General features: G+C 37.2%; 1 protein-coding gene and 2 pseudogenes across 1 annotated transcript; all 3 read left to right on the top strand.

The window, feature by feature from the left end:
- Positions 1–23,062: 23,062 nt before the first annotated feature.
- Positions 23,063–23,645, top strand: LOC149261088 (glycine-rich RNA-binding protein GRP1A pseudogene; annotated as a pseudogene).
- A 306-nt stretch (positions 23,646–23,951) lies between these two features.
- Positions 23,952–38,784, top strand: LOC149261087 (putative F-box/LRR-repeat protein 8). The gene is made up of 4 exons (XM_089367649.1): positions 23,952–24,014; positions 24,314–24,413; positions 37,508–37,588; positions 37,691–38,784. The coding sequence occupies exons 1-4, from the start codon at positions 23,952–23,954 to the stop codon at positions 38,782–38,784; spliced, it is 1,338 nt and encodes a 445-aa protein (XP_089223775.1).
- Positions 38,785–53,918: 15,134 nt separating this feature from the next.
- Positions 53,919–55,866, top strand: LOC149261086 (UNC93-like protein 1 pseudogene; annotated as a pseudogene).
- The last annotated feature ends 16,223 nt before the right edge of the window (positions 55,867–72,089 follow it).

Genomic DNA, 72,089 nt, shown 5'->3' with positions numbered 1-72,089 from the left:
TTACTATTTCCTTGGCTTTATAATATTAAATGATTAGGTTTATTTTTTCTTTAATTTTGTAATATTAATAATTCCTTCAGTTTATCATTTATTCCCTTTGTTTCATTAATCCCCAATATTAAGGTTTAAATAATAGTCCTAAGGTTTAATATCGATCCCTTACATTTACAATGTTTATTCCTTCAATTTATTGACGTGCTACTTTCATAATATTAACAATCCCTAGGGATTATTGATCCATTAGGTTTATAATATTCATAGTCACATGGTTTGATCAATCTGTTGGGTTTAAAAAATTAATTCCTATTAATCCCTTGCTATTTTTGATCCCTTTGGTGTCTAATGTTTTTCCCTTTGGTTTATTAATTCCCAATGGTTTATAGTATCAAATTATTGGTTTTCTTCGTTCTTCAACTTTTTAATATTAATAATTCCTTGGCTTCATAATTCCTTGAGGTTTTAGTGTTAATCCCTTCAGTTTATTATTCCTTTGGGTTTATTATATCAATCCCTTGTGTTCATTATTCCCTTGGGTTTGTATTATTAGTCCCTTTTGTTTAATAATATTTCCTTAGGTTCGTAATACCTTGGGGTTTTACTATTAACCCTTTGGGTTTATAATATCAATCACATGTGTTTATTATTCCCAAGTCAAACATGGTTTATTATATTGTCACAAAGATGTCTCAATGTGAAAATAAACCATTCTTAGTCATGGTCAACCATGGTCAATAATCGTGGTCACATTGTGATGAAGATGGTCTTTTGGTCCAATGTCACATTATGAAAACCATGGTCATCCATGGTCGAACATGGTACAATGTCACATTAGGAGAAAGATTGTCTCAATATGAAAATCAACCATGGTCACCCATGGTCCAACATCACATAAATCCCTTGGGTTTATAATCATGGTCAACCATAGTTGACCATGTCTCAATGTTACATTGTGACAAAGATTTTCTCAATATGAAATCAACCATGTTAAACCACTGTCAATCATCATCAACCACGATCATTCATGTTGAAACATAGTCCAATGTCACCTTATAACAAAGATTATGTCAATATGAAAATAAACCACGGTCAACCATCTTCAATCATGGTCAACCATGGTCAAATGTTGAATTGTGACAAAGATTCTTTCAAAATCATACTCAAACATGGTCAACCATGGTCAATCATGTTCAATGATGGTCCAACATCACATTGGCACAAATATTGTCTCAATATCAACATCACCTTCGTTAACCATCATCAACCATGGTCAACCATTATCAACCATGGTCTAACGTCCCTTGGGTTTATTAATTTGAGGGTCCATATTCCTAGGGTATAATATTATTTATAGGGTTTATAATATTAATCCTAAGGTTTAATATACATACCTTAGGTATTAATATACATACCTTTATAATATAAATTCCTTTGGTTTATAATATTAATCCAAGGTTTATAATATTAATCTTAGGGTTTATATTCCTATGGTTTAATATTAATCGTTGGGTCTAATGTTATTTCCTTTAGTTTATAATCCATCTGGTTTTTAATATTAGTCAAATTCTTTTAGTAATCGCTTTGGTTTATAATATTCATCCTAGGGTTTTAATAATAATCATATGGTTTGTATTCCTATGGTTTAATATTAAACTTATGGTTTATAACATTATGGTTTAATATTAATTTCTTTAGTTTATAATCCCCTTCATTTATAATATTAATCCCTTAGGTTTATTAATATTAGGGTTTATGATCCTAGGATTTAATATTAATCATAAAGTTTAATGTTATTCCCTTGGGTTTTTCATATTAATCGCTCTGATTTATTAATCAGATAGGTCTCTTTGTCCAACATCGCATTGTGACAAAGATTGTATCAATATGAAAATAAACAATTTTCAACCATCATCAATCATGGCAATTCATATCCATGGTCCAACATCACAAGATTTGAGAAATATTGTCTCAATATGAAAATCAACCATGGTCAACCATTTTAAACACATTTAACAATGGTTGTATATGCGGTTTTATTAATGGTCTACCATGGTCCAACATCTAGCGCAGGATTACACCTGCTTTACCCATAGTATGCATGTAGACCTATGCATAAACCATTTTCCCAGGAATAGATATGACCTACCAAGTCAAAACTTCATTAATAGTGATGGTTAAGGCCCTTTCCATTATCTCTCATGTGGAAACATATTAATAGACTAACCCAAATCTAAACCCTCATTATCGAGACTTTAGTCACCCCTTAACCTTCATTCCCTTTAATATCGGGACTCATACAACCCCTCTAATCATTATTAAATCCTTATTTCACACCATATATAAAACCCTCTTTTAACCATAACCTTGGGGTTTAGTATTAATCCCTTGGGTTTATAATATCAATCACTTGGGTTTATTATTCCTGAGTCAAACACAATTATTATGATGTTGACTGTGGTCCAACATGGAATTTTGATAAGGATTGTCTCAATATGAAAATCAATGATGGTACATCATGCTTATTTCAATGTTTATAATGTTTGTCTTAGGGTTTATATATGTTGGGTTTATAATATTAGTCCCTTGGGTTTAATATTATTCCCTTGGGTTCATCCCCCCTTGGGGTTCTAATACTAATCCCTTCGTTTTATTATTCCTTTCAGTTTCTCATATTAATCCCTTAGGTTTATTATTCCCTTAGGTTTATAATATTGATCATGGTAAACCGTTGTTAGTCATAGCAAACCATGGTCAACCATGCTTGAATGTCACATTGTCGCAAGGATTTTCTAATCATGAAAATAAATGATGTTTATTTTAGTGTTTGTAATATTTATATTTGGGTTTACGAATGTTGGGTTTATAATATTAGTCACTTGGGTTTAATATTATTCCCTTGGGTTCATAATCCCTTGGGGTTTTAGTATTAATACCTTGGGTTTATTATTCCATTGGGTTTATTATATCAATCCCTTGGGTTTATTATTTCCTTGGGTTTATATTATTAGTCCCTTTTGTTTAATAGTATTCCCTTTGATTCATAATCCCTTGGGGTTTGAGTATTAATCCCTTGGGATTATAATATCAATTGCTTGTGTTTATTATTCCTGTGTCAAACATGGTTTATTATGATTTCGACCATGGTCCAACATGGAATTTTGATAAGGATTATCTCAATATGAACATCAATGATGGTTGATCATGTTTATTTTAATGTTTATAATATTTGTCTTAGGGTTTATATATGTTGGGTTTATAATGTTAGTCCCTTGGGCTTAATATTATTCCCTTGGGTTCATAATCTCTTGAGGTTTTAGGGAAAATCCCTTCGGGTTTTAGTATTAATCCATTGGGTTTACTATTGCCTTAGGTTTATAATATCAATCATGGTCAACCATTATCAATCATAGCCAACCATGGTCAACCATGTTAATCATAAGGTTTAATGCTATTCCCTTGGGTTTTTCATATTAATCGCTCGGGTTTATTAATCAGATAGGTCTCTTTGTCCAATGTCGAATTGTGACAAATATTGTATCAATATGAAAATAATCAATTTTCAATGATCATCAACCATGGCAATTCATATCCATGGTCCAACATCACAAGATTTGAGAAATATTGTCTCAATATGAAAATCAACCATGGTGAATGATTTTAAACCACATTTAACAATGGGTGTATATGCGGTTTTATTAATGGTCTACCATGGTCCAACATTTGATGCATGGTTACCGCTGCTCTACCCACAGTATGCATGTAGACCTATGCATAAACCATTTTCCTAGGAAGATATTTGACCTACGAGGTCAAAACTTCATTAATAGTAATGGTTAAGGCCCTTTCCATTATCTCTCATGTGGAAACATATTAATAGACTAAGCCAAAGTATAAACCCTCATTATGGGAACCTTAATCACCCCTTAACCTTCATTCCCTTTAATATCGGGACTCATACAACCCCTCTAAGCCATTATTAAATCCTTATTCTGCACCATATACAAAACCCTCTTTAAACTTTGGGTTATAATTATGCTTAACCTTAAAACCCTTCTATCACGCTTCAATGCATTATAAACTCTTTATAATTGATAACACATAAAACCACATACATCATACCTTTTTTTGCCAATCCTTGGTCTTTGCACAATTCCCAAGAATCACCTTTATCATAGTCGCTCATCGCCAGTTACCGTGGTCATACCACATACATACCTTTATCCCCCTCTGACTCCAATATGTGACTATCAGAAGGATTCGCGCAGAAGGAGAGCAGAAGGACAAGATCCCTGACCTGTAAACCACAAGAAAACTGAAGAAATAGTGTAATGGGAATGGTGGAGAAGTGAAGTATCCATGCACAATAGCTGTCAGATCGGGAAGATCGATGGCCAGGATTAAATTGCAAGAAGGGGAAAATCGCGATCGCTTCACAATCTTTCAAAGGGAGGAAGTGATTATGACATGCGATGTATGGCCGGACTCGAACCGTTATCCGTAAACACATGTCGGATCAGAAGTTTTAAAGAGTAGGGATCAAGTGATAATCGATAGCTGATAGTGGTAAGCGTTGATCGGAGATTGAGCGGATTGGCAATTGGAGATCAGAGGAGGAGTAGCGCAGCAGAAGGTTTATATGGAGGGGTAGACCCGACAATAAATATAAGTGTGGACGTATAAATTCTAAGTTCCGCTATATGGTTCGGAGCAGAATTTTAGTGTATTTCCTTTGTATTCCATAAAGTGTCGTGTCAGAGCCTTTTCATATTAAAAGGTGGTTTAATTGTTCCAGTAGTAGCATATCAGAATTGGAGGCGTGATAGAGCATATATGTGATAAGACCGTGGGTAACTACGATGGCCGATTGTGATAAAGGTAATTATCGATAACTATGCAAGGCTTATGAAAGGAAAAAAAGGTAAGTATTTGCCTGTTTGGGGTTATTTCCTTTGTAAATGGTTTACAAAGGGTTAAAGCACTGATAGAAGGATTTTATGGTTTAGTCAAGTTATAACCCAAAGTTAAATTGGGGGTTTTGTTTATATATGCGGTTAAATGGTTTTATAAAGGTTTTAGAAGGGTGTATGTGTCATGATAGTAACGATAGGAAGGATTAAGCGAAAGGCTTTAATAAAAGGGTTAATGAAGGTTTGGAATTTGATTTAATTCCCGATAGTGAAAGAATATGAAGGGTTAGACTATGTGCTAATAGATGAAAGTTCCCACATGAGTTCTAACTAATGGGGGCCTTAACCATATAATGTATTGATTATTTAACTTGATAGAGAGTTAACAATTCCTGGGATGATTGTGATTATGCATTGTACACGCATATTGTGGGTAAAGTAGGGGTAACCCTATATTATTATTCCCTTAGGTTTATAATATCGATCATGGTAAACCATTGTCAATCGTAGCCAACCATGTCAACCATGCTTGAATGTCACATTGTCACAAGGATTTTCTAACCATGAAAATAAATGATGTTTATTTTAGTGTTTGTAATATTTATATTTGGGTTTACGAATGTTGGGTTTATAATATTAGTCCCCTGGGTTTAATATTATTCCCTTGGGTTCATAATCCCTTGGGGTTTTAGTATTAATCCTTTGGGTCTATTATTCATTTGGGTTTATAATATCAATCCCTTGGGTTTATTATTACCTCATGTTTATAATATCAATCATGGTCAACCATGGTTGAATGTCACATTATCACAAGGATTATCTTACGATGAATAAGTCATGTTTATTTTAGTCTTTCTAATATTTATATTCAGGTTTACAAATGTTGTGCTTATAATATTAGTCCCTTGGTTAATATTATTCCGTTGCGTTCATAATCCCTTGGGGTTTCAGTATTAATCCCTTGGGTTTAATATTATTCCCTTGGGTTCCCTTGGGTTCATAATCCCTTCGTGTTTTAGTATTAATCCCTTGGGTTTATTATTCATTTGGGTTTATAATGTAAATAAGTTGGGTTTACTATTCCCTTAGGTTTATAATATCAATCATGGTCAGCCATTGTCAATCATATCCAACCATGGTCAACCATGTTTGAATGTTGCATTCTGACAAGGATTGTCTCACCATCAAAATAAACCACGTTTATTTTAGTGTTCGTAGTATTTATATTTGGGTTTATAATATTAGTTTCATGGGTTTAATATTATTCCATTATGAGTGTTCGTAGTATTTATATTTGAGTTTATCAATTTTGCGTTTATAATATTAGTCCCATGGGTTTAATATTATTCCATTCGGTTCATAATCCCTTGGGGTTTTGGTATTAATCCCTTAGTTTTATTATTCCTTTGGGTTTATAATATCAATCATCGTCAACCATGGTTGATTCTCGCATTGTGACAAGGATTGTCTCACCATCAAAATAAATCATGTTTATTTTAATGTTTGTAGTATTTGTATTTGGGTTTACCAAATTTGGGTTTAAAATATTAGTCCCATGGTTAATGTCGCATTTTGACAAAGATTGTCTAACCATGAAAATAAATCATTTAGTGTTTGTAATATTTATATTTAGTTTTACCATATTAGTTGAATGTCCCATTTTGACAAATATTGTTTCACCATGAAAATAAATCATGTTTATTTTGGCCTTTTTAATATTTAGATTTGGGTTTATGATTGTTGGGTCTATAGTATTAGGCCCTTGAGTTTAATATTATTCTATTGGGTTCATAATCCTTTGGGGTTTTAGTATTAATTCCTTTCATTTATTATTCATTGGGGTTTTAATATTAATCCCTTAGGTTTAATATTATTCCATTGGGTTCATAATCCCTTGGGGTATTAGTATTAATCCCTTGGGTTTATTGTTCATTGGGGTTTTAGTATTAATCCTTTGGGTTTATTGTTCATTTGGGTTTATAATATCAATCCCTTGGGTTTATTATTGCCTTTGGTTTATAATATCAATCATTGTAAACCAGCGTCAATCATAGCCAAACATGGTCAATCATGGTTGAATGTCGCATTGTGACAAGAATTGAATTATATTTGTATATTATTATATTATTCTAATAATATACCAATATAATTATTATTATAATAATTATTATATTTATAAATTATTATAATAATATAATATTATTATAATATTATAATCAATTATTATTATTAATAATCCTAAATACTGATAATAATTAACCCTATATATAGAAACATTAAGATAAATATTAAAACTACTAAAGCCTAATAATAATAATAATAATAATATGAGTTTATATTATTATAATAATGACAAATATATAATTATATAATAATATAGTTAGTTGCTATTGTTTGTATAGTTATTAATTATCATAAATAATAAATAATTGGTTTTTAGTGTTCTTATTATGATAATATATTATAATAATATTGATTATATTATTATTATAATAATAATATAAACTCCTAATAATATTATAATAATGGTTATATTACTATTATAATAAAAATTATATTTGGATATTATTATAATAATATAATAATAATATAATATTATTATAATATTATGATCAAATATTATTATTATTATTTAAATAATATAATGATAATTTATGAACTATTCTTATTATTAATTAATATATACTAGGAGTTTATATAATTATTATAATATTAATATAATATTTATAAAGTAATATATATAAATAATGTGGTTGTTAATATTTATATAGTTGTTAATAATTTTATATAGTTATTGATATAGTTATTAATAATCTTAAATACCGGTAATTATTATTATTATTAGTGTGGTTGATATAAGTTTATGGCGTGTATCAACTACATTAGAAAATATGGTTGTATATATGTCAACCATATTGATAAATATAGTTACTGTGATATAATTTTTTAAATTTTTAATCTTTAACCCTATAATCTTTAATTAAAATTTTAAAACCCAAACTAGAATCCCATTAAAACCCAAACTAGAAACTAGAATCCTATACAGAGCCAAAAATTAAAATTTTAAAACCCAAACTTGAATCCTATCGAGCCATCAGAGGAGAGAGAAAAAACATCGGCAAATGAGGCCCGATGAAACGTAAAGGTCGAAGGGTTTTCAATAGACAGTGGAAACAGTGGACGTTTGTTTCGGGCGGGGGCGGAGATACGGCGAGAGTTTACCATTTAGAATGGACTCATGAGCCCAATGACACCTTATTTACACTTTCATCAAACATTAAGTTTCATATTTAGTGTAGTGGATATGTATAATGAGATGTAAAAGGGGTGGTAAGTTAAGGGGTTAGTTTTAGTTTTGTTTATTTAATATATTTTTTATTCATTTATTTTTATCTTTATTTTATTTCTGATTTGATTTTTTATAAAAAAAATTATAATCAGAATTTTTATTTTAAATTTTTATAATTCATAATAATAATGTTGTTTTTAAATTAATTACATATTATTAAAAAAAAATCAAAAAAATTTATAATCATTATTATAATAATGTAAAAATAAAGTTAAATAATAAAATAAAATAATTATAAATTATAATAATTATTATAATAATAATCTGAATATTGAGTGAATCAGAAAATTTTTGCTAGCTTTGTATGATGAATGAAACACAAGACAAAACACAGAGATTTAGTTCTAAATAAGGTCGAATTTAGCTCCAAGAGGAACTTTTTGTAAATTTTTCTTTTCATGGCTTTTATATTAGATATGTGATTGAAAAGTTAAAAAAATCTGTTAAAAAAATCTTCCATTTTTTCCATACACACAGAACAGTTGGTTGAGAAGACCATTAAATGAATACATGACTAGAGATAAATATCATGGATGGAAACTATTTTAAGAAGGACTATGAAAAATAAAAGTAGTTAGAACATAAGAAAGAGAAAGTCACTAGTGGAAGAGAAGGAATGGAACTGAACCCTTGCGATTAAGGAGGTATAAACTGACTAAGAAACACTAAGTTGTTATTCTATCATAGAGGAGTTAGAGCATATGAACATCTACTGAGGAATAAAATTATCAACCCAAATCAATCATGACTACATTAGAATTCACAAAATTATTAACCCAAATCAATCATGACTACATTAGAACTCACAGTAACACATAAGAGAATAAATATACATTTTTTCTTTCTTGAAATAAAGAATAAAAATTAAATCTCTAACCATGCAAGTTTCTGCTGCAACCAAATTCATAGAGTATGGAAGAGTTTCGTTAACAAAAGAGGAAAAACAATTAATTAAAATAAATATTACAAGGTTTTATTTGGCAATCTGGATTTCTGTCCAAAAATTATAATGAGAACCATCAACACATTTATATAACAAAAATTAGAAGCCCTGTCTAGTTTAGGCCCTTTCTGTATATACCATGACTACAAATAAATTTTATTCAACTAGCAGATATAGTTGAAGCTGAAGATAGCTTAGATAACCTGTAATGGATAATAGAAAATGAGTACTTGTAAGGGTCGAGGCGGAAATAAGTAAATCTTGTGTGTAATTAACCCCAAAAATTGCTCTGAGGAAAGCCCTCACTGTAGTCGAGGACTAACTTGTGAAAAACAAAAGGAAACCCCTTAATCTGATCTCTGGTTTTTCAGATATTTTTTATAAGAATATTATAAAAATAATTTTATTGCAAAACAACATCTCGCCTTGCCCTACCTGAAATATATTCTGCATTGTCCTACTTGAGTAGGAAATACATTCAATATCGTAAATATATAAGAAGAAATTTTTCTAGAAGAGAATAGAGATAGGGTTTTTTGGTTTGAATTTAGTTCTAAGAATTTACCATCGAGAAAGTCCATGAGAAATTTATAGCAACGCCAAATTCCTGTAAACGATGACCATCAAGACCATGACCTCTAGAAGAAGATAGGAGTTGAACTGCTAAGTATAGCCAAAACAAAGAAAAGTAGTTATCGAGAACTGCACTAAATCCTTATCAAGAGTTCAAAAAGATATACATAGCAGAAAAAAACAGATATTTTGAATGTACTGCCTCGATTTTAGAACCTGGTGTGTAAGCTTTGCTTTGGCCGACAAGCAACACCGTTTCTCATTAAAATGCTAACAAGATGAATCAAACTACAATTTCAAATCCTTCAAGCATAGGGCAAAAACCTTCTTTTTACCAACATAACTTCATGGTCGCAGAGCTGGGCTCTCAACTAATTCAAATGAAAATAACACCTTTGTGGCAGAGGCTTGAGGGTAAGTAGTTACCCTAACGGTGTCAGTTTCATCCCCACCGTTGATCAGACCGAAGTTATCACCACCGTCAAAATTAAAAGACATATTCTTAGGGTATGGTTGGGCAATGTGGATCCTCTTTCCACAATGTTCCTTCATGTGCATAGGATGCCATATAGCCTCCACATATGTATAAGTTGCCACAAGGGCCTTTAAGGGTCAAGAACGCTTGTTACGTATTATAAGTATATAACTTACCGGAGGCAAGAAATACGACATAACATCAAGATTATAAGCACGTATTAGCATAAGGTTGATTACAATTACATATTGTAAGTAGTGACATAATGGTGATACAACTAGGTATAAGGTATTGTAGAGATTAAAAGAAAATTGATTAATAATAACCCTGATCCTTAGGCTATGGAGTATATTTTTTCTAGCCTAATAAGCTAGCAAACACATAGCCTTGAAACGGTAAAGGAGATCTTGAACAACAAGGAAACAGATGATTAAAGATCCCATATAAATTCCATGAGTAAATCAGTAAAGTTTTGACACAATGTCCAGCCAAGTTTAGTTGCCAAGCCAAATTAAAAGGAATGTAAAGACATTACAATGTCACTTGGAAGAGGATAATCAAATTGGATGACGAAAATCAATGAGGTGTTTTGCCTTTGAAGGTAAAATTCAAATATCATTTTGTTTATGTGCAAATAATGCAGGTATTTTATTGTAATTCAAAAAGATATATATATTATTGTAATTCAATGTTATTTTATAGGTGATTTTAGTGATTGGTAGATTATTAATTAATATTAAATTATTATTAATAATATTATTGAATTATTGAATAATAATATGATATTAGTACCAATATTTATATAATTAATAATATTATTAGAATCTTATTTGACATTTATATAGAAAATAAATAATTAAAAAATAACTATTATCATTATTCTTACTCTTTTGATGAACATCACTATCATTGTTTAGAAAAAAACATAATTTAAATGTATTCAACAAAAAATTTAAAATTTGTTATTTTATCATTATCATTTATTTAAACATTTTGTTTTTTCTTAAAAGCTATGATGTTTTTTTTGTCAAGTTGTTTGTGATCCTCCAGGCTTGACCTGTGGTTTGAGGAGCCGCAACCTAGGGTCATCTAAGCCATCAAATTCAGTCGTGGATCGCAGCTCGCCTGGGCCACACCGGCCCTTAGCTTACTCGATTTTTGAGCCAAGATGCTCATTCTACAACCGAGTATGAGGGGGATGTGTAAGTTTGTTTGTCCATTTGTGCCCCCTTTAAAATAAAAATAAAAATTTAAAATTATGTTCTAAACAGAAAAACAATATCGCCTTTACTAAAAAATATTGAATAGAAGTAAAAATATGTATGAGTAAGATGTTTAAATCTTATACTTTACAAAATATTTCAAAAAGAGATTTCAATAAATAATTTGAATATAAATTATTTGAATGTGTGTGTTAACTAATTTACGTTCATATCAACTTTATATATATCTATATATGAAAACAAATATGTATATATCATGAAAAAAATAAGTTTTTTATGGTTAAAATGTTTATTTGATCATATATATACTTTACTCAGCTTTCAAAAATACAAATTGAACAATGAAAATAACACATTGTATTTTGCACTCTAAAGAAGTTTGAACATCCAAAAATTTAATTTTCTCGGCTCATATTAAAACAATAGTTAGAATAGCTCTATGCTTATTTAGCATGTCTCCTCCCTAACTAGACCTATCCTCAACTCATTATACCCGGACTTTTAAAAATTATATTAATGTTAACCATGATTCTTATTTATTTTTTTTATAATTTTAATAATTACTATTAATATATTTTAAATCGTTCTTCTAATAGAGGGAGACTCGGGCATGATCTTCGAAAAGCTTTCTAATGATTTTACATTTAGTTATTCTTAGATCAACACATTAAATTTATTTAAATATAAAAGAAGAATGATAATTCATTGAAACACGAGAGTAAAATCAACTTTTAAAAACCATATTTTATTAAAATTTGTGGAATTTTATTTTTTTTGGATTTTAAATCGTTCTCAAGTCAAAATATAACTCTAGGCACATTTTCGGAGATAGTTTTCCATTAATTTTTCATTTAGTTATGTTTACGTTCGCAAATGAAATTTATTTAATTATATAAAATTATTAGTTTACAAGGTGTAGAATAAGTGTTGATAGGGTATTTTTCATTTTCTATTATGAGAGTAATGTGTGATTGATTATATTTTTAATATGTAGTTGATATATAATATTAAAAAATATTAATGAAAAAGAAAATATTAATGTATGTTCTAAATCAAATATTTTAATATTCATTTTGAGTAAAAGATTTGACATTAAACACATATAGAGAGAGAGAAATTTATCATTCTATTAATAGTTTGTTTGTAATTCAAGGTATGACTAAGATTTGGACGCTAATGAATAGGAAGAGGATCTGAACAAGCGATTGGAGGTGCGCTATAAAAATGAGGAGATCTACTAGAAGCAAAAATCAAGAATCAACTCGTCAAAAGAGGGAGAATGAAACACCTTAATTTTCCACATGTCAACAATTCAACAGTACCCAACCAATCACATCTGCTCCCTCCATAATCAAGTAGGGGAAATCATGGAGAAATAGCAGGATATTGAAAAGGGATAGGTAAACTTCTTCTAATACCTTCTGTAATATCCTCCTCCTCAGTGCAGGGATTCCATCAATCGAATCACAACAAATGTCCCCAAATTAGTCATAGAGGATGAGAACGTGGATCTCATTAAACCTCTTACCAAAGTAGAGGTCATGGAAGCTCTGCACCAGATGGAAGAAGGAAAATCTCCCAGACTAGATGGGTTTCTTGTCACTTTTTTCAAGCAATGCTAAAACTTTTTCCACAAGGAAATCCTAAAAATTATTGAAGAATCAAGGACTAGTAAAAGCATCCTCTAAATAATCAACACCACCTTCCTAGCCCCCATACCGAAGGAGGACAATGCGACATCCCAAAGTAAATATCATCCCATAGCTTTATGCAACATTGTTTACAAAATCATAACAAAAAGCATTGCCAACTGCTTGAAACCCATTCTCTAATTCCTCATATCCTTTGAACAATCTGACTATGTGGAAGGAAGACAAATCCTTGATGGCATCATCCTCACCCATGATGTCATACACTCCCTTAAAATTCTCAAGAAGCTGGGCATTCTCATCAAGCTCGATTTTCCCAAAGCCTTTGAAAAACTCAATAGGGAATACATCAAGAGCATTCTCCCGACCTTTGGTTTCAACACCCACTGGACTTAATGGATCATGTCTCTGGTCTCCACAACTTTCTTCTCCATCATTTTCAGTGGCTCACCATCTCACACTTTCCAAACATCTAGAGGCATCAAGCAGGGGGATCCTCTCTCTTCGCTTTTGGGCATTCTTATTGTGAAAGGCCTTGGTAGATCCATCAAATTTTCACTTCAAAATGCTTCGCTCCTACCTTACCCTTCACAACAAATTCACCCTATCCCACCTGCAATTCATGGACAATACCCTCCTCTTGAACCACCCATCTATCAATGAAGCCAAAGAAGTCAAAGCCATCTTGGATCTCTTCTCTAGAGTCTCTAACACCTCTATCAACCTGGGCATGTCCAAAATATTCTTCTTCGACACTCATCCCATCACTCAAAGGAACATCAAGCACATCCTCGGATTGTCTTCAACCTCTCTCCCTTCCAAATATCTTGGATCCCCCCTCACTTATTCGACCATCAAACATTGGGACCTTCTTAACAAGCTCAATTGTAAACTTAGTTGTTGGACCTTTAGATCCCTAAACATTGCAAGCCAACTTGTTCTCCTTAAATCTAACTTGCAAGCCATGCCCACTTATCTCTTCTCAGTATTGGTAGCTACTAAATAGGTACTCAAAAGCATCAAAAGTCTACAAGGAAAATTGTTTTGGGAGGAGTAGAATTGAAATAAAAATGACCTTTAGTTAAATAGGAGATGCTATGCATCTCAAAGTCAAAACGGGGCCTAGATTCTACGAGATCCAAAAGCAAGCAACAGAGTCATATCTGTTGAGATATGCTGGTATTGGATGAAATAAATGACCAAACCATGGGCTCACTTATGGCACATCAAATATGTCACCGACACAAAAAAGAAATATCTCATCTGTGTCTCCACTGAGACTCCAGGATCTCTCATATAGAACCTTACCAGTATTAACCGAGCCTTTATCTAGATGCATTGTTTCTAGGAAATTCGAGAGGGGAGAACAACAAGATCTAGGACTAATTCCTAACAATAACTTACAGGCTTGAGAAATGACCTCACAAGTCTCTTAATTCAAGGTCTCACCCAAAACAAAGTCCATATCCCAGTACACTAGTATTGCACTAACAAAGGAGGCACTCGAGTTTGTAATTCAAACCATTGTATACTATGTGAGGAGGAAGACACAAAGCAAAATAAAGACTCCCTTCAACAGACTCTTTGTCAAAGGTCCATAAGGCAAAAATAAGGTCTAGATATCTTTAGATGGGACTACAATGACCTTAGATGTTTCTCAATCAAGGAGGGATACCACATCCTAACTCAGGATATATTACCAAACCTAGACCCTTTATAGAGAGAGTTGTGGTGCATACACACCTGGCCTAAAGTGAAAACTTTCAGTTGGCTCCTCAACAAATTTTGAACCCTCACTTTGAACAAACTTTTAAAAAGGTTCTTTTAAGGTCCCGCTTGGTGTTTCATGTGCAAAGCCCAACAATAGACAATAAATCAACTATTTGTCTCCTGCGCTATTACAAACAGCATATGGGGTAAGTTAGCCCATGATTTCCAATGCGTCAATTAGAAGGAGGGAAACATCATCTAATGCGTCAATTAGGAGGGAAATATCGACCAATGCATCAAAAATTGGGCCAAAAATCCCTTCCAAAGTCCCATGCTTAATGGTATTTGGACCATTGATCCAAGTCTCTTAACTTGGGAAATCTGGATAGAGTGAAGCCAAAGAATATTCAATAATAAGCATAAAACTCCATGGAGAATTTGGCAACTATTCCATAAACATATTGAGGATATTTTGGCGCTTTCCAATTGGGATAACAAAGACCTCCAAGTTCTTCCATTAGAGTGGGATATTCTAGCATGGTGGAATCTTAAGGTCTTCAGGACTTTGGAAGCATCTTGAACATGTCGCAAAACAATTTTCTCTCCTCATGTATGGAATCCTCCTTCATTCAATCATTTCAAACTTAATTTTGATGGAGCTTCGAAAGGCAACTCGAGGGATGTTGGAATTGGAGGGGTTATCTGCGATCACAAATGGGGGTCATCAAGATCTATAAGGGATACATTGGTTAGGATAGAAATAGTGCAACTGAGTTGGAAGCATTGATAAAGGGACTTCACATAGCAAAGATAAGCAACCTATTTCTTCTAATAGTTCAAGGGAACTCCAAAATCATCATCCAAGTAACACACAAGCTTCTCAATGACCTTCCTTCCTCCAAATGCTCCATCAGCTCGAGACTAGATCACAACATATTACAATTAGATTCTTCTCTCTCTCAAAAGGAGGCTATTATCTTTTCCCACACAAGGAAAAAAACTAACTCCCTAACATACTTTCTTACAGAAAAGGGATTGGAAGAACAAGTTAAATGTGAGAACCATTTTATGTCCTCCGTTGCCATAGTTGCATGGTTTCTCCATTGCAGCCACATTGTCTATTAGGAGTTTTATCAAATAGATATAAGTGCCTCCTAGTTAATCACACCCCAATAACTTAGGTAGGGCACCACCCACACCTGTGATAGCATTCGATTCCATCTAACGACCCTACTTAAATGTTTTAAACCATGTGATCTAACCTCAAGGCATTATATCCCATCCCTTTCGAATCCTCCACATCTACTTCGTGATCTCCCTCCTATCAATTTTAATGCTTCAATTATTAAACATTCTCATTCCTTTGTACCATTGAGTGGTAACTCCCTTTATTCCTCCATGCTATGAATCAGACATAACAAAGTAACGGTTATCTTTCCTCCCACATCCTGTGAAGTCCAAGCTCCTTCTACAGACCTTACAACTCCTCAGATAGGCACAATGGTAAGAGAGCAAGGACACACTTGTCACGGTAGTAAAGGGCCTGGGCGCCTACCCAGTGCTCCCTAGTTGTGTTACCACGTGGAATTATTTGACCTGGACATTCCTAAATGCATCACACATAGTGTCTCCACCATGGAAGTGGAGGAGTGAAAAAGACTTGGAGATAGGCACTTGGAAATCATGTTTTTATCCTCTCATCTCTAGAACTTGGAACGAGCATAAGTTGCAGCCAAAAGAATGGTAACATAATCAAATTCATACATTATCCATATCCGAACCTTGCTTCGCCACCTCTCCAAAGCCATTTGAATAGAATTTCCTCTTATTCATGATACCTCCATGTCTTTAAGCTCTTTAGAGAGGTTGTTTGGCTTACATACTTCTCAACAACCTAGCTCTCCTCCCTCCATCATCTTAGCTAGCGGTGGGCATGGCATCGGCTCATCTGATGAAGGTTCTCCAAATTAAAAATTCACTACCAAGGAAAGTATCTAACAGCCACTCTGCAATAATGGTGTTCAACTCATTGACACGGTACCCTATCCTCCATGCCCCATCCCCTTTAGATGCTTCATTATGTAGTAAATTTGAGATGTAGGTCCCTTTTCCATCATGAGAAATGTTGAAGTTGTTGTTATTCATGCAACAACGTCTCTTTCAGGTTCATAGGGCAAGCACACAAAATGAGAAGGTTCACTAGTTTGTTTTACTTTCTTTTGTTTTCCTTTGTTCCCATAACAGCACATGTACGGTTCGCCGCATACGCATTCATTTTTGTAGAAGGATTCTGTAACCTATCTATGCTTGGGATTTTTTCTTGGACAATGAATGTATATCAGATAATTTCCTCCTTAACAGACTATCTAATTTCCCTTTTTTAGGGCAGATGGTCCTCATCAAGCTCCTATGAGTGGGACCTTGGAGCCATGACTCACCAAGAATTTTTGCATGTAACCTATGTACAATTTTTTTGCTAATATAAAGTTGTTTATTCCAACAAATCCCCGCCCGCCTCCTCCCCTCCCATGTTTTATATTTTAGAATATAAGAAGGATGAAAATAAAAAACGTCTTATAGTTTAAGCATTTTATTAGTGTGCACATCTACCATCAATTGAGAGGAATTAAATATCTAGATATGCAAAACTTTCTCCTTGTTCTGACTCAAAAAGAGGTATGTACTCTGACAGATTTGATCTCCCTCAATGCTTGGTAGATCTGAAGTTAAGATAGCTTTAACATTATTTTAATAATCACCATTTCAATATTATTTATTTATTTTTTATTTTTATAATTTAATTTTATAATCAAGTTTATTTAATAAAGCAATAATTAAAATTATACATATATATAATTCAATATTTAAAAAGTGGAGTTTAAATATTTTATATTAATTTATATACTAGCCTAGATCCATCTTAACAACAGATCTAGCAAGCACTGAGAGGGATCAAATCTCTCGAGGTGCAAACGAATTTTTTGAGTGCAAAACTTGAGGAAAGGTTTGCACCTCGTAAAATTTGATCCCTCTTGGCGCTTGATAGATCTGGTGTTAAGATGGATCTAGGTTGGTTTCACTCATGTGTGGTCATACAAAACATGTTGAACATCTAATTATTTTGATCATTTTAAATATGTTAAATATGTCTAAGATTAATTTGGTCAATTTAATTTAAAATTTTCTTAGTTACCTCAGTTTGTTGAGATGAGAGAGACCGTTAGTAACTTGAATGATGAAAAATCAAGAAATAAAATTTTTGAGTGCAAAGTGTCTATGTAACAATTTTTATTGATAGAAATTGTGAATAATAAGAATATAGTCAATTACAAACAATCTTCATTGCGATCAATCTGAAACTATTTTCTTCTATTGTTCATATTGTCGCACCTATTCCATTTTTTGATATCGATCATATGAAAAGACTAGTTGGAATCATAGACCACTGAAATATTTAACTTCAGCTACTGTACTAAAAAACATACCTTGTCTCTACTGCTCTCTAATATTAATAGTAGTTTTCTCCAAAGTAAATCATTGTGACTTGTGGAGTGTTAAACCCCAAATAATTTTGAATCCAAAGTAATTAATAATGTTGAATGCTGGAAAATGGGAATAATAAGAATGCAATCAATTATAAATAGTTTATAGTTTCAAGAATCAAACATTTCAGATAAGCAAACATTTAATTTAGGATGAAAATTAAAGTATTGTATTTATGGTTGAATTATTGTAACACATAAGTCAATGCCCATCATGAATAATTTTTATGTGCTTACACTGAGAGAGAGAGTGTATGTTTTGGGGTTGAGAATGAGAGACAAGGGGAGATAGAGATATAGAAGGGGGGGAGAGGGAATAAGAGAGAGGCAAAGACAGGGAGGAGGAAGAGATATAGATGTGGAGAGAGAAATGTTAGAGAGAGAGAAGAGGAAGAGAGAGAGAGAGGGAGAGAAAAGGGAGGGAGGGAGAGAGAGGGAGGGGAAAGGGAGGGAGAGAGAGGGAGGGGAAAGGGAGGGAGAGAGAGGGAGGGGAAGAGAGGGAGGGAGAGTGTGTAGGTTTAGTGGGTGACATAGAAAAATAGAAAAGGAGAGATAATGGGAGATAGAGATATAGATGGAGGAGGCATATATGTGCTTACAATGAAATCAATACACACTATTAATATAATTAGTTTGAAATTAATGTACATGATACATCTAATTGCATCAAATCAAAAATCAAAATTTACACTAAAATCAATGCATCTAGTGCAAACAATCAAATAAGATTAGAAATCAACATTTATACTGAAATCAATGCATCTAGTGCAAGCAATCAAATAGGATTAGAAATCAATATCTACACTAAAACCAATACACCTAATGCAAGTAATCAAATATGAGTAGAAATCAACATTTACGGTGAAATAAATGCATCTAGTGTAAGGTATTAAATATGAATAGAAATTTAAGTCTACAGTTAAATCAATGCAACTGGTGCAAGCGATCAAATAGGATTAGAAATCAATATCTACATTGAAATCAATGCATCATGTGCAAGCAATCGAATAGGAGCGGAAATCAACATCGACACTGAAATCAATGCATCTAGTGTAATGTATTAAATAGGATTATAAATCGACATCTACACTAAAATCAATGCATATAGCGTATTTGTGAAAATCCAAAATATTTATGACTTTCCAGATCTAACTTCTATATATGTATTTGTCTTTGTGTGTCTCTTTCTTCCTCCCTCTCTCTCCACCTTCCATTCTATGTCTATCTCTCTCTCCCTCTCATTCTCTCTCTTCCTCTCCCTCTCTCCCCCGTCTCTCTCTATCTGTCTATCCCTCCCTTTCTCTATATTTCTCTTCTTCCCTCTCTCCCCTTCTCCTTATCTCTCTTCCCCTCTCTCTCTCCCCCATCTGTCTCTATCTACCCCTCCCTCCCTCTCTCTGTCTTTCTCTTCTTCCCTCTCTACCATGCCATCTATATCTATACCTCCCTCCATCTCTCCTTATTTTTCACTCTACCTCAGACCCCTATACACATGTCACACACACTCTCTCTCCCCATATCTATCAATATATATATATATATATATATATATATATATATAAGTAATGTTACACATAACATCTCTTGCATATACAGAAATTAGCCGAGACACACACACACACACATATATATTTTAGAGTGTCAACATCTCCCTCATGTACTGAGTTGTAGAGCACCTCTTGGGGCAATAATTTTATTAAATTCTAGTAAAAATTATTATTGAAATAATAAATTTGAATTATTAAATTTATAAAAATTATGTAATTTCAATTTGTTAGAGATTTCTAGAAGCTAACTGCGTAATAGATTTTTTATATGCCTAACGTATCATGAGGGATCAAAGAGCTTTGTCGATGTAGCTTTGGTCTTTAGTGATGAATGAAGTAACCATAACATTAGATTGATTAAAAATCCATTGCACAATTCCCTTTTAGAAATTTCTAACTATATAAATAATTATAGAAATCTCCACTCACTTGTATAATTTCAAGTTTAAAAAAAAAATAATTCTATTTCATACATTAAAATTTACATCACCAAATTCCACCCAAAAAAACCAAAAACAAACTAACCACCATTCCATTTTCCACTGTCTAAGGCAGGTTGATGTTTCCAAAAATATTTAAGTAGATCATACAAAATAGAAAAGCAGCAGAGGCAACGAGCACGTCTTTGGGTATGAGTTAGATGCATGTTACAAAAATACCTAAAAACATGAAAGGGTGTGAACCTGAAACAAAACAGGGAAAACTGACTAGTAAATGTTTGGATTCAGGAGAAAACAACATGGGATATAAAATGCCAGTGGGAATTTCAATCAGTGTTCAAATTTGAACACATCACATCCCTTCTGAAGCCCTCTAGCACGTCAGAGAAGTGCTCAGTAAAATTTACCAGTCAAAAGAAATTTAAATTTTGATTTTCACAAGTTTAAAAAAAAATTAAAATAATATTATAAAATGCCCAAGGAAGGGTTTCCTGTCCGTAGGACATTTCAAAAAATTCTAGTTCTTTGACTGATGTAACACTGTAAAGTCTACAGGAGGTTCTGACAACACTCAAGAAAGTGCAATGGGACGTAATGGTGGTTTCTCATCCATTCCCAGGCCATAGTCATAATGGCAGCACTGATAGAGTTAGCAATGATGATATGAGGTTTATGTTCACATTCGTTGATAACAGAGGTTTCTTTTTGCATTCATTGATAGCATAGGAGAAGTGGCTATGTATTGGTATCCATGAACATTCATATGTTGAAGGTATCAAAGATTTAAAATAAACAAATGACAAGAGAAATAATTAACGATGACTAAGGTAGATTATTCTGACCCTGTGAATCTTTCCTGCATTGATTTTTCCAATCCCAACCTTACGGTAAGTGCAACACAAGTTCGCAAGGCATTTTAACTCTCAGTTATAATTTTCAACTTTCATTTCCCTGGCCTTTCATTCAGTTCATTAATTTAGGTAGAACCAATTAAAATTGTTACGTATGGAATGGTTGATTGATATTTATATAGTCATGTGTAGAACAAGTTCGCAAGGTATTTTAACTCTTAGTTTTAATTTTCAACTTTCATTTCCTTGGCCTTTCATTCAGTTCATTGATTTAGGTAGTCTAACCAATTAAAATTATTATGTATGGTATGGTTGATTTATCTTTATATAGTCATGTGTAGACTCCGTATTTTTTTATATCATCCATCATGTCATCGATGAAGGTTTCTTGGACTAAGTATTTGAGCAAAGTCAATGACTTTTTTCCCTTCCTGAGGAGAACAAGATGAAATTGTTGTGGAATGAGAACCATCAAGGTTATACTCCGTGTCAAGAAGAATCTCTTAATATTTCCATTCAACTCGAAGGTTTGATGTGGATTTTTGTCTCCTTATATTTACTTCTACTTGTAATTACATCTTGCTCTGCTCAACTTTGAAAAATCAATCCATTGAAGTATTTCAATTCATATTTGTTCATATATTCGTTTTTCCACGAATTGGAAGGGGAGTTATGAAGCTTCTAAAGCGTCGATAAAGGCAAGCGATTTCACGGTCCCAATCAAGGGCCTTCAATAGGTATGCAGTTCAACATTTGAAACAATATTTTTCATACTTGTCCAGTGCTTAAAACTAGATCAAAGTGACAGTATTGACATTTTTACATCATAACCACATACTACATTTTCTGTGGTATCTCCATTTTCTTTAATTTGTAAAATTTTATTCTTTCTTATCAACTCACTATTAACACAAGATTGTTCAATTATGAGATTACCTCATTAGACTTACTGATTCACATTTTTTTTCATCTTGTAAATAACTAATACCATCTACTACATCTTCGAGGATGTCGAATATATTCGAGTATTGATCATGCCGAACATATTTGAGTGTTGATCATCCTACCACTATTAAAACAACTCCCATCCTACCTTTATGAGGACATATTGATGACATTACTTTGAGGTTCCACATAGATATCTTGACATGGTATAATAAGGTTGATAGGGTTCCTTACTTTTTCCACGAAGGCATCATTACTATGGAACTCTAATGTTCGATATGGAAATCTTGAGATAGCATAACAAGACCGATAGGGTTCTTTATTTAGGGTTTCTTGTTAGCCAAAATTGGTATATAGACAAAGTAATCTATTTACTAATTTGAGTTCTTATTTTATATTAATAAATGAATACATTCTCATTTTATAGTAATAAATGAATAGTTTTTCATTTTATAGTAATAAGAGAAATAAATTAGTTAAAGATGTAATTACGTCGTAAGGTGTTTCCCTTTGAAATCAACTCCCCTCTCTGCACACCTGTCATCTTGTGCACCAAAAGATTATATGTTAGACGATTGCAAAAGGTTTAGTTGTTCGGTCAAGGTGGTTACCAATTCCTTCCAAAAATAGTTTGTAGAAACTCAATGTTCTTTCATTCTTCTCGGATTCTTCTTGGTTGGGTTTGGGATGAACAGACAGTTGCGATGCCTCGCTCCAAATATAAGGCCCATATTAGCATGCACCATTCCCATCTAGCCCAAACCCTACTTTCTTACTTGTTTATGGGGCGGTCTTTCCCTGGTTCGTATTGGTTTTGTTCATTTTCGGTTCTAGTCTTGGATCTAGTCATGTGTTAGTGGTTTCTTGCTCTCTCTTATTGGTCAAGTTTTCTTAAATTTCAGTCTGAGAAGATGGCTTCAGCAGATGTTGAGTTTTGATGCTTTGTAGGAGGTCTCGCATGGTCTACTGATGATAGAACCCTGCAGGAGGCTTTCAGCCCCTACGGTGAAGTCGTGGAATCCACGGCAAAGCCATTATTTGTGTATTAATCTCTCGAATTCTCATGGTCATGTCCATTTTGTAATAATTAGGGTTTATTATTTTTGGGGTTTGAATTTGATAGGTTTTATTAGGGTTTGCTTTTCAGGTTTTGAATTTTCACAGATTTAATAATTTTCTGAGGGTTTCTTAAAACTAGGGTTTTCTTCGGGTTTTGTGTTTGACGAATAAAGTTCTTTTCTGAGGGTTTGTCTCTGGATTTTTTTTCTGCAGATTATAAGTGATTGGGAAACCGGTAGATCCTGTGGATTCAAATTCGTGACCTTCAACGATGAGCAATCGATGAGGGATGCCATCGACGCAATGAATGGAAAGATGCTTGACAGGAGGAGCATCACCGTTAATCCAGCCCAATCCAGAGGAAACGGGGGCGATGGTGGAGGCGGTGGCTCTCGTGGCTGCTGTAAGATGCTCAGATATGAAGTCACTGCTTGATTCTTTTGGGTTCTTAACAAATCTCCATCACCTAAATCTCTCTCACTACCAGAGTTTGCACGGGCTTCTCCTCAAGATTCACCATATAAAAATTCTTGGTTTTAATTTGTTGGACTGTTAGGAACTGTTAGCTCAAGTCTCAGAATTTAGGTTTTTGCCGAAAATATCCAGCTTTCCCTTTATTAGGTGGTTAAGAATTGGTCAAGCGCAATTTCAGATCAAAATTATTTGTTTCCTTCTGTTTTTTTAACTCATAAACTTATTCTTAAGCTAATTGAATATTTTCTGATTGAGTTCTTCGGTCTGATGGGTCAATCCAGTTCTTCTTTAGCTCCTCCACCAATGGGCCTTTTTCTGGAGAATAACGAGGTCGCTGGAACAACTGTCCCTCCTCTTGCCTCCCTCCCTAGATGTCGATGAAGAATATAAGGGTTTTAGAAGTGGCTTGAACCAAATTTAAAAAACGATGGAAAGCAGAATCTCGGGTTAGGGCTAAGGACACTTTTCTATTTATTCTCTTTTTTTACTTTGCCGCTGTAATTTATGGTAGATTGTTGCTACAATTGCTATACTAGCATAGGCTCTCAAATGCATTTGAAGGGCTTTGTAGATAAAGGCTATCATCTCTGTATTTTTCTTACTGTTGAAAGATGAATATTGTGTGGCAGGCACCTCTGGAGTTGCGGGAGCTACATGTTTATGCTCCTCTTTCAATGTTCCCAAAGTCCATTGGACGGATGAAGCACATCGAAAAGATTGTGGTGACTTGTATGTTAGATTTGATTCATCTCAAAACTTTAACAGAGGAATTCTATCATTTGTCCTCACTGCAATACCTGCACCTAAGATGCCCAGATATGAAGTCATTGCTTAATTCTTTTGGGTTCTTAACAAATCTCCAGCACCTCAATCTCTCTCGCTGTCAGAGTTTGCACGAGCTTCTCCTCAAGATTCACCATATAAAAATTCATGGTTTTCATTTGCTGGACTGTTAGGAACTATTACCTCAAGTCTCACAATTTAGGTTTTTGCCGAAAATATCCAGCTTTCGCTTTGTTAGGTTGTTAAGAATTGGTCAAGCACAATTTCAGATCAAATTTGTTTGTTTCCTTTGTTAGGACTCCACTATGTATCATTTTTGCTATATATTTTGACACCACTCTACTCTTAAACCATGAACTTCATTGTCTTTTTCATCCACTTTATCCCAAGGTATATAGAAACCTCTTCTCTATTATATGTTTAATCTGTCTTACATTTAATTCCGCAATACTCTTATATTTTATCATTAATTGAAGTGCATTGTTGCTAACACAAGTCAAAGATCGTAGATAAGTTATATGCCTTGTTGGGAACGAGCGGCCGTTGCTGAGACAACTGACTCCGTTGCTGAAACAGCTGACTCCGTTGCTGAAACAGCTGACTCAGTTGCTGAAACAGCCGTCAAGCACGCAAATCCCGTTATGCGTAATTTGCGATTCTGGAAGAACTTTTTGTGGAATAGTAGCAGGAGCACGAAGATACGGTTACCTGGATTATCCTGAAGATAGCACTTTGTTGTCTCGGTTGTAACAGCATCTCTTTTTGAAAGAACAGAATAGTCCTGTTTTGGAAAAGAAAACAGAATCGAGATGATGAAGATTCGCTCTCATGTAAATTGTAAAAGATGTCTCCTCTTTAAAAAGAGGAGACATCATCATTAGAGGGGGGTTGAATTGTAAGTTACAGGAGAGTATTGTGTGAGAACTGGAGCTAGTCTCCTTCTGTAATGTATCAGTTACTTTGACAGATGAATAAAATCTTCTTTTGAGCGTTTCAATTTAATTCTTTCTCCTGGGGAATCTTGTGAGAAGGAAAGGGCCCGCCTTCCTCACAAGATTCACCCTTTTGGTTCCTGTAGTTTGTTTATTTCTTTATGTGTTTGCACTTCCCTTAATTCTGTTGTTGAAACACTAGTTACACAGTTTTGCAATACTCTGTTTCTTAGCGCTACACGTATCGAATGCACGAATGAATGATGTTGAGAGCATGTGCTGAAGATTCCTGCATAAAGGAATAGGGTCTTGCTCCCATTGATTGCTTTCCTTTGCCTGCAGTGTGATTAGAAACAAGAGGACAAGTGCTGAAGGTTCCTGTTCCTGGGAATAGGGTCTTGATCTCTTGAAGTTACTTTTCTTACAGTGTGATTAAGTGCCAGGCAGCAGGTGCTGAAGTTCCTCACCAAGGAATAGGGTCCTGTTCTTGATATGATTGAATGATTTCTTTCTTTGTAGATTGATTTTCCTTTGCTGTAACAGAGAAATCGTTTCTGCTATAATTTAATTGACTTCAGCTTTGATTAAGTAGAGTGTGAATTAGTAGATTGATGAATTTAACAGGTGTGTATCTTTCTTTTACTACAACATCGATTCCGCTTTTGAAATTGAGCATATCCAGTGCGTTATTATCTTTGAAATAAAAAGACCTCCTCGGGTTGACAATTTATGTGGAGCTCGAATTGTGAAAACAATTAGAGCGACCAACATTTTGGCGCCGTTGCCGGGGAAGGTAATTATAGATTTCAAAAGCATTCATCTTTTCTTTTTAATGTGCAGATTGTATGAGAGGACGAGGAAACCAGAAGAAAAATAACCGCACAGGTGGCAAGGGCTGGGGAGGACGAAAAACTTTTATTGACGAGATTGTATCGAAGGCTGAATCATCACAAAGATTAAGTTCTCGGAAATCAAAATTCCAGCGTTCCCCTCAGTCAGATTACAGAACAGAGGAAGTTGTGGGTCCTGAAAATACAGAAGAACCAGCAGTCAGTGCTGAAGAGTCAGAGGAAAGTATTAGCAGATCAGTAGAACACATTGAGGAAATAGTAGAAAGCGTTGGACGACCGGTAGAGAACATTGAAGAACCAATAGAGGATTCTGACGATCGAGAAAGTGCAGTAGGAGGGCCAACAATGGAAGATAACAATGATGCCTTCCTCTTTGGAGGAGGACGTGCAGGTCCTGAAGAAGAAAGAAAGGATGAAAATTCCCTCTCTACCTTGGGATTTCCCATCAGTGATCTCCCTGCAGGAACAATGAAAAATATTCCATTGTCTGCTCTACCTAACTTTCATGGTTTATCCACTGAAGATCCTGACAAATTTCTTTTTGAATTTGATATATTATGCAGAATTTATGATTATGTTACTAATGCTCAAAAGTTGAAGCTGTTTCCAGCCACCTTAAAAGGGAATGCTTTAAGATGGTTCATGAGCCTTGGAAGTCAGGTAATCACAACATGGGAGCAGATGAAACAAAAATTTCTGCTTAAATATCAAGACTACTGCCGGACGAGAGAGAAGAAGGATGAACTGTTCAATATGGCACAAAAGTCGGATGAAATTCTGGAGGACTACATAGAAAGGCTGCAGTACAACATACAGAGGTCTGATCATCCGGATATAAGTAAGGAAATTCGTAAAACAATATTACTTAGAGGTTTAAGGGATGATTGTCTAAATATGTTAAATATGCTTGCTAAGGGAGATATATCTAAAGAATCATATGATGAGATTTGTGAACTTGCTAAAAGGTGCTCTAGGGGAGCTGCAAGAAACAGAATAAGAGATTCCACCTATTCAAGGGTGCAGAAATCAGCCAATGGAGGAGCAACAAGAGCAGAAATAGGTAATTTACTTGAAGAATTTAAAACCGAAATGTTAAGTTCTTTTGCTTCGCAGATTGACACTTTGCAGGTTAAGAAGAAGCAGGCCGAAGCAGAAGCAACTCTAGCTGTCTTTTGCCCGAAATGTAGAGACAAACATCCACTAAGGGAATGCCCAAGAGATAAAATACCAATTTGCACCCTTTGTGAGAAAGATCATGAGACTAAACAGTGTCCATCTCTACCAGGAATAAAAGCAGCGTTGCAGCCAATGGAAGAAGAAGCTGAAGCAGTTTACCTGCTAACTCAAAGAAGACAATGGCAACCTAAAGGGCAAGGTACGAACTCTGGTATGCCATTTAATCGTTGGAACAATTATTCTGCTTTTGGCCAAACAAGTTACCCCCCCTTCAAACAAATGCAATACCCACTTTTCAATCAAATGAATTTCCCACCCATGCAAATGCAAAACCCTCCCTTTGTTGACCCTTCAATGTGGACTCCTTGGCCTCCACAGCAGCCACCTCCTTTTAATCCTTGGAACCCAAATTGGAATAGTCAATCACTCCCGTACCCAAATCAATTGCCTCAATTCCAACAATCACTCCCTCTGCCATCAAATGCTCCGCCAAACAACCAAATGAGACCCCAACTACCTGTGCAACCAAATCCTAACCCCAACAATAAAGTTGTGCAAGTCATTGATATTCAGAATCAGTCTATATTTCCTACTATGCAATGTAATGATATTCATTTGAGATCTGGAAGAATAGTAGAGCCTATTATTGATGACATAACTGATTCAGATAAAAATGAAACCGAGAAACAAAAAGAAGCTCAACCACCTCCTAACAAAAATGTTGAAATAACAGAACCACCATTCCCCGAGCGTTTGGTTTTAACCAAAACAACTGAAACACCTGCTTTTAATTTTATGGGGGAATTGCAAAATTTGTATATTAAAATTCCACTTTTACAAGCATTAAGAGATGTACCAATTTATGCCAGAACATTAAGGGATATTTGTGTTAAGAAACCTGGTAGGAAAACCAAGGATCCCCTTACAGTGCATGTGATGGGAGACTTGTCTGCATTAATGACCGGAAAAACCCCTCCTGTAAAATATGGTGATCCTGGCCATCCTACTGTCACAGTTCAGATTGGTAAAACAATGATTCCCCGAGTTCTGGTAGACTTAGGTGCAGCAATTAATATAATGACTCTGGAAACTTCACAATTGTTACAGCTGAATAACACAATCAGAGATACACCCACCATCTTAGAGTTAGCTGACCGTTCCACAATTAAACCAGAAGGAATTGTTGAAGACCTACTCATTTCAGTCGAATCCTGGAAATATCCAGCTGATTTTGTTGTATTGCAGACTAAAACAAAGCTGGGGGGACATCCCTTAATTCTAGGAAGGCCATGGTTGGCCACAGCTGATGCATTTATTAGTTGCAGATCTGGTTCAATGACAATTTCTAATGGTTATGAAACAAAACAATTAACTCTTTATCCTCACGCTACGCCAGTAGTCAATAATGAAGATTCTATATGGATGGATTATGATGATAATGTTGTTCAGCCTATTCTAACTATAGGACAAGCTTTAACTCTTAAAGACAATACAGAGGATGAGATAATCAATAATTTTATTTGTGAACCTTCTTCTGTCATTGCTGAAACACACAATCAATTAACTGCAATTTTTGAAACTGATGCACAAGAAAAGATTGAACCTGAAGATTCATCCCAAACTTTAACCACGATCTCATCTAAAAGCATAACAGTTGAAATTGAACCCGGCAAGACATTAAACATAAATCCTGATCTAACAGATTCTGAAACACAGCAACTAATGAAGTTATTGCACGAATATAAGGAGGCATTTTCCTGGGATTACACGGACATGAAAGGTATTTCTTCTGAATTATGTACTCACCGAATTTACATTAAAGAGGGATGCCGACCTGTTTGTCAACCCCAAAGACGAATGAATCCTAATTTACGAGAAATTGTTAAAGAAGAACTTCAAAAATTGCTTAACGCAGGATTTATATACCCCATATCTGACAGTGAATGGGTTTCCCCGTTAGTAATTGTTCCTAAGAAAAACGGGAAATGGAGGGTATGCGTCGACTATAGAGCTTTAAACAAAGCTACTCAAAAGGATCACTTTCCCTTACCTTTCATTGATCAGGTGTTGGACAGCCTTGCAGGGAAGAAATTCTTTTCTTTTCTAGATGGATTCAGTGGGTATAATCAGATAAGAATTGCACCCCAAGACCAAGACAAGACCACTTTCACCAGCCCCTGGGGAACTTTCACCTATAGAGTTCTTCCATTTGGGTTGTGCAATGCACCAACAACTTTTCAAAGAGCTGTTATAGGAATTTTTTCTGATATGCTGAATGATTGCATGGAAATATTTATGGATGATTTCACCCCTTATGGTGTGTCTTTCGAAGAGGCATTACAAAACCTTGAGAAAGTACTTAAAAGATGTATACAAGCTCACCTCTCCTTAAGTACCGAAAAATGCCATATGATGATGAGTGAGGGAATAGTGCTTGGACATTTTATTTCATCTCAAGGTATTCAGGTAGATCCATCTAAAATATTGGTCATTCAGAATCTTTCTGTTCCTAAAACTCAAACTGATGTGAGAAGTTTTCTGGAACATGCTGGTTATTACAGGAAATTCATTAAAGATTTCTCTAAAATAGCTTCTCCATTATTTGTATTGCTTATGAAAAATGTTGAATTCAAGTGGACTAATTCTTGTCAGAAAGTTTTGAGGGGGCCTGACTGGAATCTTCCGTTTCACATATCTTCTGATGCTTCAGACATTGCTATTGGAGTGGTTTTGGGACAAGAGGAAAATCATCTTCCTTATGCTATATACTTTATCAGTAAGAATATGACCCCTGCTGAGCTTAACTATACAGTTACCGAGAAAGAGTTCCTTGCAGTAATCTATGCCATTAATAAATTCCGACACTATATCACTGGTTATCCTACTTTTGTGCACACTGATCATTCAGCTATTAAATACTTAATGAACAAATCTGTCACAAATGCTAGAGTTACCAGATGGCTATTATTATTGCAGGAATTTGATATTACAATTGTAGATCGGCCTGGTAAAGAAAATGTGGTGGCTGATTTTCTTTCACGGTTAAAAACTAACAATTATATTCCAATAGATGATAGTTTTCCTGACGAATATTTGTTTGCAGTTTCTGCTCACTCTCCATGGTATGCAGATATTGCTAATTATTTGGTTGCAGGAAAACTACCAGCACACCTGTCATATAGAAGAATTGTTCAACAAAGTGCCAGGTACAGTTGGATAAGCGGGTGTCTCTTCTATACTGGGCTTGATCAGGAGATCCGAAGATGCATTAGAGAAGATGAAGTGTACGCCATATTGAAAGCTTGTCATGATGGCCCTTGTGGAGGCCATTTTGCTGATAAAAGAACAGCACATAAAATTCTGAGGATGGGTTACTATTGGCCCTCATTATTCAAGGATGCAAAGAAGTATGTAAGGGCTTGTGACAGTTGCCAGAGAATGGGTCAACCCAATCATAGAGACCAAATGCCATTAAACCCCCAGGTAGTTTCCAAACCATTTGAAAGATGGGCCTTGGACTTCATAGGACCCATTAACCCTCCATCCAATCAAAGAACCTATATATTAGTCTGCACAGACTATATGACTAAGTGGGTGGAGGCCAAAGCACTTATTAGAGCCAATGAAGAGGCTGTTCTAGCCTTCTTATTTGAAGAGATTTTCACTAGATTTGGAATTCCTAGAGAGCTAGTTACTGATGGAGGACCTCCATTCAATTCTCATGGTTTTAAATCTACCCTTCACAAATATCATATTCAACATAGAATGACTACACCATACCACCCCCAGGCCAATGGACAGGTGGAAAGCACAAAAAAAGTTTTAGAGGCCATTCTAACTAAAACAGTGAAGGACAACCGAAAGGATTGGTCCCAAAGGCTCCCTGAGGCATTATGGGCTTACAGGACTACTTGGAGAAACACTACAGGTTTTTCTCCCTATGAATTGGTTTATGGTAAAAATGTTGTTTTTCCTGTGGAATTTGAAATTAAAACTTTAAGGACTGCTTTAGCTGTTAATCTTGATTTGAATGATGTGTAGACAGCTAGATTGCAGCAGCTTTTAGAGTTGGATGAAAAGATATTAGATGCCATTCATCAAACAAACATGATACAGCAACAAAGGATGAAGTGGCATGACAAAATTATCAAACACAAGCAGTTCCAAAAAGGTAATTGGGCCTTGTTGTATGACTCTCGGTTTGAAAAGTACACGTTGGCTTGGACCATATGAAGTAGATGATGTCTTTCCAAACAGAACGGTAAGACTTGTAACAATTGATGATGCTAAAACACCTCTACTAGTCAATGGCCATAGGCTCCGTCTATATAAGCGCCCTGTTTCTAAAGAGGATTTCAAGACTGCTTGCATGACTGATATTCATTATCTTTTTCTAGGGGAGTCTTCTGCTCCTCACAACACTTAATTTTCTGCACTATACTTTTAGTATTAGATTAGATTTAGCACTAATAATCCCTGTCAAGGATTGGCATATTACAATTGAATTTTGCAGATTCTGGAAAAAGCAATAAGGAGGACAGATTCATCATGAGAAGATCTGAAGCTTTAAATCAAGAAGCTTCTTCCCATCATTTTACCCTTTTTCCTAAAGCAATATCCCTCCATACCCACATTATTTCTATTATTCCCACTCCCACCATCCCTGAAATATCCTCCTTCAGTCAGTATTTCCCACCCCTTACTGCTGAAATGATCCCTTATCAAATATTTTCTCCATTCACAGACCTAAGTCATTTATCCCATTTCTCTGATTTTTCCCGTTGCTGAAACACCTGTTTCAGCAACGTATCATTAATTTTTCCCGTTGCTGAAACACCTGTTTCAGCAACGTATCATTAATTTTCCCCGTTGCTGAAACACCTGTTTCAGCAACGTATTATTGATTTCTCCCGTTGCTGAAACACCTGTTTCAGCAACGTATCGTTCATTTTCCAGTTGCTCAAACACCAGTTTCAGCAACTTGTTATCATCAAAACAGTATCCCTCTTTGATGTTATATGAGCTTTCTGGTTCTCCACGATTATACTTCAGATCCTTTTGGTGAAAATTATTCAGCACGTACCAGATTCAATTACACTCCCGTTCTAAAAAAATCTACAGATTCTTCCATGTACATAAAAGCTATTTTGAAGCAATCGACACTTCGAATTATTAAATCAAAGGTAAAATGTAAGGTATAAGGTTTTAATGTAATTCGGTTAAATCATATTAAAGAGAGGATTTCATTTATAATGATTGCATATATTTACACGTCCAATCATTATTACACCATACGTAGGGGGGGGAATTCCAAAAATAGAACAATCATTTCGCATGAACCAAGCTGCCGCCCGTTGTCATATCTATTTCTGCCGTCATTTAGACTATGCAGCCTCTGTTGCAACAACTAGCGCGATCAGGGTCTGTGTTTACTGTGTCGGTGCCTCTGCGGAAAACTCAAAGCTACAGCCATGGGAGGGTCGGCCGTTAGACATGAGCCCGGCTCCATAAGTCTTCTTCAATTGTTTCCTGAAGTCTATCAGATCTTCCAACAAGCGGGATGGACAGTATATTTTGAAAGGTTGGGGGAATTTAACCAGGAACAAGTCTTAGAATTTGCACAAAACCTTGAAGACAATTTTTCAGTGGTCCAAGGGGTTCGCATTTCAGTGACAGAGGATGACATAGTTCAGGTATCAGGGTTGCCAGCTGAGGGTACTCGCTGGTTTAGCAGGAAGCAGGTCGTTCTTAACGCGCAGCAAGAATTTCTGCACCCGGATGAGCAAGTGGAACCCAGAGGCCGCGGGGTTAGTCTGCATTCACTTCCTCAACCATGGCCATCAGTGGCAGAGTTCATCAAACACTACTTAACATGTGAGGGGCGTTATCAGGTAGTGTACAATCATGATTTTGTTTTGATGAATCACTTGAGGAATGGACGACTGATTAATATCCCCTATTATCTGCTTGGTTGTATTAAAAACATGTCTTATTATTGTAAACGAGCTAAATCTCCAATGTCATCCCTTACCCATCACCGTTTATGCCAGTTGCTGATACAGAGGGGTTTTGCTCAGCAAAATCCCCCTCTGCACGCCCCACCTGAGATTCCCCAGCCGCCCGAAATTCCTCAACAAGCACCTGAAATTCCCCAACCACCCGAAAATTCTCAGGACATTCCAGAAATTCCTCAGCAGGACCAAACAGCCCAACCATCTGAAAGTCCTCATGACATTCCAGAAATTCCTCATGAAGAACAACAGGAAGAAATTCTGCATTCCCCAGTTGACCCAACCCCGAGCTCGCCTCATTTAGCAGAGCCAACTGCCTCCACTATTTCGGTCCCTAGTGACGACTCTCTAACACCCCCTTCCTCACCCGTTAAGAAAAAGAAGAAAACCTCAACAGTCGTAGGCTCCAGACCACGGACAAGGTCCATATCTCAAATTCTTACCCCTCCGGAAAACCCTGTCCCCAGAAAGAAACCCTCCCTTTCAAAGAAAAGGAAAGGCAGTAATTTTGCTGCCTTCCTACCAAAAAGAAAAAGGAAAACGACTGTTGAGACAAAATCCACCTCCATTTTCCCTGACCCTGCCACTATTCTACTAAAACCTTTATCCCCATCCCAAACTTCCCAACCCGTCTCGTCCGAAGGCACTGCCACACAAGAACCAGTGTCCCGGGATAATATGACATTGTTTATGGGCCAAGAAGTGACTGCTCCACAAGAACCAGTCACTTGCCCAGTGACTGAAACACAAGAACCAGTCACTGAGGCACAAGAATACACCAAGCAGGACGATAGTGGGAAATCACCAGTGACTGAAACACAAGAACCAGCCACTGGAGCACAAGAACCCATTTCTCGCCCAGTGGATGAAACACAAGAACCACCCACTGTGGTACAAGAACCAGCTACGACTGTGCGTCAACAAAATATTCCAACAGAGCCAATCAGCACACAAGGTTCACATACTATGACATCTCTACTGGAGGAAAATGAGTTCCTGAAGTCTGAATTAGAAGCTTACAAAACTGAACTAACCATGGCTCGAGAGGCTTTTGAAAGAGAACTGAATCTCCATACATTAGCACACGTAGCCTCAATGCAAAATAAGGAGCCATGTATGGAATATATGTGCAAGGAGTGTGGCAGCATTTACCAGGATGCAGGCTACAAAGTAGTTAAAATTCAGCTCCCTGAAACATCTACGACAGGTGGAATAAAAGAGGAATGCCCTACTGCTCCACAAGAACCAGTAGGACCCTCTATAAAGCAAGAAGAAGAAATCAAACCACAGATATCCCATCCTTTGCAGGTTGATGCAGCCATCCAGACAGAGGAAACAATGCCCCAACACATTACTTCTGATGCAGCCATCCAGACAGAGGAAACAACGTCCCAACCCATTACTTCTGATGCAGCCATCCAGACAGAGGAAACAATGTCCCAACCCACTACTTCTGATGCCAAGACACAGACTCTGCCATGGAATCAATTGGAACAGATGAACAAATGGAAGAAGCAATATGCTGAAGAACAAGATATAATATTACGACAGCATAAGTTACAATGGCAGAACCATGTATATGCCAACTGGGATAGCTGGGACCAAATAATGCAAGAGCACAGGGAGTATAAAAAGGAAGCCAGAGAGTCTAAGGCAAAGATAGCCTTGATGTTTTCATTAGTGCGGAAATTGATGGTTACGCACAAACCCTCTGTAAACTACTCTCTCTTTCTTTCTGAACGATTAGTTTATTTCCAATTAAAAGCAATAGCAAATGGCAGACCATATGAATTAATGACTTCAGAGAAATTTGTTGAGACTTTTAAGGAGGCCCCTGAAAGTGACCAGCATCTGCTGTGCGAACTCTACCTTCATAATGAGGCCATTCCTGAAGATAGGAGAGTTAATCTTATTCCAATTGCAGGAGATATACAAATCAGAGCATTTGCTTCGTTTTTGTCTAACCAGCTCACTTGGCAGACTGCGTTCACTGCAAGCAGTCATAATGAGGAGAATAAACTCCTGTGGATTAGACCAGAGCCTGTAGGCCCAGCCACGTTTATAGCACAATATTATGAATTCTTGCAGAAGCCAGGAATGAACGAGTACATGCAGCAATTACAGGCTTCAATACTTTTTAAGTGTCAACAGCACATTAGAATGAAGGGTACTGCTGCATTGAAGGCCAATGATATCTTTTGGCAGCAGTCATGTAAGGAAAGACAGGATTATCATCCTTTTAACCCTCTCAATCTTCAAGCTGCATTATCCAGGGTCCCTAAGTACATTGATTGCATTCAACATTGTGGAGTAAACTGGATCGGGTATCATTTCCGTTTTCCAATTTTATGGCTGCCTTCAGACAAATATCAATGTCATTACCAGTTGACTGACAGAGAGGAAGCCTTGGCATGGCAACATTTGCAGACCAACAGCGGATTCCGAGCTCCTACAGATGCCACCTTCTCCAGCTACTGCTTGAGTAATTTGCATGCTCAGTCCCAGTACTCAGACTCTGATTCAGACTAGGGGTTGCCTGAGGACATGCAACATTTTTAGCTGGGGGGGATGTTAGGACTCCACTATGTATCATTTTTGCTATATATTTTGACACCACTCTACTCTTAAACCATGAACTTCATTGTCTTTTTCATCCACTTTATCCCAAGGTATATAGAAACCTCTTCTTTATTATATGTTTAATCTGTCTTACATTTAATTCCGCAATACTCTTATATTTTATCATTAATTGAAGTGCATTGTTGCTAACACAAGTCAAAGATCGCAGATAAGTTATATGCCTTGTTGGGAACGAGCGGCCGTTGCTGAGACAGCTGACTCCGTTGCTGAAACAGCTGACTCCGTTGCTGAAACAGCTGACTCCGTTGCTGAAACAGCTGACTCAGTTGCTGAAACAGCCGTCAAGCACGCAAATCCCGTTATGCGTAATTTGTGATTCTGGAAGAACTTTTTGTGGAATAGTAGCAGCAGCACGAAGATACGGTTACCTGGATTATCCTGAAGATAGCACTTTTGTTGTCTCGGTTGTAACAACATCTCTTTTTGAAAGAACAGAATAGTCCTGTTTTGGAAAAGAAAACAGAATCGAGATGATGAAGATTCACTCTCATGTAAATTGTAAAAGATGTCTCCTCTTTAAAAAGAGGAGACATCATCATTAGACGGGGGTTGAATTGTAAGTTACAGGAGAGTATTGTGTGAGAACTGGAGCTAGTCTCCTTCTGTAATGTATCAGTTACTTTGACAGATGAATAAAATCTTCTTTTGAGCGTTTCAATTTAATTCTTTCTCCTGGGGAATCTTGTGAGAAGGAGAGGGCCCGCCTTCCTCACAAGATTCACCCTTTTGGTTCCTGTAGTTTGTTTATTTCTTTATGTGTTTGCACTTCCCTTAATTCTGTTGTTGAAACACTAGTTACACAGTTTTGCAATACTCTGTTTCTTAGCGCTACACGTATCGAATGCACGAATGAATGATGTTGAGAGCATGTGCTGAAGATTCCTGCATAAAGGAATAGGGTCTTGCTCCCATTGATTGCTTTCCTTTGCCTGCAGTGTGATTAGAAACAAGAGGACAAGTGCTGAAGGTTCTTGTTCTTGGGAATAGGGTCTTGATCTCTTGAAGTTACTTTTCTTACAGTGTGATTAAGTGCCAGGCAGCAGGTGCTGAAGTTCCTCACCAAGGAATAGGGTCCTGTTCCTGATATGATTGAATGATTTCTTTCTTTGTAGATTGATTTTCCTTTGCTGTAACAGAGAAATCGTTTCTGCTATAATTTAATTAACTTCAGCTTTGATTAAGTAGAGTGTGAATTAGTAGATTGATGAATTTAACAGGTGTGTATCTTTCTTTTACTACAACATCGATTCCGCTTTTGAAATTGAGCATATCCAGTGCGTTATTATCTTTGAAATAAAAAGACCTCCTCGGGTTGACAATTTATGTGGAGCTCGAATTGTGAAAACAATTAGAGCGACCAACATCCTTCTGTTTTTTAACCCATAAACTTATTCTTAAGCTAATTGGATATTTTCTGATTGAGTTCTTAGGTCTGATGGGTCAATCCAACTCTTCTTTAGCTCCTCCACCAATGGGCCTTTTTCTGGAGAATAACGAGGTTGAACAGTTTGGTGTGTATCCAGAGCAGGATCTCATTGTATATTTACCAGATGAATGCTTGGCCCTGATTTTCCAAAATCTCACAAATGAAGATTGAAATGCGTGCTCCGTAGTCTGCAGTAGATGGCACCGCATTGAATCGAAAAGTAGGCAACACCTAGTTCTCCTTGCTCAAACTGAGCTTTCCTCCTTACTTCCAGCACTGATCACTAGATTCGATCATGTGACTGTTCTGGCTCTGAAATGCTCCAGAAAATTTCCCAGTATTGACAACAAGGCACTTTCTTTAATTGGAAAGAGTTTCACTCATCTCAAGAAGATCAAACTGAAGGGATGCATCGAGATTACTAATGATGGTATAGAGTCCTTCTCACTTGTATGTGGTCCTATTAAGAAATTTTCATGCAGGTCATGTGGACTTGGAGCGAAGGGTTTGAACTCAATACTTAAGAATTGCAACGAACTGGAAGATCTTACAGCTAAAAGACTTGGAAGATTAGATGTTCAAATGGAAAGAATAGGGCCAGGGCAAGGTAAGCTACGGAGATTGTTCCTTAAAGATCTTTATAACAGCCAGCTATTTGCCCCACTATTATCAGGATCCAAGTGTCTAAGAATGCTCATTTCATCATGGAATTCAGGGTCTTGGGATCAGTTGTTGGAAATCAGCACTAGAAACTTGCAACAGCTAATGGAATTGCAAATTGAAAACATGCATTTAGGTGATAGAGGTTTGATGGCTATTTCAAAGTGCTCAAATATGGAAGTATTTTATATGAGAAGGGTGTCTAATTGTCCTGATCGAGGTATTTATGCAGTTGCAAATGGATGTAGGAAACTGAGAAAGGTGCACCTTGATACTGGCAAGTCCAAAAGAATTAGCGAGGAAGGGTTACTGTCCATTGCAAACAAATGTCATCAGATGCAAGAACTTGTCTTGATGGGCATTGCCATTTCAGTTGAGAGTTTGAGTGCCTTGGTTTCCAATTGCCCTATGCTGGAAAGAATGGCACTCTGCAACAGTGATAGTGTTGGGGACAAGGAGATGTCTTGTATTTCAGGTAAGTTCATAGCATTGAATAAGATATGCATTAAAAATTGCCCAATATCTGATGAAGGTCTTGTGACGATTTCCAGTGGCTGCCCTAGCCTTATAAAATTAAAGGTGAAAAGGTGTAAAGCAGTAACATCGAAAAGTGTCTGTTAGGTTTAGAAAAAAAGAGCCTCTCTAATCATTGTTGTTGATGGTGGTTCACAGACAGCAGGAGAGGATGATCAGAGTAGGTCTCTTCAGCGCGCAAAGGATTGGGTTCATTCTTTTACTTACATCTGAGTTTTAGTTCGATGCTATAAAATAACACAAGTTAATGCTGTTATATATTGAAAAAACAATAGCACCAAAAATGTTCATCTCCTCGTATGCCATTTTAGGGACAAGAATGTCCAAACAATCAAGACAATATTTTTCAAACATAACCCTAACCCTACACATATGTTGTTCATGTTGATTGCCACAACACCAAAAATGTTCATCTCATATGCCTTGTTAGGGCCAGGAATGTATAAACAATCAAGACGTTATTTTTCAAACATAACCCTAACCCCTATAGCTATGTTGTTCATGTCGTATGCCCTTTTAGAGTTAGGAATGTCTAAGACTCTAAACAATTAAGGAAGTATTTTTAAGTGGAAACAAGTTAGGATCTCAGCTCAAACAAAACTCTATGCTTGTTCTTATCATGGATCATTCTAAAGGGACTCAGCTCCACCTGGGAGAGTTCCAAGTTAAGAGCTCAGCTCAAACCTAACTCTATGCTTGTGCTTATCAGGGACCCGAGTTCTTCTAGAGGGACTTAGCTTCAACTGGGAGAGTTCCATAGGGACCCGAGACCTCAGGGACCCAAGTTCTCACCTTGTCTTGGGAGTGTTCTAGAGGGGCTCAGCTTCACTTGGGAGAGTTCAATAGGTACCCAAGATCTCACTTGTCTTTAGTAAGGACCCACGGTGCCTTGTTTTGAGGGACCCAAGTTCTCACCTTGTCTTTATGAGGGGCACAGATCCTCACTTTGTTTTGTTCTGGGAGGATTCTCACCTCATTTTGGTCTCAAGGATTTAATACCTTCTTTTTATGAAGGACCTAAGGGCCAAAATTCTCACCTTGTCTTGTGTTCAACTTGTCTTTATGAGACCCAAATTCTCACCATTTTGGCTTTACAAGGCAATGAGATTCTCAACTTGTCTTGTGTTTGGAGAGTTTCATAGGGACCCAAGTTCTCACCTTGTATTTATTAGGGATCCAAATATTCTCTTCGTTTTGGTTGGAAGAATATTCTAGATTTTCATGAATCAGCAAATATTGTTAAGAATATTTTAGATTTTTCAAAATCTAGAAAAATCAGCAAAAATTGTCAAAAATATGGGAAAAAGGAAAAATCACCAAGAGAAAAATTGGCAATTTTATCCACATTGTTTTAAAGGGTAATTTAAAAATTGAATAGTTCTTGCTTTGCATTCACCCCAAACATTCAAACAAATCACCGGAAGTTCACCCAATTAAGTAATATACTAGATTAACACAACCTCCTCTCCTTTACTTCTATTATCATTTCTGTATCTTTTCTCATCCTTCATCTAACAGCACTCTACTCGTCAACCTTGAACTCATGCATAATTTAGGGTTCCACCACATGTAAGCCTTCCTATGAATGAACATAGTCACCTACACTTTCATTCTCTAATTAACATCTGGATATTCTGTCATTTGACATCGGGCACAAATTTTTCTCTTTCTGCTTGACATCTGTTTCCCACATGCATCATTATTCCGGGTTTCTCATCAACTTGGGTTAGTTATGGCCATAAACACCTTACCCCTAACCACATTCTAACCTCATTTTCCTTCTGCATGCCCAGAGGAGCTCTGCTCACGACCGACGACATTGATGATTTGTGGCAGTAATCGCTTGTAAGTACTTGAAGGCATCAGATAATATCATGGTTTCTAATGGAATTAACTTTTTAATAGCAATATATCAACATGTTTTCAAATATGATGTTTTTACTTTCTAAATGTAATATACAATTATGGTTTTCAATGAAATATATTGGTAGGGGATAGTCATGGTGGTCACTATCAAGCTTTGTATATGCTTGGCCATCTAAAGAGGTTTCTTGATTTTGGGTATTAACTTAACCTCTTGATTTTTGGTAATTAACTTACTCTAAAATGAAATAAGACATTCAATGTGTTCCTTGTAATATATATATAAACAAAACATCTAAAGAAAAGTAATTGCACAATGATCTAGTCCAAGAAAACAAAGTTTTCCACAAACCAATTAAGCCTTTCAACCTTTTCGTCTTATTTTCTTATATCAAAAATTTGTGCAGGGTTTCAACCAATTAACATTTCATTGAGTATGTATTTAAAATCAATGATTTTGGGATCAAATCCCACAAAACAATTCTATACCTGCTCTTCAAATTCCTTCAAGCTTTTGAATGTAAAACCAATGAATTATCAATATAATTTTACCATAATAAAAAAAAATTAGAAAGCCTTTAGCCAACTCAAATTTCTCATTCGTCAGGCTTGAACCAACATATATTCTAGAAAAATTCAACAATTCCAATTTAATAATCCTATCGACCTTTCTTTGTACATTTTAGGACAATTACTAGTCTGTAAACTCTGTCTGGTTTTTGATCTGGATCTCTGTTGCTCTCGATGAGTTGTATCGAAGCGGAAAATCTAGTTCTAATATGTCTGTAATTGCAATCTAAATATGCACTATACGGTTTTACTATCTCATGGTGGTTTTTTCCCAGGTTGCGAATTTCTAGTGTTTTTAAAAATGACCTGAATATGCAGTTTCACGAAATAGTTTTGGTTTCTGATGTCACATATAGACGCTTTATTTTTGGTTCAAGTATTCTTTAATGGTCCTCTGCATGGGGTGTTTTGATGGCAGGTCTCTGTAGTGTAGCGTTTGTACTGTAACTCCCATTCTTGTCGTAAATTTTGTGTAATGGGTTTCTGCACACTGTTTCAATATAAATACTTATGTAACATTGGGCTTCTTCTGCTATTGGCTGAGCACTAATAAGTGCCTTCACACAATATCAACATGCCAATGCTCTCTATAACCTATAGGCCAGTTAGTTGCCAAACGGTAGATGGATCGAATGGGTTTGTGCATACTATTTCAATATCGATACTTCTGCAACAATTGGTTGGTTCTACTATTTGCTGAGCACTATTAAGTGCCTTCGCACAAAGCGCTATGTGAATTGGCCTTCACACAAAGCGCTATGTGAATCGACATGCCAATGCTCTCTTTGAGGCAATACACGAGTTAGCTACCAAATGATAGATAGATTGGTTCTATTAGATGGGGTACCCGAGTACATTTTTGTGATAAGTTGACACATTCCTTTTCAAAAAATTATTATTTAATCATGTTTTTGGGTTAAACATGTTTAAATGATGAATGCAGTAAGATTGACATGTAATGCTCTGGTAAATAATTGATTATTTTATCTTAATTACATTATGGAGGTGGTTATCATTAAAGAGAATTAGTTTAGAAATTTAATAATTTGGTAAATAATTGATTATTTTACCTTAATCACATTATGGAGGTGGTTAACATTAAAGAGGACAAAGTGTCTCTCCCAACAAAAGATGAAGAATTTAATTTTGATTATCAGCCTAATCACATTAAGAATATAGTTTTCCCTTCAGAATGTCAATTGTTTTGATCCTGGGTAACAACATGTATAAAAATTCTCTTTTCTATTAAAATTCAAACACCATCGCACTCTGTAAAATTCCACCAAAAATATTCCTGTTTATCAAATATTCAGCTTGATGTCATAGATTATTTCCAATGAACATAACACTTTGAATCCTTGTTGACTTTGGTATGGACATGAATTCAAATGATTTATCAGGAAGTATTCGTCCATCTTTGAGTAATCTTACAAAACTCTACTGGTTCATTTTGGTGTGTGCTTGGCCTTACAGGTGGAATCAGGTGGCTTATATTTTTGGTGCATTCGATCTTTCATGATTAGACCCATCTCTAGTATCTCATGGCAACTCAAGCTCAAGCCTCAACAAGCAACCATCAAGAGCATTCCGAGACTTTCTCCACCCCCAGTTAAAATGCCACTCAGTTTGTACTGCGTTATCTATTTTAAGTCATTCTCTTTCCTCTCCATTTTCAATTACAAGCCCACCTTCAATCGCATAAAACACTCATACTCTATTAGTCAATGTACACCCGATTCAATAACCCACAACTTCAACCCCTTTCAAATCAGCTTCAAAAAAATGGGTATTTCTCAGTTGATATATGCACAACACAAAAACAACATTCTCAAGGATGTGGGTAAGCAAACTCTGTCAATGGCATCCATGCTCTTGTTCACCTTTCTGATTTAGCAAGTGCAATTGACACTATCTTTAGCAATTACCCAAATCCCAACCCCAGACTTTCAATCCAACATGGCCTCAAAAGAGCCAGAAGCAATAAAAGTCCCAAACCTTCAGCTACCTAAAAACTTCACCAATGTTATTGACATAGCCAAGGTTTTATCTCTAGCCCAAGTAGTGAAGATTTCACAAGAGTTGTAGGCTTTGGAAGACAAGTTATAGTGGAAAACAAGAATCCTTACAAGGTCTGGGCCATCCCCATCTCCTTCAGATAAATCCTTCAGGGACCTATGGCACACTGATGACAGGACTGTGATTATAGTAGGGGACATCTTTTCCCCAAACATCTTGAATTTCGACATAGGATTAACAGTGGGTTCCATTATTCCTCGTCAATTCTTCGATGAGCTGCAATCTAGGTATGGGAATTAGTTTTTTGTATCGGAAGAGGGCTATCAGGAAACCCTTTTGAATACAAGTGATGCCATCAAGAATGCATTGTTAGGGAAGAGGGATGCAATAACGTGCCTAGTTTGATAGATGACCTATACTATTTAACTCTTGCGATGTCCATTGCTGGGGGTTGTGTGTTTGGGTTTGCTGCTTGGCTTAGCCATCACGGCAGAGTGGAGGGTTCATGGCAGTGGGTTGTTCTTCTTTCTCCTCTGTGGCCATTGTTATTTTCTTCATTTGGGATACTTCCAATTGTGGGGAGAACTTCGGATTGGGAGCCTTTGGTAAAGAACAACTTAGGGTTTTTAAGCACAGATGCTGCTTTTTATCTCACACCCATCTTTGGAAAATCACCTATTGAGAAAAAATGATTTAACTCTGATATAAAAGTCTGGGAATTTTTTATTTTGCAGATGTTTAGGGCTCAAATGCAACTCATGTTTATTAGTATCCTCAGGAGGGTTGCAATTGCTACTTATAATTTTTTTCAATGTAGCCTTATGTTAAGGGTTGTCCCTGTGGCATATATGAACCTGTCTCTCTTATATGGGACTATTAATCTACTGTTTGCATCGAAGGAAATGGAGATATAACACTGAGAGTGATCATGCAGGACTAGATCGATTAATGGGTCTCCTTCACATATCCACCATGGTCTGTAGTGAGATGGAATTGTTTCTCATTGGTGTAATTGACTCTATGTTTCTCTCGCCAAAAAAATATTGTAATTAGCTCTAAAGTTCCCAAGTCTAACATTCTCTGTGCTCAACAACCCTGTTATTTTGTTATTATGGTTTTAGTTACATTCAACAGGGAATACATTTCATTTTTTATTTGTGTAAAATAAATCTTTTATTGCAGGCATTATTGGAATAAGGAAAATAATTATTTTTTCGTGAGGTGCCAAGTTTCACTATTTAAAATTTATATAAAAGAGGGAGAAAGTTATTGAGAAGGGGACTTTTTGAACACCCTACTATTGGATTAATATCCTAATGACATTGTGTATTTAGAGTAACTATCAATATTTGTGGTGATTTTAGTAAAAATGGAGGTCATGTTCTTCTCTTCATCTCCTCAATGGGTATTGAATTCCCTTCTTCATAATGTTTGTAAGATTTATTTCTTTCTTTCGTAGGCTTTAGCATCCTACTTTTGTCAGATCTATTTCTTTTTTGTAGGCTTTCGCTTTTAATTCCTGCCTTTCTAAGCTACGGTGCTTTAAAGGAAACTAGTCTTAGCCTTTTTCTCGATCTAGGTGGTTTGTAAGGAATAAAAATAAGATGTGACATACCCTAGTAAATGTTGTTACCTTTTTCTCCAGCTAGGCATACTTATATTTGTTCCTTAATGTTATTGCATCTATGGTTAAATTAAAAAAAAAAACTTACTAATCTCTAAAATTTTAAATGCATATATTCCTTAATGTTATTGCATCTAGGGTTAAATTAGAAAAGAGCTTACTAATCTCTAAAATTTTAAATGCATACAGTTAAGGTTGTGAAAGCATAGTAGTCGAAAAGTGCTCCAGATACAAACATTAAGACCTTAAATTATTTACAAAATGTAGGCCACCATTATACCATTTAATGGGAGAATAACGAGTACCCATCAACATCATTACCATAGGTTTCTCCCATAAAATGGTTTTGGGGTCAGTGCCAATACTGAAAATATCATCTACATAATAGTCAACATTTTTTGTATCTACTTCTCGTGGGATTGAATTGGAAGAGCCACACTTGATTCTTCAATACCTTCACTATGTTAAGAGAATTTAAGTACACATAGGTTATAGTTTTAATGTTATAGTTAGCGTGTTAGGTATTAAAGTTTATGTCTTGTAACATTTTAGGAGTTACAATGTTTTTATGACGAGAGTGTACTAGGGGTCATAATTTTTAGAATTCATTGTGTGAAATATCATATTGCACTATGGTTTACTTAATAATAGAGTTATTCCCTTAAGGATTATAATGTAATAAATGGCACTTTTTCTTAATGGTAATAGTGGTTAGAAGTTGCATTTTGGAAGGGTTTGCGTTAGGGTCCCACCCTAACCCCCTTATTTATGTCATGGGATCACGTCATAGTCAAGAGTCAATAAAGCCCATATTAATATTTGTAAATGTTTAACCCGCAATTAATGATGGGACCACAGTTAGTTGCAAATGGGTCGTAGTATTAGATAGATGGTATTAATAAAACCCACGGTATTGGCCCGTGGTATTGCATGTATGAGTCATATATAAAGGATTGAGACTCCCTGCGAGGAGTATCGTGTCTTATTTTGTAATCGAGCTCTGCTCTATTGGAGGTTGCCCCCTCGAAGGCAAGTGAAAATTACTCTCTGAATAATAAAATCATTGCTATTTTGTGTTCTGGGTATCTTTTCTTCGCATATTCTGTATTGGGTATCATTTTTGCAGGTTAAGAGCATAACAAGGGGTAACAGAGCACTTTCCAGGGCTGGTGGGATCGCCAATTCTTAGCAAAATTTTGTTTTTTTTTGGCTAGAGACGTGTTCCTGCGTCTTTAAACCACGGGATCTATCGTTGAGTGCATAAACCTGCGGATTTGGGGAGGCATGCACGCAGGAAATACAAGAGGTGGTCACGTCTGTTGGACTCCCTTGTAACCCCAGTGGGTACCCCTTCGAGTAGCAGCACATTAGACAGAACCGCGCACGGACTGTTTTCCACGTACCCTCTGGGTATAACGGAAGCCCCTAGGCTCCCTTGAAACCTCGCCATAGATAAACCGTCAGCCGTCTTGTGGCTACAGTACACCGAGAACAGCACTCGGAGAGATTACTCGCCCGTACGATAGGGTAGTCGGGTTGTACGGCTAAGGGTACGGTTGATCCTCCTTAGTTAGAGCCCTGAAACATTGGGCCGAGTACTACTGCCAGACCCTTATGTATATTGCGATCTGTAGCACCTCACACTCCTCAAGACCATAGTTCCCTTTTCTCTCGGGGGATCGCACATCATCTATTCCAGATCCGCTGGTGCAAAGGGGTCCAGAAGCAGCCGACATCGGTCCCGCAGTCTCGAGTTCGCAGATCAGTCATTCCGATCTATTAGAGCCAGCCGATCCAAATTCAGATCTCTCAGATCCACCAAATCGGAGTTGTTGTGAAGGGTTCCTATACCGAGGTATAATTTTCGCAGGAAGTTTGGCCGCATTGACATTTTGAGGATTTGGCTACTGCAGTATTGATCAAGAAGGAGTAAAACTCCATTAGGAGTTTTCAAAAAAAAAAGAAAAAGGTCAGAGATCTTCCCGGGCGCTTATTTGTGATCTAGCCCATCAGAATCAGGACGACGAGCTGAGCACGGTGGTACCATTCAATTATTAGTGAAAAATTTTTGGCGGTCCCAATTTTTCATCAGGTTGGTGTATGGTAGAAACTAGAGCTCAAGCAATGGCCAATGAAAGACTGGACAAACTTGACGAATCCATCCAATCCATCAATAGGCAGCTTAACGGACTATCTCTCCAGGTCCAACAATTACTCCCGAAGGACAAGGAGCCAGCCCACGAAGAGGCGTATAATGATAATGTATACAATGAGGGTGAGTCTAGCCACTCTCCTCACATCTGGCACACCCACCCACCACCCAGTCAGCGACCTCCCAAGTTGGATATGCATAAATTTGACGGTTCTCACCCGTCTGCATGGATAGCACAAATGGAGCAGTATTTCAAACTGAATCATATCTTCGATGATGCGACTAAGCTTATGTTGGGGAGCATGTACTTGGACAATGAACGGTGGCAATGGTGGGAATGGCATGAACGTTGCAATGGACCTTTTAAGATGTGGACCCAATTTACCAAAGCTCCTCGAGACCGCTTTGAACAGGAGGACTCTTTTTTGGGTCGTCTTACTAAGCACCGACAGACAGGTAGTGTGGATGAATATATTACAGCTTTTGAAGCCTTAGCCTTCCGCACTTGGGGTCTCTCAAATGATTTCTACACGGAATGTTTTATCAGTGGTCTTAAAGAAGCCATCAAAGCTCAAGTCTTACTGCACCACCCTCCCACTTGGACAGAGGCTTACAAGGTAGCTTGTAACATGGAACGTGCATTAGCAGCCCAATACAGTCGCCCAAATTTCCCCACTAAAGGTCGTCTCCCACAGGCTCACAACACGACTCAAACACTTAAGGTCCAAAAGGTGTCACCGGCGGAAATGGCTGAAAGAAGGAAGCAAGGAATATGTTACTACTGTGATGAAAAGTACTCCCCAGGTCATAAATGCAAGGAGCCCAAATTTTTTCAAATAGATGCCACTGACTACAGCTCAACAGAGGAAGATCCACCACTTGAGGAACATGAGGCGCTAGAAGAAGACAACCCAAAGGAGAATGTCTCTGATGAACCAGTTATTTCGTTGCATGCATTGGCAGGGATTTCTTCCCCTCAAACTCTCAAAATTAGGGGTTTTCTTAAACATCGCCCAGTAGTAGTCTTGATTGATAGTGGAAGTACCCATAATTTCATCCATCAAAAAATCGCAGAAGCAGTGCATTGTTTTGTAAGAGCAGTTTCTAACTTCCAAGTCCAAATTGCGGATGGGGGCATAATGAAATGTGAAGGCCGCTGTGAAAATGTCAAACTTCAAATTGGGGATTATCAGTTGAAAACCCACATGTTTGCCATACACATGGGGGGTTGCGACATTGTCCTCGGCGTTGAATGGCTACGCATGCTTGGGCCAATCACAATGGATTTTCAGGAGTTATATATGAGTTTTAAGCAGAACAACTACACACATACCCTCCGTGGACTCCAGGCGGGAGCCCCCTCTATTATCAGCTCGCATCAGATGGAAAAATTGTTAAAAAAGGGCAATCATGGAGTGGTAGCTCAATTTAATGCCATCTAGGTCGTCGAAACCAAATCTCTGCCAATTCATCCTGAGATGCAATAGATTTTAAATAACCATCTGGCGATCTTTGACAAGCCTCATGAGATTCCACCCTCGCGAGGGGAACATGATCATAGCATCACCTTGGTTCCAGGGGCCCAACCCCCAAATGTGCGACCATACAGATATCGGTTCACCCAAAAGAATGAAATAGAAAAAATCATCAAGGAACTTTTGGAAGCAGGTGTCATTCGTCCCAGTATTAGTCCTTATTCATCCCCAGTGGTCATGGTACTCAAGAAAGATGGGGAGTGGCGGATGTGTCCCGACTTCAAGGCCCTCAATAAGTTGATAGTCAAAGATAAATTTCCCATTCCGGTGGTTGACGATCTACTGGACGAACTCAATGGGGCTCAATTCTTTACTAAGATGGATGTTCGCTCAGGCTACCACCAAATTCGCATGAAGGAAGTCGACATTCCCAAGATTGCTTTCCGAACTTATGAAGGCCATTATGAGTTCCTGGTCATGCCATTTGGTCTTTGTAATGCCCCCTCTACTTTTCAGAGCCTTATGAATCACATTCTCAAACCATATCTCAGGAAATTTGTCCTTGTCTTCTTCGATGACATCCTGATCTATAGTGGCACTTGGGCTGCACATCTTCAACATGTAGATCTACTCTTACACCTGCTCCACAAGCATAAATTATTTGTCAAGATGTCCAAGTGTGCATTTGGCATGGAAGAAGTTGAGTATTTGGGCCACATTGTGGGGCGTCAAGGTGTCAAGGTGGACCCCAAAAAGATCCAGGCAATGCAAGAATGGCCTCAACCTAAGACATTGAAGAGCTTGAGAGGATTTCTGGGTCTCATAGGCTATTATCGTAAATTTGTCTGCAACTATGGCCGCATAGCGAAGCCCCTCACTCAACTCCTAAAGAAAAATTCCTTCTTCTGGAATGAGGAAGCACAACAGGCATTTACCGCTCTCAAAAACGCCATGTGTTCCACTCGAGTCTTAGCACTACCTGACTTCACCAAATCCTTTGTCATTGAATGTGATGCTTCGGGGACCGGTATTGGGGCGGTCTTAATGCAGGAAGGGCGACCTTTGGCCTTCACAGGCCAACAACTAAGTGGGAGGAATCTGGGCCAATCTACCTACGAAAAAGAAATGATGGCCATCTTACATGCCGTCGAGACCTGGTGACCTAATTGGGGCGACGTTTCCAAATCCGCACAGATCATCACAGTCTTAAATATTTTTTGGAGCAACGCCTATCCTCCCCGTAACAAAATAAATGGCTCGCCAAAATGCTGGGATATGATTATGAGATCATTTACAAGAAAGGGAAAGACAATAGTGAAGCAGATGCATTATCTCGCCAATTTGAGGAAGAAAGTACTCTGCTAGCAATTTCCCTCCCTATTCCAGAATGGATTGAAGAGGCTCACAAGGAATGGTTTTCACACCCCGGGTTATCCCAACTCATTGCTCAATTGCAGGTAGATCCAAATTCCACCAAGGGCTACTCGTGGCAGGATGATATTCTTCGCTACAAGGATAGAGTCGTAATATCCCCCACATCCACCCTCAAAGGTCACATTTTGGCAGAATTGCACTCATCGCCCATTGCAGGACATTCGGGCTTTCAGAAGACGTATGCTCACACTAGAAGATCATTTTTTTGGACAGGCATGAAAAAGGACATCCTTACTTTTGTAGCAGAATGCGATGTCTGTCAACGCCACAAAGGGGAAACAGTCAACACACCAAGCACATTACAACCATTGCCCATTCCGACATCCATTTGGACGGAAGTTTCTATGGATTTCATTACAGGTCTTCCAAAGTCCGGGAACAAGTCAGTCATCATGGTGGTTGTGGACCGACTATCGAAGTATGCTCATTTCTACGCACTACCCCACCAATTTACACCAACTTTGGTCGCTCAATATTTCATGGACCAGATTTTCAAATTGCATGGCATGCCCACTTCTATTGTGTCCGATCGCGACCCGATCTTCACCAGTAATTTTTGGTAGGAACTCTTCAGGATACAAGGCACTCAACTAAAACTCAGTACTTCCTATCATCCGCAAACGGATGGTCAAACTGAAGCCGTCAACAAATGTCTAGAAACCTACCTTAGGTGTTTCACTTCAGAAAAGCAACACCTTTGGGTACAGTGGTTACCTCTGGCTGAATGGTGGTATAACACCAACTATCATGCCACCACCAAAATGACTCCCTATGAAGCAGTATATGGTCAACTTCCGCCTTCCCCTACTTCTTATCTCAAGGGGTGCTCCAAAGTACAAGCAGTGGATAAACTCCTACAACACCGCGCAACCATGCTCGCCCATCTTAGAGAGAATCTTCGTCAAGCTCAGAACCGCATGAAGCAACAGGTAGACCAGCATCGCTCAGAGCGCCAATTTCAAGAAGGGGATCAGGTCTTTTTGAGGCTGCAACCATATAAGCAAACATCACTCAAAGACAAGGGTTGTCAGAAGCTATCTCCAAAATTCTACGGACCATACCAAGTACTTCAGCGCATTGGAGAAGTGGCTTACAAGTTGGCTTTGCCACCTACTGCAAAAATCCATCTAGTTTTCCATGTATCGTGCCTCAAGAAAGTGATCGAGAACAATTGTCGAGTTCAAACCAGTCTACCTAAATTGGACGAAGAAGGGTCAATCTAGCTTCAACCCGAACATGTTCTAGACACAAGAAAAAAACACCTGCGCGGCCCCATGATTAAGGAAGTCCTCGTCAAATGGAAAGACACCTCTCTGGAAGATGCAACTTGGGAACCAGCCACTATTCTTCAGTAGTTTCCGTAGCTTCAGCCTTGAGGACAAGGCTAGTCTTAAGGGGGAGGGCATGTTAGGGTCCCACCCTAACCCCCTTATTTATGTCATGGGATCACGTCATAATCAAGAGTCAATAAAGCCCATATTAATATTTGTAAATGGTTAACCCGCAATTAATGACGGGACCACAGTTAGTTGCAAAAGGGCCGTAGATTAGATAGATGGTATTAATAAAACCCACGGTATTGGCCCGTGGTATTGCATGTATGAGTCATATATAAAGGATAGAGACTCCGAGCGAGGAGTATCGTCTCTTATTTTGTAATCGAGCTCTGCTCTATTGGAGGTTGCCCCCTCGAAGAGGCAAGTGAAAATTACTCTCTGAATAATAAAATCATTGCTATTTTGTGTCCTGGGTATCTTTTCTTCGCATATTCTGTATTGGGTATCATTTTTGCAGGTTAAGAGCATAACAGTTTGCAATTCTCCAAGAGTGATCAAAGTATATTATGATTTTTTATATGGGATATGGGACATATAAGTATTTTGACTTTCATAATGGTTTTTGGTTAAGACACATATTGTATTTGATATTATAGTGACCATAGTGGTGAAAGGTTACATTAAGAAAGGGAAACAATTAGCTGGGTTAATATATAGTGCAATATATAGGAATATCTAATAATAAATTCATTATAAGTGGTTTTATTCTTTATGAAAATATTTTTTTGTTGTGTTTGCGTTCTTCAATTTATGCCTTATGGCGTTTCCTTTGCAACATCTGGTGCAAATGCTAGAATTATCGTGTTTAAAATTAGATTAAACTGATAATATTGAATTTTTTACATCATAACCACATTTTCTATTGTATCTTCATTTTCTTTACTAATTTGCAACATTTTCTTTCTTTCTTGTCAAACAACCATTAAGATAAGATTATTGTATCTTCATTTTCTTTCCTAATTTGCAACATTTTCTTTCTTTCTTGTCAAACAACCATTAAGACAAGATTGTTCAATTCTGACAACCATTCAGACAATATTGTTCAATTATGAAATTACCCCATTAGATGGTGGTAACTACACTTAGTGATTGAAACGTTTTTTATATTCTTGTAAATAACTACTACCATCTCTTTTATATTTTTAGATGATTCTGTGATTGAAAACCATAATGCTTACAAAAACCTAGCATTTCTTCCATTTGAACTTACTGTAATAAAGCTTACTATTCAGCCTAGCATTTGTAAAATCAAACTTCATTTAAAACGTGTATTACTTCTCTTATCTTAAAAAGCCTTTTTCTTTACTAACTCTCTAGTTTTTGAAAACGTAGAAATTAATGCTATAAAAGAAATTTGAGAAAAAATAAGTGTGCTTCCCATAAAACTATGTAGAGTTTTGAATCGGGGAGAAGTGTTAAATGAAACTCTAGGGCTATTTAATAACCACACAACATAATATTGGTGTGCCTACACGGCTACAACTTAATTTCCTTTTTCCGGTTGGTCTTCCCAAAAGATATAGAGTGCTAATAGTTATCTATACAACTACTATTGTGTCTCCCGCTTCATTTTCTCCATTCGACATCTAGGAAATAAGTTGTCTGTGTGGGTGTCCATGTAGCTACTACTATGAAGGGTTTCTAAGTTGATGTTGAAATCATAGAAAAATTAAACAACATTGTTAATGAAAAGAAACCATATTATTAGAAAAAGACATCAACCAAAGAAACCACATTATTAGATAAAGATATCAACAAAACTTGAATTCATTGTAAGGACCAAATTTGAAAACCATTCTTAAACAAAAACAAAAATGACCAACCAAGCCATACAACAACTCCACTGCAATGTGTATTACATATTACAATATTTCCCTATTAGATGTGGAAAACTTTCCTTTTAATTACATAATTTTTTGAATCTATAAAGCTTGAAGTTTTTAATGGAGATGAAAGTCTATTGATAGTGTTCTTTGATTGAGCAATGTTAAGAGAAAAGTTCAATTCCCTTAAATGTTGAAGGTATATATTTATTTTTTTGGTTTGCTTTAAATTGTTTCAGCGGAACAAAACATATAGTATAAATTAGAAACAAATGAAACTAAAAAAACTTTTTCCATTGTGCAAATAGGTTTATATTTTCAATGATGTAAATTCAAATATTTTCGAAGATTATCTAATGAATAGAAGAGACATATGGTTACCTTTTTTCAATAGAATTTGAGAAAAATGTTTTGCCTATTTACTAAATTCTATTAAGATTTTATAGTGTTTTAATGTAGCCACTTTTTAAATTTTAAAGATTCAAGACACCATTTCATTTTGGCATTTTTTTATAAAGAATTTATTTAATATACACTTGTTAATAAAAGTATATTTTTTTTTTTATAACTTTTCATTTTTGAAGAGTTAAATAAATATATGCTTTTCCAAATAAAATTAAGACCATCCCCTCAAATTTAATCATTGATTGTATAATAGCTGACATAATACAATACAATTAGGAATTTGAATGCATGAGAGCTATGTGGAAAGTGATGTCATAGATTGGAAATTGCACACGTATCTTCCGGGCGTTGCTTTTCTCTTTACTTTTGTGATGGCAGGCCCTACATCTCTCAATCCATTATAGCCAATAGAAAGGGTTGAAAGATCTGACTTGTCCATTTCTTAGGAAAGGCGGGCTGCTCATAAATCGAGAATGCCCATTACAGCGCTTTGCAAGACCGGCTGCTCATACATCAAGAATTTCCACAAAAGTCCGAAGTTGGGCTCCACAGAAATACTGATTTTAGCTCTCAAAGCCCATCATTAAATCTGGGAGTTAATTGGATTTGGGATTACAGGGCTGCCTCGTAATCTGCCGATGACGAATGTTAATCGTGATGAAGAAGAGGGACCCGGTGAGAAGGTTCCTCATTCCAAACGGTTCCGCTACAATTCCCCCGTCACTCAGGTGCTTCTGATATCTCTGGTCTGCTTCTGCCAATCGGGCATGATCAACGCCCTCGCTGGATTGGGCGGAAGCGGACAGGAGAATGACCAGGCCTCCAACGATGCCAACACTGCCCTTTACGCGACCTTTGCAGTCTTCGGCATTTTCGCGGGCGGAATTTACAACATCCTCGGCCCTCGCGCGACCATGTTCGCAGGCTGCTGCGCTTCTGCTCCCTACGCCGGTTCTTTTCTCTACTATAGTCATCACCATAAAGAGACTTTTCCTATTATTGCAGGCTTGTTTGCGGGCGTCGGAGGTGGACTGCTCTGGGCCGGACAGGGTTCGATCATGACCTCGTATCCCACCGAGGGCACGAAAGGCAGATACATTTCTCTGTTCTGGGTTATATACAATCTAGGAGGAGTCGTAGGCGGTTTCGTTCCCTTTATATTGAATTATCACAGCAAAGCCGCTTCTGTTAACGACGGTACCTATATAGCCTACATGTGTTTCATGGCCTCTGGGGCTGTTGTGAGTTTGGCCTTGCTTTCACCCAACAAAGTGGTCAGGAGCGATGGCAGCAACCCGACTCTGCGTAACTACTCCAACGTTAGCACAGAGGCCAGGGAGGTTCTCAAGCTACTCGCCAACTGGAAGATGATGCTGCTCTTCCCTGCTGCATGGGCCAGCAAGTTCTTTTACACTTATGAATTCAACAACGTTAATGGCAAGATTTTTACAGTGAGGACCAGAGGGTTCAACAATGTTTCTTTCTGGGGTTCTCAGATGTTAGGGTCTGTGATAATTGGGCAGGTTCTTGATTTTAGTTTCCTGAGCAGGAAGAAAAGAGGGCTTCTTGGCGTGGCCATCGTTGCAGTACTGGGGACTGCAATCTGGGGAGGTGGTCTCGCCAATCAGCTGAGATATAGCAGACATAAGCACTTGCAGCCGCTCGATTTAAGAGACTCCGGGTCTGCTTTTGCAGGGCAATTTGTTTTATATTTCAGCTATGGATTACTGGACTCCATGTTCCAGACTCTGTGTTTTTGGACGATCGGAGCTTTGGCAGATGACTCCTATATTCTGAGCAGGTACAGTGGACTCTTCAAAGCCGTTCAGAGTGCAGGACAAGCGGTGGCTTGGGCTACGGACAGGCAGAGTGTTTCTCTGCTGGAGGAGCTCATAATCAACTGGAGTCTTCTTACAATCAGCTTCCCCTTCTTGATTATCCTCATTGCCTTGGCTGTACATGATGGTGAGACTGCTACGGCTACTGCCACAGAACCCGAAGCAGGCTGAAGAGAAGCAGTGATCAAAGCTGAAAGGAAATAGTTTTGTATCAAGCTGAAGGGAAATTGATCAAGCTATGCGTTGATCAATTTCTCAGAGACGAGCGTTTCTTTAGGCGAAGTCTTGTTATAGATCTGTCGAAGCCTTGTTATACGGTAGGGTTTGCTGGGATTTTCGGTTTTTTGCGTTTGTTTCTTCCTGAAAACAAGTTTGCTTTGTCGTATTTATTCTACAAATTTAGATCTGTCCTATGTCGTATCTATTCTGTTGGATTTATTGTCCAGAAGTATCGTACTCACGTTGTTAGGATACAAAGCTATCATTGTATGATCTCAAAATAGACTTTCTTCTATTTGCTTGAAGCAAGGGGATGAAATCTAGATTTTGAGTCTATGGTTTTCCGAGTGTTCTGCCTTTTCTTTTACCTTCTGCTCTGGTAGCAAGTGAACCACTTTTCTTTACTCGGCTGTTCGGATGTGCTGGCACAGATTTGTCACACATGGTGGAAAAATGGTCATTTGGGTAACTTGTTTGGCATTTCAAAGAGATGACGAGAGACGGTAATAAGAGAGGAAATAGGATCAATAGCCATGCATCCTTAATTACATGTTAGGTATATAATTATGGATATTTGAGATGTTCACGAAAGTTCAAATATAAAACTGCATAACCTTTGATTTTAAGAGTCTTAAATAACTCTGGTAGACCATAGATTTTATAACGCTTGGGTTCTAACTAACTTGCACATCGTTTTATTTTATTTATGACAGTTTTATTTTATTTATGAATAGATGTAAAACGATGTACAGAAAGATTATATAAACATTTTATTTATGAATAAATTTGTATGTTTATGCGACAAATAGTTTATTAAAAAGATCATTTTCTCTAAAAATTAGATTAGGTCATAGTTTAATTACAGAGGAAATCATATTTTTTTTAACATTTTTTATAGTCAATGTTCAAAATTTGATAGATATTTTTAAAAATCATAAAATTAGTTGTTTAATTTCTAATGACCCTCAAGGTTTTTCTAGGGTGTAGAATCCATTTATGTATTCAAAAGTGCATTCTAAATAATAAGAATCCACAAACTTACTAAAATTTGTATTACCAAATTACCACAAAAAGTCAGTTTGTATATTAGTTATACTAAGTCATTGCTAATTAATTGTGATGACTATTACATGCTATATTGTTAGAAATATGACGGCTACATACAATGCCATAGAATGCCATGTGAATAACACCTCACATATTTTATGCCATAATTTCTGTATATGGTTGCCATATTCAAGCATGATTTTGAGATATTTTTGTAGTTTTTTTCTTTTAGTTTTTAAGAAAACCATCAAAAAAAAAAAATCCTTGAAAGTAATATATTTGCCATTAGTTACTTCCTACCATAATTTGGGCAATTCTTTTCATAAAAATGGATAGGAATAAGATGCAAATAAATATGGAGCTCCTCTTCACATCTCAATTTACTAGTTCCTACTATAGGATTCAATTGACCATGATTAGTCTATGCCAAGGAAAGGATCTCACACTGGATTGTCCTGTGACCACTATTAGTTAAGAATTGACCAACGCAGTTTATAATTCTTAACTTTGAGAGATAAATATTTATTTTTCAAGTTTATTAAAAAACTATTTTTTAAATATTTGATGTGACCATAACTCAAATGTCTTATCGCAACTTTTGCACAATACAACTATCTCACGTATTTATTTTATTCTATAATTTATGTATATGGCTGCAATATTCATGCATTATTTTAGTATTGAGTGTAGTGATATTTGGCTTTTAACCATTCCAAGAAAACTATCCAAAAATATAATCTTTGAAAATAGTTCATACTATGGTAAATAACATCTTTAACATTAGTTACCTCCCATCATAAGTAACTTCATAAAACATGAATACTAATAAGATGTAAATACATACACTTAGTTAGTTCCCACCATTATTTCTGCTTTCATCGGCACTTATGTAGAGTAAAACTATAAATGTGTAGACTTATTGTGGTTAGTACCCACCAAAATAGTTATAGATCCTGAGGAAGTAATTAATTTATCCACCCTTAGGTAAATAAAATATTTACCATTAGTTACTTCCCACCATAATTCAAGCAAGTCTTTGTGTAAAAAATGGATATGAATGAGATGTAAGTAAATATACTTACCGGAAGTTACTTCCCACCATTATTTATGTTTTCTCAACCCTTATGTAAGTGTAAATTTCAAATGTGTAGACTTGCTGGTGTTTACTATTATGCAAGTCCTTGAGGTTAGGAAAGCAACTAATTGATGCACTTCACATCCCAATTTATTAGTTCTTTCCCAAGCAAAACTATAGAACTCAATTTGTATATTGACCACTAATAATTTATCATTGACCAATGCAAATTATATTTCCTAATAGTAGGGACTAAGTTTCCTTGAAACACTTGTTTAGTGTTAGATATTGGAATCAACTCAAAAGTGATATAACTCATTTATGTTACAGAGATATTAGGGATGATTCATATTAATTCTAAGATGTTTGGAGTAGTTTGAATTCTTAATGATATTAGTGTGCAATAATATTTTAAGAAAATGCTTAAGTATAATAAAGAAAACAAAGTTTATATAAATTAATAAAATTATATAAATTAATAGTAAATTGTTAAAAAAATAATCTAATTGTTTTTTATTAATTATGTTTAATTATTTAACTAATGTAGTCATATAAATAGGTAACTAAGAATAGGATAAGGAACGATCAGGAGGATGGAGTGCTCCGCGATAGACCATAAGGGTTTTCGTTAACCCCTTACTGTTACCTGTTATCACTCTGCCCGTGAACCTGTTGCTGCCTGTCGTTGTTACCTGGCCCGATTTTTCAGGTCCATCTGTCGCTTTCAGGATGTCGACAACTATAATGGGTGAATCAATGGAAACAGAGGAGGAGGTTGATTATTCAGAAGATCCGCATCCTGAACAAGTTATATTTGGGTGCCCTAAATTTTCATCTGTAGAAGTAGGCCCTAGCCGTCCATCGAACCCATCGCCGCCTATTCCCTCTCCGGTGGTAACCCGGCCGGATCATCGCTCTACTCATCACTCTATCGGAAATTCTCCCCGAGGCTCCCCTCCTTCGGATCTTCCCCCTCTGTCCCCTGGGACCCTTCGCTTTCTATCGACCATTATCCCTCCGTCGCCCTCTTTTGATCTGCATCCGCACAATACTACCTTCTTCGCCGCGACATCTTCGAGACCTCCTCTTTCGGCAGCTACAACCCCTTCTGCTTCCCTTCACTCGCCCTCGGGCTGTTTTGAGACTCCAGCTGTTAGGGTTAGACCTGCAAAACCAATCCATTTGGAAGGCTCCCCGGATCCATTAGTGGACCACCCATCTGCTTCGCGTACTGGAAATAAAAGAACTAAGTGTGTTAAAGTGACCTCAAAGGATATCTCGATTCGTTTTGGAGATACCTTTTCTAGCGGGGAAGTAGCTACCATGGTGAGTACCATACTTATTGCACATGTCTGAGGGAGGGCGTATTCGACGACCTGGCTCACCCAATGGGTAAAGGAAATCTGGGGATGGATCCTCAAGGAATTACCTGAGGTACAAGTTTTACCTAGAGGCTAGTTTGCCCTACACTTTGCAAAGGAGAACTATACAGACTTGGTGCTGGCTAGATATTGGCACATTGAGATGGCGTCGGTTCTGTTAAAGAGATGGAGCCCTCTCTTTGATCCGGAGAGAGAACAAATTGGGGCTGGTCCGCTGTGGGTTCGTCTGTCGGGGCTCCCTCTACAGTACTGGAGTGAGGAGGTTTTCATGCGCATTGGGAATGCTCTGGGGTCATATCTTGACCATGATCGAACCTTCGTAGAGTCAAGAAACAGAACCCTCGCGCGCATCTTGGTATACTTGGATACCCACGAAGGATTGGAGGAGAAGATTACCCTGCACTGGGGGAAATTTACAAGGGTACAGATATTGGACTACGAAGGGGTTCCATTTAGATGTTGCTGCTGCCACAAGGTAGGGCATATATTCAAGGACTGCCCCCTCAACAAGAAACCGGAAGATATCCCTGCGCCATCCAATGCACCTTCGAGGACTATCTCGCCAGCCAACTTGCGTACATCGGCGCCAGGACCTCCCATCATCAACCCTCAAAATGTATCAAGCGTCACTCGCAAAACTCTCTTGTCGTCGATCACCAGATCTCGGGTTGTTGTTGAAGCTGCCATTGCTTCGGGTACATCTCTCTCTCCTCCTTTATCTTGTATTTCTCCTTGGTCCTCATTGCATATTCCATCTATGTCTGCTGCATATTGCACATTACCCACTTCCCATGTCTATACTCCATCAGCTCCCTCCTTGCATTCTCTTCCCTCCCACTCCTCTTCTCCATCCTCATCTTGGGGGACCAAGCATCCTTATAATCTCCGCCCTCGCATTCATTCCCATGGATCCCATCTAAAAATTGCTGGTTTGGTTCTTGTAACTACCGGGTCAACTCCCTTGACTGTTCGAGGGAGAAAATAATTCATGTCGAAAACTATCAGGCATGCTGGAGCGGAGATGGCCTCTGGCTGCCAATCCACTATTGACAGGGTTCTTAGAGCAGCGAACACCCCTGGCAATCTCCCTCCATGAAGTGTCTTTCCTTTATTTCCAGAGGCTTGGCTAGTGCCTCCAAGAAACTAGCTTTGAATTTTTGAGACAGTTCTTGTCGACATCATTCTCCTCCAAGAAACCCTCAGCCCAGCTGATCCTATCTCTGTTGCTTTATCCTCTATTATCCCGGGATGGACATTTTTGGCTATGGATGCTACTGGTAGATCAGGGGGCCTCGCGATAGACTACAATCCATCAACCATCAATGCACAAGCTAACTGGGGAGGACAGGGGTTTATGGGCATAGACCTCTTTTCAGCCGACCTAGGGTACAACCTTGGGGTTATTAACTTATACGGCCCATGTCAACAAAGGGAGAACTTTTGACATCATTTTCTAGGACTATCCATATTCTCTGCTGACAACATCATTAGTGGGGATGACTTAAATTTATCCCTGGGATATGGCGAATCTTGGGGATCCATGGTTGAAGTAGACTCAATCACAGGTTATATGTCAGACCTTTTGGAGAGACATAACCTTATTGATGTCCTAATGCACAAACCACTCCCTACTTGGAGGAACAGAAGAATTGGAGAGGCTGCACTTGACAGATTTATCATGAAAGGACCCGTTATTCAACAGCTGCATTTCTACAAACAATGGGTTGGATCTGGAGGAATTTCGGATCACTACCCTATATACCTGGAGATCTTGGGACCTCACAAAAAGCCAAAAGCCCCATTCAAGTTCAATCATGGCTGGCTTCAGGATCCTTCATATATCAATATGGTCAAGGAATTTTGGACTTCTAACCCGATTGATAGGTCAGAATCCTTGGCAAAAGGTTTCTGCTCTAACCTATCTCAGCTCAAGCACCTCTCTATCAAATGGGCCAGAGAAAAATACCAAAAGGAAAACTCAGCCCTTCTGCTCATAGAATCAGAACTCTCCACTTTATTGGATGAACGAGGCTTAGGGTTTTCCACAGCAGAGGACAAATCCCACCTGGTGGATCTGGAAAACCAGAAGTCAAAGATTTTAAAAGACAGAGAGGAATCCATCCATCTTCGTAGCAGAGCCATTTGGTTAAAAGCAGGAGATGACAACACTCGTTTCTTCCATAATTATGCAAAAGGCAGAAAGGTCAAAAACACCATCTGGAATATCCCATTGCCAGAGGGGGGAGTGGCTGACTCCTTCAACAAGCTCTCACATCTGGGATCTTCTCACTTCAGGAACCTCTACAAACAACCTCCTGGCTCGACTATTGCTGATATCATCAACATTATTGGACACTTCCCCAGGTTTGTAAATGAGGATGAGGCAGAGGCATTATATGATCCAGTGACACCTGGGGAACTTGAGGGCACTTTAAAATGGTTCAAAAAGGAAAAAATCCCGGGCCTGGATGGCTGGACCATTGAGTTCTACATTTCTTTCTATGAACTTCTCAGCCATGATTTACTAAGGGTTATGGAGGAATGCAGGGTACCTGGGTCACTTTACAATTCCATCAATTCGACATTCATAGCCCTTATTCCCAAATCGGACTCCCCTTCCTCCTTTGATGATTACCTCCCCATTCCTCTGTGCAACGTGCTCTATAGGATCATCTCCAAGATCATTGCAAATCACCTCCGACCTATCCCATCCCGTCATATTTCCCCTCAACAATTTTCCTTCCTTGAACATTGTCAGATCCATTAAGCCATTGGTTCGGCACAAGAAGCCTTTCACACCATTTGGACCAAACACCATAAGGCCATTATCCTAAAGATTGATTTGGCCAAGGCCTTTGATCATGTCAGCTGGCTCTACATCAATATGCTCCTCATCCATCTGGGCTTCCCCAACAATTTCATCACCTGGATCATGGCTTGCATCACCACCCCCACCTTCAGTGTTCTCATCAATGGGTCAGCATCTCAGTTTTTTCACTCTGAACAAGGTCTCAGACAGGGTTTCCCTCTGTCTCCCCTACTTTTCTTGATAGTCATGGATGGTCTAAGTCGATTGATTGCTTCAGCTAAAAGAAATGGGGATCTTTGTGGACTCAAAATATCTGATGACTGCTTTCTCACCCATCTTCTTTTTGTGGATGATGTCATGATTTTCCTTGATGGCAGCATCAGGGACTCTCGTACATTTTCGAAAATCCTCACCCTTTTTTCATCTGCCACTGGGATGCTTGCAAATCATACAAAATCATCAATCATTCTTACCAGAACTTCTATCCATGAGTCTCAATTTGCTCGTCAACTGTTTCCATTCTGCATTAGTCCCTTAGATCGTGGTATTAAGTATTTAGGTTTCTGGATCAAGCTGGTCAGCCAAAAGATAGCTGACTGGATCTGGCTCGTATCAAAACTGGAAAAGCAGCTTAACATATGGAGTCACCGATACCTATCCAGAGCTAGTAGACTTGTATTGGTTAAATTTGTTCTGGAGACAACACTGGTCTTTTGGATGGCTATTGCATGGATTCCGAGAAACATCTTGGCAAGGTTACACCAATTATGCAACAGATATTTTTGGAATGGGAACCAGGAAAAAGGGATATTTGCATGGGTGGGATGGAAGAAGATAGCACTACCCAAAAAATGGGGAGGTTTGGGACTAAAAGACCTACCCACATTTGCACAGGCTCTTGCAACAAAAATGGGATGGACATCACTCACATGTCATAATCTCTGGACTAGCATCACACATCAAAAATATATTTGGCCTTTACACATAATGGATTGGATCCGGCTTCCAAATTGGCCCAATTTCGGCATCTCATCTGTATGGAAAGCACTTCTAAAATCCATGCCACTCATCAAGGAAAACTTGGTTTGGAAAATGAATAATGGATCTTTCGCTCGTATCGGCGCAGACCCATGGAATGGGTGTGGTGGCAGACATCTATTATCTGAGGCAATCATACAACACCTAACTTCCCTCGAGATCAAAGTTCTAGCTGACATTGCGGATCCACTCAATACATCCATTTTTGAACAACGTTGGAAATCAGCACTTCAGATCAATCTTCCACCCCACTAGCATTAGGAATGGACTGATTATATAAATGCTTTGTCAGAATCTCACATCAGGATCAAACAGGGTCCGGATGAACTTATTTGGCATCAATCTGAGAATGGAATATATACACCAAAGACAGGCTATTTAGCATTGATTTCTCATAAGGTACCAGATCAGATCTCATTTTGGTGGAAGGAAAATATGGAAACTCACTGTGCCTCCATGGACAAAACTCTTTTTTTGGTGTATTCTAAAAGGTATAGTTCCCACAGGTGAAAACCTTATGCATAGAGCTATCTAAGGGCCTACCTGGTGCACTCTATGTAAAAATGCAACAGAATCGATTCTTCACCTGTTCCTGAACTGCATAGCCTTGATGAACCTGTGGCAAACCATATCCACATCTATACACTTTTCGGGCTCTTGGGAAGGCGATGATATTAACAGAGCTTGGGAATCATGGTATAACTGTCACAAAGGATCTAAACTATAGAGCCTTCCCATTATTATCAGCTGGTACCTCTTGTTGGCTCGGAACTGGACTATATTCGATGATAAACCTGTGAGTTGGCCGCATCTATCTGCTCTTATCATATCGACTTATAATGATATGCTTGAGCCTCCCCAACCTCGCACTCGAAGTCCTCGCGACCCCCTGCATATCGATAAACGTACCCCTTGGGCCTTTTTTGATGGTGCTACCCAGCAGTAGGGATGCGGGGGTGATTTTATCTTATACATCAGCGATCAACATTTCTATAAAGTCCGAATGGGTTTGGGGACTAGCACAAACAACTTTTTTGAACTCATCACTCTTCGTCATCTCATGCATTTCTCATTGGGACATAATTGCATGAACATTCATATTTTTGGAGATTCGAAGATCATCATAGATTGGTTCAACAATATTACTGTCTGCCACACACATACACTCAGTAACATATTGGATGAAATAAATATATTGAAGGCTCATTTTATTGACATCACTTGCAATCATATCTACAGGGAACACAACAGTAATGCCGACCAACTTTCCAAGGAGGCAATGACACTACCCCGAGGAGAGTGGATGATCCAGGAGCAGCACAGGTCAAATGCATACCAATACTATCATCGACCTTATGTATACCCACATTACCATAGGGCGGTTAGCCCATGAGCTGCAATATCTAACAAAATTTTTGATATCTTTGGACAAATTTTTGTATACAGTGGATAGAATCTTTTCTACAGAGCCCTGCGTGGCTAATATGTACATATAAATAGAACAACTATAAACGATCATCCTGCGTGATGTTTCTGGTTATATACTGATATCATAGATCATATACTGAGCCCTCCAAAGGCTGACTGACTCTATAGCATATGCACTGTGCATCTACAACATGTAATTTTTCAAGTTAATGAAAGATAACGATTTTTCTAGTGGAAAAAAATGTAGTCATATAAATTAAAATCAGTCTAGTTAATAGATGAAATGGTCCTTTTCTATACACCTTTTTTAGTCAATTTTGTAGAAAATATCATAAGGTTTCTAAAAAGCATAAGTGTAAGTTGTTTAATCTACAAAGCTTGAGTGAATCAATATTTTTTTTAGGGTGTTGAATCCATTTAACCATTTAAAATTCCATTATAAACAAGAAGAAATCGCAATCTTTGTCAAAATTGTACTGTCATATTTTGGCAAAAAAATCCATTTTTTCTATTAGCTAGACTCATCCTACTCATCCTAAGTTAAATGCTTTAGCTAGACTCATCCTACTCATCCTGAGTTAAATGGTTTAGCTAGACTCATTTTTTCTATTAGTTAAACTACCCTAACTGCATTTTTTAGCATGTCTCCTCCCCCTAGCATATGCACAACAACGTTCATGATGTTTGATCCTAGGTCACCTTACTAATTAGGCCCATCCTCAACCGGTTTTGCTAGTGGGACTTGACCTATAAATTATGGTTATTATTAATAATTATAGAATGAATTATTATATGAGTTAAACATATATATATGTTTAAAAAAACATGTCAATATTTTTAACCATGAAGTTTCACTTTCCAAATTACCATAGAGATTCTTAACCTATGAATAGACTTTGTTACTAATGTAGACTACATTCACTTTTTCTTAAACATAGTAGCCCTAATCCAAGTTTCCCTTTAACCCTTTAGATGACTTCAATCTCATTATGGAAGAACCCCACACCTCTTTCCTCACTCAAGACTTTGGATCAGGATTTTTTCAATGGACAACGTTCTTAATCACTTTCCCAATGCCCTTAGCATGTGCGGCTTAAGAACTGATATATTATACAAAGTTGAAGATGATGGGAAAATTTGTAAGTAAAATTCTATGTCTTTTAGGTAATGGATCACTTTGCAAAAGTACATAAAATAATGGTTTTAAAATTTGCTTAACAACATAGAAATGGAGACAAATATACCATATCAAAAACACAAGACATTAAAATGATAAAGGAGATCAACCCTCTCCTGGGATACATCTCTTGGTTCAGCTTCCATTGTTAGGCCTCTTTCATTAAGTGCTAAAATTTGTGTTTACATGGATTTAAAGTGCTCGGAATGTAAAAATTATGTCTCCAATTGCTCTAGAATAGTAGAAAAAACCCAAGATAGCCTCTTGTTGGGCTTAATTTGGCCAAAAAATGAAGAAGTTATACTCTATAGAAGCTTTTCTACTAATTAGTCTACAAACTTGATTGATTTTCTAGCTATTCTATGAATTCCTCAATTCGAGGGCCCACCGAGTGCCAATTTCGTTTGGCGGCGGCAAGATTCTTGTGGATTCGGGCGCAATTTGTTGCATATTTGGAAAATATGTGCCACATGGGGTCATGCGCTTGGGGGCTGGGGCTAACCGCCTACCCCATCGACATTCGGTTCGATAAGCCATATATCTCGGGGTTGGCCCCCATTGTCCATACCCATCATCAAGCTCTCTGTGCAGTTTGCTGCAATTTCATGGTATGGGTCGAGACAGTGGGTTGGGCTTAACCACTAGCCCCCTTAATTGTTATCACTCCAGTCCAGTGGTAATATATATGTGGGTTCCAAAACCTTGTGATGGGGCTAAGCCTGGACCCTAAGATACCTTCTACCTATGGTCTCAGGCGGGTAAGCTAATCGAGGATCGAGGCTTAGCCCCAACCTTGTCCCCCAACACTTCAATGCCGAAACATTATATATGTATTCTCAACTATGTATATTAAGTTCCACCATGCAGTCTATCGATAGAGCGCTATGATGTTTATTCAGAGGTCTCATGTTCAATCCTCCCTAGTGGAAGTTCGACTGTAACCAAAATTTTCTTAGTACAAAGGTGCCACTTTGTAACTTGTGATCGAGCCACGTGGCACCCAACTATCGGGCCACTTTAAAACTCTAACCACCAATCAAAACATGCCAAATCGAACCAATCACATGAGGCCACTTGGTAGCTTGTCAATGTCCCACGAGGTATAGTCAGCAATCCTGGATCTAACGTGTAAATTTTTTACCTATTTGGGAAAACGATCAGAATGAGATATTGGGAGCATATGATATCTATTTTGAGTGATTCAAGTTATGTTGGATTCAGGTTATTGAGACAAAAAATTTGACATAGGTTTCAAGAACTTTTGAACAATTTGAATTTTTCACACTTTATTGATCCCTTAGATCACTCCTCCCCACTAGAAGATTTTGCACCTCCAAAAGACTATTTTCAGTCAACAAACAGATGAGGGTACAATTTCCTCACCCTTCCAATCTCAATCCATTTTGATTTTCTTGGATTTGTACCTTTGAACCTCACATGAAGGTACTCCATGTTCCCTCTTTTTAAAGTTCTTGTTTTGTTATCAAGGATAATATTCTCCTCCCATTCTTCAAGAAATTCAAGAGAGAAATATTGTATTGAAGGAATCTGAACATACTCTCAATCAAATGAGGCTCATATAGTCTCAAATTATCAACATTAACAACTACATAAATTTGCATATATGGAGGAAAATCCAACTGAAAGGCATTATTACGAATCTTTTCTAAAATCTTAAAAGGTTGATACCTTATTGGTTTCAATTTTTTACCTTCTCCTTTAAGCCAATCCCTGCTAATGTAATTCCAAATTTCGTCTCCAACCTGAAAATTATGGTCAACACAATGCTTATCATGCCTTGTCTTGTACTTGGCTTGACTATTTTCCAGCTGTCTTAGAACCATTTGATGCACCAATTGAACTTGTTCAATGAATTGCTTAGCCTTATCAATGTCACTATGTCCATCAATAGAAACATCTTTCCCAAAGATGAAATCTAAAGGAGATTTTGGTAAGTATCCAAAGCGTAACTCAAATGGATATGTTTGAGTCAATGAATTCTTTGCCCTGTTATAAGCATGTTGAATGTAGTGTAAGTTCATCCCAAAGCTTAGAATGTTTACTGTAATAACCATGAAGAAGACAGACTATTGTTATGTCCACCACTTATGTCTAACCATCGGTTTGTGGATGGAATGATGTGATCTTTTTCAACATGGTTTCCATGAGTCCCCATAATATTGACCAAAATTTCCTCACAAATCGAGAATATCGATAAAAAATAATGGATTTGGGAAACCCAAAATGCACCCATAAATTTTGAAAGAAGATGTGTGCAGTATGTTCATCTGTAACTTGCTTCTAACAAGGCATCAAAATACACATGTTGCTGAAATGATCCACCGCAACATAAAGATAATCATGATTTTTCCTAGACATAGGCATCCCTCCTACAAAGTCCATATAAACATTTTCCCAAGGATCGGAAGTAATTGGAAGTGGAGTATATAATCCTAACTTTCTATTGCTAGGATTACTAGTAGCACATAAAGAATATCCTCTTACAATTCGTGACACACTTTCATTCATACGAGGCCAATAAAAATACCTTTGTAATTGTGCCACCGTGTTACCTACACCAAAATGGCTATCAATAAGAGAAGTATGTGCTTCCCTTATGATGTTGACTCTTTCACCCTGTGGAATGCATAACTTTCCAAGATGATACAATATTTTATCACGAACATGGTAATCTAATTCCTCTACTTGGTTACCTTCAGACAATGTTTCATACGCATCTTTAAAATGATCATCTAAAGAATATTTTTCAACACAACTCTCATGCATGACAAAATTATGCTTAAGAATAACTGGTGCAATAAAAATTGGTCTAGATAGCATATCAATAACTTTGTTATAGATCTGTTTATTATACCTTATCACCAAGTGGAATTGCATCAACAAACCCTTCCATCTGAAATGCCTCGCTTGTTGTAGTTTGGCTTATGATTGAAAGTATTGCAATGGTTGATGATCAATGTGAATGATAGTTTCCCTTCCAATCAAATAGTGTTTACATTTTTTCACACTTTGTGCAAATGCATACAATTATTTTTCATATGTAGGATAATTAACTACTGCACCATTAAAATTTGCATTTTGGTAACAAATTAGCTTACTATGTTGCATCAAGACTTCTCCCATGGCATAATCACTTGCATCAGTTTGTATCTCAAAGGGATGTCTTAAATAAGGAAGTGCAAGAACTGGACCTATGCTGATTCTCTCTTTCAATGCATCGAAGGGTTTCTGTTGGTTTCCTCCCCATTGAAAACCCTATTTTACACTTTTCAAGGCATGTAATGGAGTTGCAATTGATCAAAGGTTAGAAATGGACTTTCTCCAGTATTAGGGTACTCCCAAAAGGCTCCTAACCTATGTTACATTATTGGGTTTAGGCCAATCCACAATGACTTTGACCTTTGAGGGATCTATCTTCAATTCACCCCCTCCAATAATATGTCCCAAATACACTAACGAGGTCTTTCCAAATTCACATTTATACATATTTAAAAAAACTTTTATTTCTTTAAGACATATAAGACTTGCCTAACATGCTTGACATGTTCTTCATGAGTTTCGCTGAAAACCAATATGTCATCTATATAGACTATCACAAAGTCATCAACAAAAGGTCTTAATACATCATTCATAACTCTCATGAATGTTCCAAGAGAATTACAAAGCCCAAAATCCATAACCAACCATTCAAACAAACCTTGCTTTGTTTCGAAAGTTGTCTTCCATATGTCTCCTTCAATAATCCTAATCTAATGATAGCCACTTCTTAAGTCCAACTTAGTGAAATATACAACATATTTCAACTCATCAAGTAAATCATCAATTGAAGGCATGGGTTAATGATTCTTTACCATAATCTTGTTCAACGCTTTGAAATCCAAACACATACACCATGTACCATCTTTGTTTAGTACTAAAATAATTGGAGACCTACATGGTGATGTGCTTGGTCTGATGACCCCTTTATCAAGAAACTATTGGATTTGCTTCTTGATTTCTGTATTCTCCATGACTGACATCCTATACATGTCAATGTTTGGAACGAGACAATCTTTCTGCAATTGGATCTCATGTTGGATTCCTCTAAAGATCTTATCATATGTGTTAACAACCTCAATAAAATCAGATTTTAATCTTGCATCACATCCTTGGAAGGCTTCATTTTCAACATTTTCTTTGGGTTTTATCATATCAAGAGTACAAAATTCTTACTATAATTGACAAGCCTCTCCACTTTCCGAGCATTCACAAGTGATAAATTCAACTTCTTTCTACGTGCTCTAATAATGTACTCAATCCCATTTTTAAACAAGTGATATTTGTTCTCATGGTGATGAAATATGACTGTCCTGTCATATAGAGATGGGCTTCCTAAAACAATACCACAAATGTCAAATGGAAATACATCAAGCTCTACCTCATCTATAAAGTTTGCAGTGATCGAAAATCTCAATTTACATCTTTTTGTCACATGCAATTTTGCATTGTCACATATCCATCCTAAAGGATAAGGTTTAGGATGATGAATGATTTCCAAGTTCAATTTCTTAACAATGTCTTCTAAAATAAGGTTTTCTTGTGATCCACTATCAAACAAATTATATTTCTTGGTATGTTTTGAAATGAATCTAGTGTGGAAAGGCTCTATTCTTTCTTTTTCATGTTGAGTTTCATTGAGGTTACTAGAAGAACTAGTACATGCAATAGAGTCCTTACCTTTAAATCCCATGGATGTGATCTTTATTTCATCAATGGAATTGGATCCTAAATCATGTTGTGTAGTTGCAGCAATCTTTTATTTCCCTTTGTTGTTAAATTTTTTGGGTCTCATCTCAGGATGAAGTTTCCAACAATGGCCTTCATTATGGCCTTCTTTTGAATAATGTTTGCATGTGAGTTTTTCTCCCTCCTTTTTGACTGAAGCATTATTCTTCCCTGTTCCTTTGAATTTCCCATTTCCTTTGTCTCCACTCTTGAAAGGATTTTTTCTGCCTTCTTGGGGAACAATCTTCACTCTTGCTTCTAAATGAGTTGCCTATACACAAACTTCTTCTAGTTTTGTAGGGTTAAACATGAGAATTGTGTCTCAAATAAGTATGAAAACCTCCAATGTATTTAAGGAGAGTATATTGAGAGGATAAATCTATACCCAAAATCAAATCCCTTTTCCTAAATTCTTGATTATAGCTTTGCACATTTTGACCCTTAGCTTGTCTAAAGTTTTTCCAATCCATTACATATTTTTGCATGTATGCTAATAGATAAAATTGTCTTCCTATTGCAACAAAAAAATAAGTTCAAGAGGATAAAATCTTACCACTTTTCTTCATGTCCTCTTGAGTTTTGGCCTCCCACCAAATGAGTGCTACATTTTTCAACCTAAGAGAAGCAAGAAGAATTTTGGTTTCACCATTCTTGATTCTCTGTATCTTGCAATACACTTCATTAAGTGCTAAATTTTTTATTTACATGGATTTGTAATAATGAGAATGTAAAAATTATGTCTCCAATGGCTCCAAAATATTAGAAAACCCCAAGATGGGCTCTTTTTGGGCTCAATTGGGCGAAAAACTGAAGAAGTTATGATATATAGACATTTTTCTATTGTTTACTCTACAAACTGGATTGATTTCCTAACTGTTCTACGAATTCTACAATTCTAGGGCCCGCCGAGTGCCGATTTCGCCCATTTCCAACAAGACTCTCGCTAGTTTGGGTGCAATTTGTTGCCTCTTTTAAATGCCTAATAAGGCCTATCAGTGCAAAATTTGGGCCACATGGGGCCATGCACTTGGGGGTTGAGGCTAACTGCCCTCCCCCATTGGCATGGCTCCCCTCTCCGTCGGCATTCGGTTCCATGCACCATATAACCTGGGTATGGCGCCCATTATCTGCACTCGTCACCAAGCTCTCCATGCGATCCCCTTTAGTTACATGGTATGGGTCGAGACAATGGGCTAGGCTTAACCACTAGCCCCCTCCACTATTAGTAGTCCGGTCTGTTGGTAATATATATGTGGGTTTCACAACCTTTAGATGGGGCTAAGTCTGAGCCCTTGGCTCCTTTTTTCTGTTGTCTCATGGGAGGTAAGGTGACTATGGGCTAGGGCATAGCCCTGACACTATCCCCCAACACTTTGACACTGAAACTTTATATATGTATTCACCATTATGTATATTAAGTTCCACCATGCGGTCTAGTGGTAGAGCACTGCAATTCTTGTTCAGAGGTAGCATGTTCGATCCTCCCAGGTGGTAGTTTAGCCTTAATCAATTTTTTCTTAGTTCCAGGGTGCCACGTGGCAACCTGTGATTAGGCCACGTGGCACCCAACCATTTGGCCACTTAAAAACTCCAACCACCAATCACAACTTGCCAAGTAGAACCAATCACATGAATCCACTTCACAACCTACCATTGGCCCATGAGGTATAGTAAGCTTGCCCAGTCACCCTGCTCAATCAGCATATGGATTTCCCAGTCGAGAGTCCTCCAAATTTTTTACCTATTTGGGAAAATGATCAGAACGCAATATCGAGAGCATACAATATTGATTTTGAGTGATTTAGGTTGCGTTGGATTCAGGTCATCAAGATATATGCTTTGGAATAAGTTTTGAGAACTTTTAAACACATTTAATTTTGAGCACTTTACTGATC

Source organism: Pinus tabuliformis, chromosome 6 (genome assembly GCF_031772625.1).
Source record: "Pinus tabuliformis cultivar Carrire ecotype Pingquan chromosome 6, CPIR1, whole genome shotgun sequence".
NCBI lineage: Eukaryota > Viridiplantae > Streptophyta > Pinopsida > Pinales > Pinaceae > Pinus > Pinus tabuliformis.
This window is presented reverse-complemented; position numbering and strand designations above follow the sequence as displayed.

Coding starts and splice junctions, on each gene's coding strand:
- LOC149261087 (XM_089367649.1), top strand. CDS start 23,952: ATGGGTCAATCCAGTTCTTCTTTAGCTCCTCCACCAATGGGCCTTTTT. Junction 24,015..24,313: donor TTTTTCTGGAGAATAACGAG/GTCGCTGGAACA, acceptor ATTGTGTGGCAG/GCACCTCTGGAGTTGCGGGA. Junction 24,414..37,507: donor CGAAAAGATTGTGGTGACTT/GTATGTTAGATT, acceptor TTGAGTTCTTAG/GTCTGATGGGTCAATCCAAC.